The sequence below is a fragment of the Pseudochaenichthys georgianus genome, chromosome 14, assembly GCF_902827115.2.
Source record: "Pseudochaenichthys georgianus chromosome 14, fPseGeo1.2, whole genome shotgun sequence".
Taxonomy (NCBI): Eukaryota; Metazoa; Chordata; class Actinopteri; order Perciformes; family Channichthyidae; genus Pseudochaenichthys; species Pseudochaenichthys georgianus.
In genome coordinates this window covers 888,182-960,270 of record NC_047516.1, presented here as the reverse complement: position 1 = coordinate 960,270, position 72,089 = coordinate 888,182, and the positions used below count along the sequence as shown (strand labels likewise).

Genomic DNA, 72,089 nt, shown 5'->3' with positions numbered 1-72,089 from the left:
TTACAAAACAAAAATGACCATGTTCACGTCTTAAAGTCATCCTGAGGACTTAGCTTTGGTTTAAAATTACACAACATCATGTACGTGTTGCTTCTGTTGGGCTTGTTTTCAGACCTGGTTGCTTATCTCTCTGAAATCTGGCAGCAGAGTGGGCGCAGTGTCTAATAGTAGCAGTAAGCTAACGAGAGGCTACGTCCAGCTGGTGACTCGGGAGTCGGGACAGAGAAAATGTCAGGAGTTTGGAAGTATTATGAAATTGAAAGCGAAGGCAGTGTAACAGCCAGATGCAATGTTTGCAAGGCAGAGGTTCCGCGTGGTGGAAAGAACAGAGCTACGTTCAACACGACCAATCTGATACGCTACGTGAGAAACAAACAACAACACGACGAGTACACAGCGGCCACTCGGGTAACGGCACTGAAACAACCGACACTTTCAGAGGCTTTCAAAAGGAAAGAGAAACTGCCCCAGAACAGAGAACAGCCAAGATAGCTGAATTCATCGCGTTGGATGACCAGCCGTTATCTGTTACCTTTTCTTTCTCTTAATGCATTGCATAAAGATCGGATCGGGAAAAATCGGTATCGGCAGATTGTCAAAATCAAATGATCGGAATCGGATCGGGAGCAAAAAAAGGTGATCGGGACATCCCTATCTACTATCCTATAAAATGCTACAAATCAGATTTATTATTTAATGAAGAAAAAAAATTCGCATTTTTTTCTTTATTTTTCAATATCGCGATATTATCGTACCGTGAGTTTTTGGTATCGTTACATCCCTATAAAATACAAAATAAAAAGTATTGCAAAAAGTCTATATCAAGCATTATAATAACATAATATTATATAACATTATATAATATTATAATAACATTATAACTTTTATCATGTTTTGACATACTATGGAAGTATTTTCTTAATATTCTTTTTATTGTATTAGCCTTCATTCTTATTCAACTTTTTAACTTGAATACAATGTCCAAAAAATATGAGATAAAGTAGAGAAAAAATATGTCTTAAAGACAAAGAGCTCAGGATTCAATAAAACAAAAAAGTGACTGTTCAGGTTTTTATTTGACGTGTTAGTTCCTCTCGTATCGACCGGAGCCTTCTTTGAGCCTGATTTAGCCATTATAAATGGTTTGTGTCGGTAAGACATCTTTAATTGAGTGTTTTCATAAAAGCCTTATCTTTATGTATATTTCAGTTACAATAAAAACGTTGCTGTTGTTTAACATTTTAATGAAACAGTAAAGGTGGGGTGGGTAAGTCTGAGAAACCGGCTCGAGATACACGTGTTGTTATATTCCATGGAATGCTCTTAACGTCCCGATAGCAGTGAATATCTGAAGTGCTTTGAAGCCGTGGCGCTGTAGAAAGCTCGACCAATCATCTGAGCCAGCTAAAGTAACTGGATGGCCTCCCTGCCTGTCAGCCTTCCATCGGGGCACACACTGATCTCGAGCCCTCATTGGTCATGTTCGTGTGTGTTGGAGGAGGGGCTCTGTGAGGAAGGGGCAGATTTCTTCCGGTTGTGTATTTTCAAATTCTAGCACACTCAAACTGGTTTCTCCAAAATGACCAACCCCACCTTTAAGTCAACAACTAAACGGCAAACATAGCAAACAAATACAACTAAATAAAAGCCTTTATCAAAAAGTCCGTAATGCTGGCATTCAGAGACCCAGAGTCCTCGTCTCGGGTGGGCTGTTCCCGTTTCTCCTCTCCGGGATTAACTGGCCAGTTTTGGAGAAGACTCTCCGAGGGGAGCGACGATGCAGAGTCTTCCTACCATAGCCTTAGCCAGGCGTGGCTACTCTGCCCCGGCCCCCCCTTCCTTCCTTCGTATAATGGTATGATCCAAGTCTGTCCTCGCATGTGATTGGCCGCATGGTGTGCCCATGCCTGGCCTGCAGGAGCGGCAGAACATTCGGCTCTTCCCGACAGGGAAGTCACTTTGACAAATGACAATGAGACTTTTCGTCATTATCATTTTTTACATACTGTGGAATTATTTTCTTAATATTTAGTGATTGTATTTGCCTTCAATTTTATATTTCTAACATCCTATACCAGGGATGTCAAACTCAATTTCATCACGGGCCACATTTGCATTATGGTTGCACTCAAAGGGCCGGTTGTAACTTTAAGACTATATAAAAATACATAAATATTTAATATATATATATAAACTAATGTATTATATTACATTATTGCCTTTGCATTGGATTATTATCGGATAAGGTAATAACTTCATATTTAACTACGTCTGAAAGCAGAAGTCTAGGGCAAATAATTGCAAGTCTCTTCAGTGAGAATGTCACAAAATGATTTTAAAAGACATTTAGAAGAATAAAATTCAAATCTGAGAAAAAAAAGTCAAATTTGAGATGCATTGTGGGACATGTAGTTTATGGGCAACGTGCTTCTGTAAATCGGCATGTAACGGAGCGTCCACACTACAGCTCCAAAAATAGCTTGGAGCTGGGCGTGTCTGGAGCTTGGGGATTTTATTCAAGCAACACGGCCAACAACCAATCACATGAATCTCCCGCCCCCGACATACAAAGCAAAAAACCCCGGGGATTGTATGGGAGCAATATATATATAAACTCCCCAAACAGGCGAAAACCTACCAGTTTCCCCCACTCTTTCTGCCACCTCCCTCCATGCCTGGTTCCTCCGGTTTGTATCCCGTAGGTGAAGAGGGTCTGGTCATACAAAACCGGGTGATTGCTACGGCGATAGTTAGTTTCTCCTCCGACTTTTTTTGAAATATAGAAATGAACGGCGGGATATCTCTCCCAGCTTAGACACGGTTTGATTGGCTACGGCTTGAGCTGTCAGATTTTGGGAAACGGGATTTGATTGGCTGGCGCTGGCTACTCCGGCGTCCAGGCGACCAGAAGTTGAACATTGTTCAACTTCTGGTCGCCTGGGACGCCTGAGACGCCTCGCTCTGCTACCCACAATTCAGTTCGGCGAAAAAGCGCGGCTACGTGACGTCACCCCATTGAAAGTGAATGGGCAGCTTGGAGCTTTCGACGCTGTCGACGCTGTAGTGTAGACAGGCCGTAACCGTATTATAAACATATTATATTCTTTGCAAGCTCTTGTGGGGCCGCATGAAATGAAGTCGCGGGCCGGATTTGGCCCCCGGGCCTTGAGTTTGACACCCCTGTCCTATACTATGACGTTTTTTCCGACTTCTTTAATTTCACCGTTATCAGTTTTTAGACGCACAATACTATGAGTTTTTCAAATGATTTATTTTGATATAGAAATTCATTTTTTTGATATATTTGTTGCGTCTTCGATCAGTAACTACAAAATATTAGTTAGCCAACACGTGTTTTACATCCTAACGGACGAAAGAAACCAGCGAATACAAATGGCCCTATGTACCCAGGGTGAGTCAGACACGCTATGGTTCCTCCAGACATCTGAGAAGCAAACCGAGCGCCAGACGCAGCTGGGTTTTTACGGGGCTCCGACGTCACGTTGTCGCGGAGTTATCTTGTTCATAGGAGCGTCTTGTTCTCGAGATAATTGATACATCTTATAAACAAGATCAAAGACACAGTAATCTATATATAGAAACGCTGGTCCTTTTTCTCGGAGACGCTGAGCTCTTCATACCCATTGGTCTTCCAACGATCTCTTCCACTATATCTTATTGTTTTGTGTGAATATATATAATTATGTTGCGTTGTTGGAGTAGCCTGGGACTTGAGATACTCATTGCATATCTACTCTGTAGCATCTGACGATAAAGCCTTTGAACTTTGCACTGCAGTAAAACACGTGCATTTATACAACCGGCTGCGGGGAGATACACAAACAATACTGCCTTCCAGCCGGCTTTCAGAGGACCTTCATACCGTGTGAATAACTAGTCTTCATGTTACAATCACACAGTTAAGGAATACCTTCACATTTCCTATATTGTGACAAAGCTAAACACATGTTATTTATAATCTATGAATTAATGTCCCGTGGTGTTCAGTGTGTGGGACGAAGAGAAGAAAGTTAGATTTAATGTATGTTCATGTATTTTATAATGTTGTTGTTGTGTTTTCTGCTGATGTAGATCCCTCAGAACCTCCCATGTTCAGTCACTTTACAGCCCGGCCCAGAGGACACTGGGAAGGTAACACACACACACACACACGACTATATTCTTGAGGTCTATGACCCAATAGCATGTTGTGAGGACATTGGTGAGGTCCTTGCACGTGGTCCTCACAAGCACATCAAAACACACACACACACACACACACACACACACACACACACACACACACACAGCTAAACAGTTATTGTTGTGTCAGTGTTGGTGAGAAGTGACATACATGTAATACCAAATAGTAGGTCAACTGAATACAACTACAATACTCCAAACTATTTTGGGTCCCAAAAGAAAATTCATTATTTCGTGTTAGTGAATTGAAAACACTGTTGACTGCTTCTTAATTTCATATCCAGGCATGTGTTGATAGCGTTTGAGCAGAATGAGAGGAACATCAGCAGGTATTTTCAGAATAAAAGCAGCTTGTTTATTTCTCTTTCAGGCATGCGGCGTCGACTTTGAGATCAGAGCTTTCTGCGCCAAGTCAATAGAAGAAAAGATCCACAAGAGGTGAGGGGACACCTGATTTATAACGTCCAAATCTCAGTGTAAAGAACGGCTCTGAATCCAGGAGGTTTTCAAATCTGACCATATAAGGTTAACTAAATAATCATTGACATTTAACGATCACGGTCACATGACTTTACGAGCTAAAGGCGGCTAATGTTGGGCTATAAAGGAACTACAGCACGGTCACATGACTTTACGACACTACCGCTAAGCTAAAGGTGGCTAATGTTGGGCTGTAAAGGAACTACAGCACGGTCACATGACTTCACGTCACCACCGCTAAGCTAAAGGTGGCTAATGTTGGGCTATAAAGGAACTACAGCACGGTCACATGACTTCACGACACCACCGCTAAGCTAAAGGTGGCTAATGTTGGGCTATAAAGGAACTACAGCACGGTCACATGATTTCACGACACCACCGCTAAGCTAAAGGAGGCTAATGTTGGGCTATAAAGGAACTACAGCACGGTCACATGACTTCACGACACCACCGCTAAGCTAAAGGTGGCTAATGTTGGGCTATAAAGGAACTACAGCACGGTCACATGATTTCACGACACCACCGCTAAGCTAAAGGTGGCTAATGTTGGGCTATAAAGGAACTACAGCACGGTCACATGATTTCACGACACCACCGCTAAGCTAAAGGTGGCTAATGTTGGGCTGTAAAGGAACTACAGCACGGTCACATGACTTTACGACACTACCGCTAAGCTAAAGGTGGCTAATGTTGGGCTGTAAAGGAACTACAGCACGGTCACATGACTTTACGACACTACCGCTAAGCTAAAGGTGGCTAATGTTGGGCTGTAAAGGAACTACAGCACGGTCACATGACTTCACGTCACCACCGCTAAGCTAAAGGTGGCTAATGTTGGGCTATAAAGGAACTACAGCACGGTCACATGACTTCACGACACCACCGCTAAGCTAAAGGTGGCTAATGTTGGGCTATAAAGGAACTACAGCACGGTCACATGATTTCACGTCACCACCGCTAAGCTAAAGGTGGCTAATGTTGGGCTATAAAGGAACTGCAGCACGGTCACATGACTTCACGTTACCACCGCTAAGCTAAAGGTGGCTAATGTTGGGCTATAAAGGAACTGCAGCACGGTCACATGACTTCACGTCACCACCGCTAAGCTAAAGGTGGCTAATGTTGGGCTATAAAGGAACTACAGCACGGTCACATGACTTCACGTCACCACCGCTAAGCTAAAGGTGGCTAATGTTGGGCTATAAAGGAACTACAGCACGGTCACATGACTTCACGACACCACCGCTAAGCTAAAGGTGGCTAATGTTGGGCTATAAAGGAACTACAGCACGGTCACATGACTTCACGTCACCACCGCTAAGCTAAAGGTGGCTAATGTTGGGCTATAAAGGAACTACAGCACGGTCACATGAATTCACGTCACCACCGCTAAGCTAAAGGAGGCTAACGTTGGGCTATAAAGGAACTACAGCACGGTCACATGACTTCACGTCACCACCGCTAAGCTAAAGGAGGCTAATGTTGGGCTATAAAGGAACTACAGCACGGTCACATGACTTCACGTCACCACCGCTAAGCTAAAGGCGGCTAATGTTGAGCGTGATGACGTTTCGTCTCATTTAGGCACTTGTTGGCAACCGCCGTTTTTAAACTCAACAGTGGGGTATTTACTGACATGTCTTGTGTCGTAGAACAAAACGTTAAAATGCAGAGTCATGGCGGGGGTTCAGAGGTCATTCTTACCCCTCTCTTTTGTACTTTGTTCAGGAACTCGGTGCGTCTGGTGATCAGGAAGGTGCAGTACGCTCCAGAGAAGCCTGGCCCTCAGCCGATGGTGGAGACGACCCGCAGCTTCCTGATGTCGGACAGATCCCTGCACCTGGAGGCCTCTCTGGACAAGGAGGTACCCACACACACACACACACACACACACACACACACACACACACACACACACACACACACACACACACACACACACACACACACACAGAGTTTAAATGTACCCATTTCTGCCACGTTTTACTTAATCTACCACACAACGTTTAGCTGACAGCTTCAGTTACGTTTAAAGAGTGCACTTATAAAAGTCCTTGTTTCCCATGATGCATTGTGCAGCTTTACTACCACGGAGAGCCAATCAGCGTCAACGTCCACGTCACCAACAACTCCACCAAGACCGTGAAGAGAGTCAAAATATCAGGTACGCCTTCTTCTAAAGTTCTGTACAATGTGTGTGTTTAATTTGAATATAAAAAACCCGGATTGGTCGTGTTTAAAACTCTTTCTCTCGTTGTCTCTGCAGTGCGTCAGTACGCAGATATCTGTCTGTTCAGTACTGCTCAGTATAAATGTCCAGTGGCCCAGCTGGAGGCAGAGTAAGTCCTGGTTTAAAGCATTGATAAACATAAAGCCAGTTAACCCAGAGATAGACAACATGATGATATATTACCATCCTACTGTTAGCTAGTATCCTACTGTTAGCTAGTATCCTTTAAAGGTCTCCTACTATACTATTTTTAGGCATATATTATTGTTCTCAAGGACAGTACCTTTCTACTTCCTGCTTCCTCTCTCTCTCTCTCTCTCTCCAGCACAGGTTAGCTCTGAGTGCTAGCATGCTAATGTAAACACAGACCATATCACTTCCAGAACACGTCTCATTGTTTCTGACAGCAACGCTTCTGATTGGCCCGTGGGGGTAAAGCCCGCCCACATTTTAGTAATGTCGTCATGACGCAGCAAATCTGGATCAGCTCCGTTGTTCCCCCGTTTTTAGAGATGTTGGTTCGGAGGAAAAGAGAGAGGGTTTATTTCCTGACACTTTGAGAGTCTCCTGACACACGGGGACACACCGGGGACACATGGGGACACATGGGGACACACCGGGGACACACGGGGACACACCGGGGACACATGGGGACACATGGGGACACGTGGTGATGTAGAGAAGACTTCAGAAAGTGCATTCTGTATGATAGGAGACCTTTAAGTAATCTTCAAAACACACCCAGCACTATAATGTCTGATCTGAGGTTGGTCTGTGGAGTGGGCGGGGCTTAGTGGAGCAGTTTTGATTGACAGCAGTGTCTCCATAGTGACCAGGTGTCGTCCAGCTCCACCTTCTGTAAGGTCTACACTCTGACCCCAACGCTCGACAAGAACCGAGAGAAGAGAGGACTCGCTCTGGACGGGAAACTCAAACACGAAGACACCAACCTGGCCTCCTCCACCATGTAAGCACACACACACACACACACACACACACACACACACACACACACACACACACACACACACACACACACACACACACACACACACACACACACACACACACAGACACACCTCCTCCACCATGTAAACACACACACACACACACACACACACACACACACACACACACACACACACACACACACACACAGAGACACACCTCCTCCGCCATGTAAACACACACACACACACACACACACACAGACACAACACACACACACACACACACACACACACACACACAGACACACCTCCTCCACCATGTAAACACACACACACACACACACACACACACACACACCACACACACACACACACACACACAGAGACACACCTCCTCCACCATGTAAACACACACACACACACCACACACACACACACACACACACACACACACACAGAGACACACCTCCTCCACCATGTAAACACACACACACGGAGACACACCTCCTCCACCATGTAAACACACACACACGCGCACACACACACACACGGAGACACACCTCCTCCACCATGTATAGACAGACAGAAAGACACACACAGAGACACACCTCCATGTAAACACACACACACAAGTGTGTCTCACACACACCATGTAAACACGCACACAAAACATCAAAGAAGAAAGACTTACGACAAATACAATTGTAAATAATAACTATCTATTCCACTTTTTAAAGTATTTGAAGTATTGTATTCTAAAGTCTGAACACACCTCTGCTTCTGTGACGAGATAATTTACCAAATTGGGATCAATAGAGTATCTATCCAATACGAGACTTGCAACCACCAAGAAGCAAAACCCCAGAGTCTAAAGGAAGTACAGACCACAGAGTCCAGGTGTGTTGTTGGTCATGTGACCATTGCTTCCTGTTTGTGTTTCAGTGTGAAAGACGTCACCAACAAGGAGGTTTTGGGGATCCTGGTTTCCTACAGAGTCAAAGTGAAGCTGGTGATCTCACGTGGAGGGTAAGACAAACACACACACACACACAGTCCCCTCCCACTCTGCTGACATCACTTCCTGTCCTCTCACTGTTTCCTGTTAATGTCATCAGTGGAGTTTTGAGACTCCAGTTGATTTTAAGACATTAGCCGAGCTGCGCCCACATTAATTTAATGCGGTGGTCACATGACTTCACGTCACCACCGCTAAGCTAAAGGAGGCTAATGTTGAGCTATAGAGGAACTACAGCACGGTCACATGACTTCACGTCACCACCGCTAAGCTAAAGGCGGCTAATGTTGGGCTATAAAGGAACTACAGCACGGTCACATGACTTCACGTCACCACCGCTAAGCTAAAGGTGGCTAATGTTGGGCTATAAAGGAACTACAGCACGGTCACATGACTTCACGTCACCACCGCTAAGCTAAAGGCGGCTAATGTTGGGCTATAAAGGAACTACAGCATGGTCACATGACTTCACGTCACCACCGCTAAGCTAAAGGAGGCTAATGTTGGGCTATAAAGGAACTACAGCACGGTCACATGACTTCACGTCACCACCGCTAAGCTAAAGGTGGCTAATGTTGGGCTATAAAGGAACTACAGCACGGTCACATGACTTCACGTCACCACCGCTAAGCTAAAGGTGGCTAATGTTGGGCTATAAAGGAACTACAGCACGGTCACATGACTTCACGTCACCACCGCTAAGCTAAAGGTGGCTAATGTTGGGCTATAAGGAACTACAGCACGGTCACATGACTTCACGTCACCACCGCTAAGCTAAAGGCGGCTAATGTTGGGCTATAAAGGAACTACAGCACGGTCACATGACTTCACGTCACCACCGCTAAGCTAAAGGAGGCTAATGTTGGGCTATAAAGGAACTACAGCTCGGTCACATGACTTCACGTCACCACCGCTAAGCTAAAGGAGGCTAATGTTGGGCTATAAAGGAACTACAGCACGGTCACATGACTTCACGTCACCACCGCTAAGCTAAAGGCGGCTAATGTTGGGCTATAAAGGAACTACAGCACGGTCACATGACTTCACGTCACCACCGCTAAGCTAAAGGCGGCTAATGTTGGGCTATAAGGAACTACAGCACGGTCACATGACTTCACGTCACCACCGCTAAGCTAAAGGCGGCTAATGTTGGGCTATAAAGGAACTACAGCACGGTCACATGACTTCACGTCACCACCGCTAAGCTAAAGGAGGCTAATGTTGGGCTATGAAGGAACTACACACAACACAACTTTACTAAATGAGTGTTTAATTAAGATCCTGATGAAGGACTTCCTGTCTGTGCAGCTTGGCTCCGCCCTCTCACTTCCTGTTGTCAGTTACCTTGGAAACCTGCTTCTCGCTGTAGTCGCTCCTCACTTTGCTTGCTTAGATTGTGAACTTGTTGTGAACATGTCGCCTCCTGCTTTTCATTTCATCTCCCCTCTGTGCTTTTTGGATGTGTGTTTGGCTCCCCTCCTCCTCCTCCATCCTCCTCCCCCCTCTGTGTCCCCCTGCAGGCTGCTGAGAGGCATGTTGGACAGGTAAATGTGACGACACCTTTTCAAATGAAGCGGCGACTGCAGTGCTTTCAAACGTCTCCGATTATGCCCATCGAGTCTAAAATAAAAACCATCTGAAGCGTTTTTCTAAATGTTCAATTTCTAGCCTCCTACACTTTAAACAATATCCTGGATTTTCAAAATAAAACCATGTCCGCAACCTTTTTAAACATCTCAGTTTCCGCCTATCTAGATTTAAACATATTCCTGGAATTTTCAAAATAAAACTTTGTCTGTAGCGTTTTCAAATGCCTCCGGTTCTACATTTCTAAATGTTGACGTTTTAAGTCGTCCGGACTAAAATGCAATCCTAGAATTTCAAAATAAAACCATGTCTTCACCCTTTTCAAACATCTCAGTTCCTGCCTATTGAGATGAAAACAAAAGGCGCGTTCACACCGGAGTACTTTTCCCAGGAATCGTTCCGATAGTTCTTGGGATTTTGCGTTCACACCAAAAAGATCTGGAACTAGAACCTAGCGCTGGGCTAATGCTAATAATGCTAATGCGAGCAAATAAAATGTCGGCTTCACAAAACATTTCGGAGTTTTACGGGCCGTGGTTTGCAATCCGCCCAGCCAATCAGAAAATGGAACCGTTTTCTCCCACGAAAGTCCCACCTCTCTAGCAGGGACTGAAGAGGGGTGAAAAGGTTTGCATGAACTCAGGGTGCGTTCACACCTGCCTCGTAGAGTCCGGTTGAATCGAACCCTGGTGCGTTTAGCCGCTTGGTGCGGTTCATTTGGGTCGGTGTGAACGCAGACCTCTGAAGTGAACTAAACAACCGGACTCCGGTCCGCCTCAAGAGGTGGTCTCGGAGCGCGTGCTAGTGAACTCTGGAGCGGTTCATGGTGTGAACGCAGTCCGCACCAAAACACAGGAAGCGCAGTATTTACGAGTCACAAGAACGCGGATATCGTCAAAATCTTTAGCGAAAGAGTCTTTCAAGACATCCACGTTGTTTAGTGAAAGAGTGAAGCAGAATGAAGAGTTGAACAGTGTCGTGTAAAGTAAAAATTCTCCGTCAGCTATAAAAGTAAGAACATCTCATCGTCGGGGAAACGCCCTCCTGACTGCAGAACGTCTCTCAGACTAACAGCAGCATGAGAATAACCTGCCGAAAGTGCCGATGCTCCATGGCGGAGGCTCCGGTAGAAATTGCCGGGATTTGCGTTTTTACCCCTTAATGTCTGACCAATGGTTGAACAGCATTTCCGAGCACATGACTTGTGTTTAAAGTTTATAGTCCGTTTGAGTTTTGCCGTGTGAACGCAAACCGAACCTTCTGAAGAATGAAACAATGCAACAAACTGTCGTCTGATAGGCACCAGAGAAGCGGACTATTAGGTGTGAATGCACCCTAAGTTCTATTTCCAGATCTTTTTGGTGTGAACGCAAAATCCCAGGAACTATCGGAACTATTCCTGGGAAAAGTACTCCGGTGTGAAAGCGCCTATAGTCCAAAAAGTTTCAAAATAAAACCGCAGTCAGGGGTATTTTGAAAATTGTCTCTAGCTGTCTAGATTAAAAAGCAATATTGTTTTTTCAAAATAAGATACCAAGCCGCCTTTTTACACATCTCTTTTCCGCCTATGCAGAATAACACATAGTCCTGGAATTTTCAAAATAAGGCGGTGCCAGCTTTCTGTCCATCCAGACTAAAACACTATCCTTGAATTTTCAAAATAAAACACTGTCAGCAGAGCTTTTAAATGTCTTGAAAAGGTCTAAAAGCATGGAGTTTTTCAAAATAAAGCTGTCAGTAGCATTTTGTTTTGGCCAATTTAATTTAAATATAATAGAATTGATCCATAAACTGGATTAAGGCTGGCTCAAAGTTTTAAGGACATTCAAAACGATAAACTGATTCAAACCACAAATAAGGTAAAGTTTAGGCTTTTATTGTGAAACATTTGGAGAGATGAGTTTCACCGACTAGTTTATTCATTAAAAAAACAATAATTATAAGTTAATGAAGAGAAGGAAAATTCCGAGGCAGTCACATGATCCTCTAACCCTCCATGTAGCCCTCTGATTGGTTAACTTCCTTCTGGTTTTCACAATAAAACGTCAGATTTTCTTTATCACGGAATATTCCTGGTGATGTTTTTCAGAGACGTTTCGGTGGAGCTGCCGTTCATCTTAATGCATCCCAAACCCGTGGAGCCGCCGCTGTCCCGCCCGCAGTCCGGTGAGCGACTCGAATAACATCCACTTCCTCATGTCTCTTCCACATCAACATGTGTCCCCTCTTCTTCATGTCTCTTCCACATCAACATGTGTCCCCTCTTCTTCATGTCTCTTCCACATCAACATGTGTCCCCTCTTCTTCATGTCTCTCGACATCAACATGTGTCCCCTCTTCTCCATCAACACGTGTCCCCTCTTCTTCATGTCTCTTCTACATCAACATGTGTCCCCTCTTCTTTGTGTCTCTTCTACATCAACAAGTGTCCCCTCTTCTTCATGTCTCTTCTACATCAACATGTGTCCCCTCTTCTACATCAACACGTGTCCCCTCTTCTTCATGTCTCTTCTACATCAACACGTGTCCCCTCTTCTTCATGTCTCTTCTACATCAACATGTGTCCCCTCTTCTTCATGTCTCTTCTACATCAACACGTGTCCCCTCTTCTTCATGTCTCTTCTACATCAACATGTGTCCCCTCTTCTACATCAACATGTGTCCCCTCTTCTTCTTGGCTCTTCTACATCAACATGTGTCCCCTCTTCTTCATGTCTCTTCCACATCAACATGTGTCCCCTCTTCTTCATGTCTCTTCTACATCAACACGTGTCCCCTCTTCTTCATGTCTCTTCTACATCAACATGTGTCCCCCTCTTCTACATCAACATGTGTCCCCTCTTCTTCGTGTCTCTTCTACATCAACATGTGTCCCCTCTTCTTCGTGTCTCTTCTACATCAACATGTGTCCCCTCTTCTCCGTGTCTCTTCTACATCAACATGTGTCCCCTCTTCTTCACGTCTCTTCTACATCAACATGTGTCCCCTCTTCTCCATGTCTCTTCTACATCAACATGTGTCCCCTCTTCTTCGTGTCTCTTCTACATCAACATGTGTCCCCTCTTCTTCATGTCTCTTCTACATCAACATGTGTCCCCTCTTCTCCGTGTCTCTTCTACATCAACATGTGTCCCCTCTTCTTCATGTCTCCTCTACATCAACATGTGTCCCCTCTTCTTCATGTCTCTTCTACATCAACATGTGTCCCCTCTTCTTCGTGTCTCTTCTACATCAACATGTGTCCCCTCTTCTTCATGTCTCTTCTACATCAACATGTGTCCCCTCTTCTTCATGTCTCTTCTACATCAACATGTGTCCCCTCTTCTCCATGTCTCTTCTACATCAACATGTGTCCCCTCTTCTTCATGTCTCTTCTACATCAACATGTGTCCCCTCTTCTTCATGTCTCTTCTACATCAACATGTGTCCCCTCTTCTTCATGTCTCTTCTACATCAACATGTGTCCCCTCTTCTCCATGTCTCTTCTACATCAACATGTGTCCCCTCTTCTTCATGTCTCTTCTACATCAACATGTGTCCCCTCTTCTTCATGTCTCTTCTACATCAACATGTGTCCCCTCTTCTCCATGTCTCTTCTACATCAACATGTGTCCCCTCTTCTCCATGTCTCTTCTACATCAACATGTGTCCCCTCTTCTTCATGTCTCTTCTACATCAACATGTGTCCCCTCTTCTCCATGTCTCTTCCACATCAACATGTGTCCCCTCTTCTCCATGTCTCTTCTACATCAACATGTGTCCCCTCTTCTTCATGTCTCTTCTACATCAACATGTGTCCCCTCTTCTTCATGTCTCTTCTACATCAACATGTGTCCCCTCTTCTTCATGTCTCTTCTACATCAACATGTGTCCCCTCTTCTTCATGTCTCTTCTACATCAACACGTGTCCCCTCTTCTCCATGTCTCTTCTACATCAACACGTGTCCCCTCTTCTTCATGTCTCTTCTACATCAACACGTGTCCCCTCTTCTCCATGTCTCTTCTACATCAACATCTGTCCCCTCTTCTTCATGTCTCTTCTACATCAACATGTGTCCCCTCTTCTTCATGTCTCTTCTACATCAACATGTGTCCCCTCTTCTCCATGTCTCTTCTACATCAACATCTGTCCCCTCTTCTTCATGTCTCTTCTACATCAACATGTGTCCCCTCTTCTCCATGTCTGTTCTACATCAACATGTGTCCCCTCTTCTTCATGTCTCTTCTACATCAACATGTGTCCCCTCTTCTCCATGTCTCTTCTACATCAACATGTGTCCCCTCTTCTTCATGTCTCTTCTACATCAACATGTGTCCCCTCTTCTTCATGTCTCTTCTACATCAACATGTGTCCCCTCTTCTCCATGTCTCTTCTACATCAACATGTGTCCCCTCTTCTCCATGTCTCTTCTACATCAACATGTGTCCCCTCTTCTTCATGTCTCTTCTACATCAACATGTGTCCCCTCTTCTCCATGTCTCTTCTACATCAACACGTGTCCCCTCTTCTTCATGTCTCTTCTACATCAACACGTGTCCCCTCTTCTCCATGTCTCTTCTACATCAACATGTGTCCCCTCTTCTTCATGTCTCTTCTACATCAACATGTGTCCCCTCTTCTTCATGTCTCTTCTACATCAACATGTGTCCCCTCTTCTTCATGTCTCTTCTACATCAACATGTGTCCCCTCTTCTCCATGTCTCTTCTACATCAACATGTGTCCCCTCTTCTCCATGTCTCTTCTACATCAACATGTGTCCCCTCTTCTTCATGTCTCTTCTACATCAACATGTGTCCCCTCTTCTCCATGTCTCTTCTACATCAACATGTGTCCCCTCTTCTCCATGTCTCTTCTACATCAACATGTGTCCCCTCTTCTTCATGTCTCTTCTACATCAACATGTGTCCCCTCTTCTCCATGTCTCTTCCACATCAACATGTGTCCCCTCTTCTCCATGTCTCTTCTACATCAACATGTGTCCCCTCTTCTTCATGTCTCTTCTACATCAACATGTGTCCCCTCTTCTCCATGTCTCTTCTACATCAACATGTGTCCCCTCTTCTTCATGTCTCTTCTACATCAACATGTGTCCCCCTCTTCTTCATGTCTCTTCTACATCAACATGTGTCCCCTCTTCTTCATGTCTCTTCTACATCAACATGTGTCCCCTCTTCTTCATGTCTCTTCTACATCAACACGTGTCCCCTCTTCTCCATGTCTCTTCTACATCAACACGTGTCCCCTCTTCTTCATGTCTCTTCTACATCAACATGTGTCCCCTCTTCTCCATGTCTCTTCTACATCAACATCTGTCCCCTCTTCTTCATGTCTCTTCTACATCAACATGTGTCCCCTCTTCTTCATGTCTCTTCTACATCAACATGTGTCCCCTCTTCTCATGTCTCTTCTACATCAACATCTGTTCCCTCTTCTTCATGTCTCTTCTACATCAACATGTGTCCCCTCTTCTTCATGTCTCTTCTACATCAACATGTGTCCCCTCTTCTTCATGTCTCTTCTACATCAACATGTGTCCCCTCTTCTCCATGTCTGTTCTACATCAACATGTGTCCCCTCTTCTTCATGTCTCTTCTACATCAACATGTGTCCCCTCTTCTCCAGTGTCTCTTCTACATCAACATGTGTCCCCTCTTCTCCGTGTCTCTTCTACATCAACATGTGTCCCCTCTTCTTCGTGTCTCTTCTACATCAACATGTGTCCCCTCGTCTTCGTGTCTCTTCTACATCAACATGTGTCCCCTCGTCTTCGTGTCTCTTCTACATCAACATGTGTCCCCTCTTCTCCGTGTCTCTTCTACATCAACATGTGTCCCCTCTTCTCCATGTCTCTTCTACATCAACATCTGTCCCCTCTTCTTCATGTCTCTTCTTCATCAACATGTGTCCCCTCTTCTTCATGTCTCTTCTACATCAACATGTGTCCCCTCTTCTCCATGTCTCTTCTACATCAACATCTGTCCCCTCTTCTTCATGTCTCTTCTACATCAACATGTGTCCCCTCTTCTTCATGTCTCTTCTACATCAACATGTGTCCCCTCTTCTTCATGTCTCTTCTACATCAACATGTGTCCCCTCGTCTTCATGTCTCTTCTTCATCAACATGTGTCCCCTCTTCTTCATGTCTCTTCTACATCAACATGTGTCCCCTCGTCTTCATGTCTCTTCTACATCAACATGTGTCCCCTCTTCTCCGTGTCTCTTCTACATCAACATGTGTCCCCTCTTCTCCATGTCTCTTCTACATCAACATCTGTCCCCTCTTCTTCATGTCTCTTCTTCATCAACATGTGTCCCCTCTTCTTCATGTCTCTTCTACATCAACATGTGTCCCCTCTTCTCCATGTCTCTTCTACATCAACATCTGTCCCCTCTTCTTCATGTCTCTTCTTCATCAACATGTGTCCCCTCTTCTTCATGTCTCTTCTACATCAACATGTGTCCCCTCTTCTTCATGTCTCTTCTACATCAACATGTGTCCCCTCTTCTTCGTGTCTCTTCTACATCAACATGTGTCCCCTCTTTTTCATGTCTCCTCTACATCAACATGTGTCCCCTCGTCTTCATGTCTCTTCTACATCAACATGTGTCCCCTCTTCTCCGTGTCTCTTCTACATCAACATGTGTCCCCTCTTCTCCATGTCTCTTCTACATCAACATCTGTCCCCTCTTCTTCATGTCTCTTCTTCATCAACATGTGTCCCCTCTTCTTCATGTCTCTTCTACATCAACATGTGTCCCCTCTTCTTCATGTCTCTTCTACATCAACATGTGTCCCCTCTTCTTCGTGTCTCTTCTACATCAACATGTGTCCCCTCTTTTTCATGTCTCCTCTACATCAACATGTGTCCCCTCGTCTTCATGTCTCTTCTACATCAACATGTGTCCCCTCTTCTTCATGTCTCTTCTACATCAACATCTGTCCCCTCTTCTTCATGTCTCTTCTTCATCAACATGTGTCCCCTCTTCTTCATGTCTCTTCTACATCAACATGTGTCCCCTCTTCTCCATGTCTCTTCTACATCAACATCTGTCCCCTCTTCTTCATGTCTCTTCTTCATCAACATGTGTCCCCTCTTCTTCATGTCTCTTCTACATCAACATGTGTCCCCTCTTCTTCATGTCTCTTCTACATCAGCATGTGTCCCCTCTTCTCCATGTCTCTTCTACATCAACATCTGTCCCCTCTTCTTCATGTCTCTTCTTCATCAACATGTGTCCCCTCTTCTTCATGTCTCTTCTACATCAACATGTGTCCCCTCTTCTCCATGTCTCTTCTACATCAACATCTGTCCCCTCTTCTTCATGTCTCTTCTTCATCAACATGTGTCCCCTCTTCTTCATGTCTCTTCTACATCAACATGTGTCCCCTCTTCTTCATGTCTCTTCTACATCAGCATGTGTCCCCTCTGTGGAAAGAGACTCTGAAAGTTTCAGGAACAAAGATTTTCTCTCTTTTTGATCCATTTCTATAAAAACCTGTCTGAAAATGAGCTGATCAGATTTGGGCCACTTTGTGATGTCATAACGATGTGTTGTCATGTGTAACCATTAGCCAATCAGCAACAAGGTACCCCCCCCCCCCCTTATCACCTGAATCTCCTCTAGAGCTCCATTGAGTTCTTAGTAACCAAATGTCTCTCAGAGGGGTGTGGGGAGGGGCTCCTTATTTTCATCTAAAGTAACAGAGGGGATTATGGGTAATGCTGCTATGATCTGTTTGGTGTTTCAGCCAATCAGAGACAGGCTCTGGATATATCTGAGACCTGGGATATACTGATGAGAAACAGAATAATAGGGGAACTTTAAAATTGATATATTTTCAGCAACATTTACATTATTATTATTATTTATATATAAAATCAATGATCTGATAATTTGTATTATTAATATTATTATTTTATATTTTCTTGTGTCGATTTTGTCTTTGGATAATTTACCAAAATAAAATGTTATTTTTAATACACATTATAAAAAAAGAGAAATCATACTAAAAAAAGAGATGGGAGGGGGGGGTAACGTCCGTCGTAATATAATTTGCTTTCACACACACACACACACACACACACACACACACACACACACACACACACACACACACACACACACACACACACTCTGCTCTATCGGCCTTTATGTAACTCTATCTGTCATGCATTGAATTTCGAAGGAGACGAGAACCAGTTTCCATGGAAACACCAGTGTGACGTGCTAATATTGTGTGTGTGTGTGTGTTACAGCGGTGCCAGAGATGGACCCCCCCATCGACACCAACTTGATAGAGTTCGACACAAAGTGAGTATCTTTTGAGTTTTTTAATTTTGTTTATTTATCGGTTTTATTCCAAATGAATGTAAACATGACTCGACGCAGGTCCTGCTGTTCGGACAGAATCATAATCATACTCTCTCCGCGCTGCAGCAGCATCTCCCAGGACGACGACTTCGTCTTCGAGGATTTCGCCCGCCTGCGACTCAAAGGCGCCGTCGATGACAAAGACGAGGACTGCTAGGAACTGCTTCACACACACACACACACACACCCACACACACTGTTCATATTACATTCCCCGGTGGAGGATGAGTGGACGGAGGTCGCCGGTGTTCTTCCCCTCATCTCGTCACGCCGCTGCCATTTTTGTCGCCGTCACTCTCTCTCTCGTTCTGCTGAAGGTTTGACAAACCGCTGCCGGACAGACCGTGTTGTTGCCGGGCGGATCTGAGCTCTGACACGTGAAGAAGAAAAGGAAGAAGAAGAAGGAAAAAACACGTGTGTAGGGAGCTGCAGCGCTCGTATGCTTTTATTTTGAAAATCCTTTTTCGAATGTCGATCACCGTCTTGTACAAACAGAATATATATTTGAAACATAGAAAGAAAAAAAAAATCTTCTACGAGCATTTGATCTGTGTTCAGTGGTGATCGCCGCTTTGTCTTCAAGATAACACTGCGAGGGGAACACACACACACTTACACACACGGACAGGTCAGATTCCACCAGCATCTACTCTCGTCACCCTGTCGTCCATTTTGTACAAAATCTTTGTTCCGTCAGCCGTTTCTTTTTATTTTATTTTGAAAGAACCATTCCAGCGTCGACAGAGTTTCCTGATTTTATTTTGAAAATCCATTGTTATTTTGGATTTCAGTTTAAGTTCAGGAGTTCGTGACAAATTGGTCTTAAGGAAAATGCAATTGTATATTAACAAGAAATTTAACATTTTAACACATTTTAAGTTAGTTAATTTTTTGGACTTTATGCAACCGTTCTGAATTTCAAAATAAATGTTAATTAACTCAAAATCGCATGAAAAATAAATACAAAGATATTTCAGCAATGTTATTTCCAGCAAACGTTTACAAAACAGGAAATTGTACTTTTGTTGAATTAAAATAAAATATGCACATTATTACCTTCACCGTGATGGAAGGATAGAAAAAAGAAATCAAGGATTAACTCAGAAAAATGTGTTCTGGAAAAATGTTTAAATAATACACGATTGTTAAAAAATTACAAAATAAAGTTGTATTTTACAAGAAACTTTGATATTTTCAAAATAAAAGCAGAAAAAATATCAATCTTTATAAAATAAATGTTCATTGTGAAAGATTTTGTTCAAATAATTTCTGTTTATAAAAGTGAGGACCCTTTTCTCAACAATTTGCTTCATTTAAAAAAAAAATATAGACTTTTATTTTGAAGGGTTAAAGAGGACTCTGACGCTGGAATCGATGTTTCTTTTTCGGTAAAACACAATTACGAGTTGTTTTTTTTCCTTCAGCAGGTGCACACTGATCTGGTTTAATTAAATCAACTCAGTGTTATTACACCTGAAGAAGAAATGGAAAAGTGAGTCGCTCTAATCTCAGTTTTTTTAGTCATGAAGCGCCAAAAAACTGAGAATTACCGATCTGGCTGCGGAGGACCGAAGCTGCCAAAATACAAAGTAAATTAAAGATTTGATAAATAAATTAATATTCTTAAAAACATTTATAAAAATAACATTGAAAAATCCAGGCATTAATTAAGAGAGAACATTTTTATTTAAATGTCATAATTTATTACTCATTTGTTTACTTTTACATGCATTCATATTAATGTGTATTTATGTGTTGATGTCCATTTATTCTGTAAGGGGATACAAATCCATCTTCTTCCTCTCCCTCCTCCCCCTCTCCTTCCTCTCCCTCCTCCCCCTCTCCCTCCTCTTCCTCTCCCCTTCCTCTTCCTCCTCCCTTGGGGGAAATTGCAATGGGGATAATAATACAGACAAAATTAAATACTTAAAAAGGGAAATAAATTCAATGTAAAAGTGAGTAAAAATAATTAAATTAAAAACAGGAATAAACATTTTCGACTTGATAATTAATGCATTATTTTTGTTTCATTTATGGTATTTTAATATATTTATCAAATCATTAGATATTTATTTGGCAGCTTTTTTCCTCCGTACTTTTCTACCGTTGTATTGAGCTAATGCGACCGACCTGTCCCGGCGGCTGAAAGGGAAACGCTGCTGTCATAATGTAGGAAGCCTCTCTCTCTAATTGACCAGAATGCACTTTGATTAGAAAAATGTTTAGGGTTTACTTTACGCGCCGTGCCTTCCGCCTCTGTTGCCAACACGTTTCCTCTCAATGCCACTTGCCACTTGCCATTAGGACGCTCCTGCAAGTCCGACAAGATGCCAACTATCACATATATGTAATTATAAATAAATACTATTGTTCATCACCTTTCCATCGAGTAACACTGTTATATAAATCTAATTACTCCGATTAAAACGTTAAATAAAGAAGTGGAAACCGTTTAAAGAAATATATATTGACAGGATTTTCTTGGACACATACTGTAGATTTAAAATGCTACTTACTGACATGATTGTGTGATAATTTGGTTCCATTTTGCCCCTAGAAATCCGTCTCTTGTGACATCACAACAAAACGATTGGGTGAATTGCAACGTTAAGTGGTTAAATTAGGACTTTAGAACATGTTGAAAAAAAACATTTGATTTCAAGCTCCATTTGTAGCTGTTTTATTGGCAGAAATGGGACAACGACAAAATCCTATAAAAATTACAATTTTATTCTTAATATTTGGCCTTTTTTCCACACAGACACACACTCACACAGACACACACAGACAGACACACACAGACAGACACACACAGAGACACACAGACAGAGACATACACACACAGACACAGCGACACACACACAGACACACACACACAGAGACACACACATAGACACACACTCACACAGACAGACACACACAGACACAGCAACACAGACAGACAGACACACACAGACACAGCGACACAGACAGACATACACAGACACACACGGAGACACAGATGCATAGACACACACACACACACACACACACACACACACACACATACAGAGACAGACACACACAGAGACAGACACATAGACACACACAGCAACACAGACAGACACACACACACTCAGACAGACACACACAGAGACAAACACAGACACACACACAGACACACATACAGACACAGCGACACACACAGACACACTCAGAGACAGACACATGGACATACACACGGAGACAGAGACACAGACAGACACAGCGACAGAGACAGACACACACACAGAGACACACAATATTCTTAATAGTTGGCCTTTTTGAGTACGAATGAGGATTAAATATTAAGCCTATTTGTACAGTATAATAACGCCCTCTGCCATGCGACAACAAGTGTTGAATAAGTGCCATAGAAGCAGTAAGAGAGATGAAGATGAGTCACAGCAGTGTTTCCCTCCACGTTTTCCTCATATCTGATCAGACACGATGTGAAGGCCTTCGGTTTTAATCTCTTCTCCGTCTCTATTTTCCCGATTAAAAAAAAAACCAAACCCCAAACCAAACACAGATCGACATTTCAGACGAGCACCGCACTTTCACCGGACAGACGAAAACCCACCGAGCTGCAGATTTCGCTAAGAAAAAGAATGTTAATCTTATTATTTTTTTAAAAACGCTTTTCATTTTCCGAAAAACAAATCTTGACGCCATTTTGTTTTTTTGCCAAAATTGCCACGACCCCGAAGAAGAAGAAGAAACACGGAGCATGTTTTTATTTTATGCTCTGACTTCGACGCAGTGCTGTGAATCGTACGAGCTGTGTTTCTGTCCTTATTTTACGTCGTGCAAAATGTGGGGTTACTTTTTTGCTTAAGTGTGAATATTTGAAGTGCCACGCCCCCCCCCCCATGCTAACCATAAAGTCTCTAAACAGGATTCAGCTGGTGGAGAAATGCCAGGGAAATATGATTCTTATTAAGCTTCTGATTATTATTATTATTATTACTGTATCATCACTGCGACCATGGTTACCCTCATGATCATTTAAGAGTCTATTTGTTTTGCCATGTATTTTTTATTTTGAGATTTTTATTTTAGTTTCCTTTTTATTATTAAAGGTAAAATGAACTAACAGACTGTTGCTGTGTCGTGCTTCTGCAGAATATTATGGGCTGTATTTTTCAAAATGCTGAACAGACACTGCAGTTCATCTATTGGCCGATAGGGGCTGGCGGCAGAAAGCAGCCATTTCCAGAGACCCTCAAGTTAAAACTTTACAGCAGAAATAAACATGTTTCTGTCTTTCTGTCTTTATTAGGATCCCCATTAGCACTAGCATGAGCATTGGCTATTCTTCCTGGGGTCCTCACACACTCAAAACATACATAAACATACATACAACAAAATTAAAACTAAAACAAAACAGCTCATAATTTCATGCTATTCACAGTGAACTGAAGTGAAAATACCCCTGGATGCAATACAATCAGTTAGATGCAGTGTTGGGACTAACGCAACTACTTTTTGCGGTAACTAATAGCGTTACTAGTTACCTATTCCCATTCAGTAAAGCCGTTATAGTGACTGTGATTTAAATGGTGCGTTGCTGCGTTACATTATGTGATGAACTGAACCGAATCTCCCCGCGGGTGTAGGTTACAGGCGAACACAACGATGTCCTCTCACAGCACCATGGAAAAGAGAAAGTGACCAGAGAGGAGTGGTGATTGGTTAACGCGGGGTAACGTTTCAGGGTAAGCCAATCAGAGACAGAGTTGGGCGGGTCTTGCCTTATGGGGAAAATACACACACACGAACACTTGCTAATGCTAACCATAGACTGTATATATAAAGATGCTAACACACACACACGGCAACGCCCACCACCAGCACACACACACACACACACACTATGGCAGATGCAACTAAAAGCTGTTTGCGATCCGCCATTAAAAAAGAGAAGATTTTGCAACTTGGAAATATAACAACTATTTTCAATTTGTGGGGACGCAAAAAATATTACGGTCAAACGTAAACTGTGCAGGACAGAAAGGACAGAAAGCATTGTCCACATCGAATAACAGCAATGCCAATCTCCTGAAGCACCTAAGTAATGTACATGCTATAAAACTAGTCGCCAAAGACCCACCGGCACTGGACTAGTCAGCAACATACCAGTGAAAGCATTTCATTTTCAATTTTATTGTTATTATTTTTAAAGTAATGTAACTTGTTACTTTTATAATTTAGTAACTAATAAAGTAACTAGTTTCTTTTTAGAGAGCAGTAACTATAACTATTACTAGTTACTTTTTAAAAGTAACTTGCCCAACCCTGGTTAGATTCCACCTTCATGACTATGGATTGGGGGGTGCATTTGTTTACAACGCACCCCTTTTAGTTATATTAGGTCTTAAGGCGAGACACGGCCGGCAAAAACATCGTTTCTCAAGTACTGGTCAATTTTGAGATGTTGTGCTATTTTGATTCTATAACGTGTTTTCTTTCAGGCTTTTGGAAGGAAAACGTACAAAATACACATTTAAGTGTTTATTTTACTTTAGTTTGTCTGTTTGCGTCTGTAGATTTCTCCTAAATTCACCAAAAGTTAGCTTTCTAACGTAACATAAAGTACCGCGACCGCTGTGTGCACCATGTCATCAGAGGTATCGTTGGAAAGCTCCGTCTCTCCTGCACAATCTCATCGGATCCAAATATGGTCATTTCCTTTGTATCAGCAACCAATCGTGAAAGCACAAAGGGGTCTTAAACCAAGAAACGAAATCTCATTGGCTGGTGTCAATTTCTGACAACGTGATTCGTTCAGATGCGTCACGTGGTCTGCTAAAACACTTCCTGGTTAGCTTTCCGCTAGAAATTGAATCAGTTCAGATTTAGATTCCTGAAATGTGTTAAAATATGCGCATATTTAATGAGGTAATGGCTCATTTGCATATTTAAACATGCTATTTCATAAAACTTGTAATACAAATGACAATTGCCTTATTGTAGGTAATTAACTGGATAAATTTCTAGCTGATACCTTTAAGTTAAAAAAATTACCCTATTCACCTGGGGTGTCTCGCCTTATTAAAGTGTTTGCATAAATTAGGGCGTGGTCACTTTGATGGACAGGTCTCTGCGGTGACTGCTGCTTCGAGCTTTCTGTCCCTCTGCTAGCTCCGTTAGCTCCAGGATGCTACAGGGGCTCGGCTGATCCGGGGAACACAACTTGAACGTGTTTGTTGTGTTGGTGCCAGGTGGGGTATTCTTCATTCAGATATCAGACTTATCTTATGCCGCCTTTTTATTTATTATAGTTTCTGACATGCTGTACTATGACTATTATATTTTTGTAATTATACACTTCCTTTTCTATGATTTTTTTTCCACCTTTTTTTAAACAATTTTGTAACACTTGATTTTGGATGATTTGTATTATATACTTTCCTATGAAATTATTTTCCACTACATACTTTAAACTAAAATATTGTCTGACGTACGTAAAGGGCTAATGTGCAGCGACTTGGTCATTATGGGGAAAAGAACACCCTTCAGGCTGATCAATTAATTGAAATGCTGTTATTGATTTAAATGTACATGCATCCGCTAAGAAAATCAGTCCGTTGTTACCGTTTGAACTAACGTAGCAACGGCAGGAACGGCTTCGATAGCGTTTTTGCTGACCTTTTTGATTACAGATCTGAAAACATCGCTGCTTGCTTTAAAAGTAGCACACTGCATGATGTCAGACCTTGGAGAGTATCTAGATATCCTGCCCTGATGCCAAAGGACCTGCACACTGAATATGTGTCGCCGTTTGATGACCGCTGCGTAAAAGGGAGGGTTTCTGCCCCGTTACTTCTCCGCTGCTTTCTTGTCCCAGTTCCAAATTAGTTACATCGACCGGACTTCCTTAACAACGGTCAATAAATCCTTAGAGGCTTCTCAATACTCAAATGTCCCCTCCTCGACTCCTCAGTCCTCCGGTAGTGACCCGGAAATCCAATCCAAATATATCCAGTCTCTGATTGTGTTACGTTATTATGAGAGTGCTCTCATACTTTGAATTGTATATATTTATATAAATATATTTGTGTGTGTGTGTCCGCATCTGTAGCCTGGTATTGTCTCATTATACCGCACTCTCAATGAATTAAAAGTAATATGTGGGGGAACAATGTTCAGCTGATCTAACAGAGATTATAAAATATGACAAAACACTCCAGCTGATGCAGCTGTTGCCACGTCATAATGAACGCACGTCGCTTTAATATGACCGCTCAGAGGAGAGGAGTTCTCATTTCTTTAACCGTCTGCTGCTTCCCCTCCTCTCTCCTCGGCTCCTCTCCTCGGTCCTCCGCTCGCATCTCCTGTGGGCGGGACTAAGTCTGTCTGTACTGGATTAACAACCTGTCACGTGTTCTGAATTGACCAATCGGAATCGAGTATTCAACTAAACCATGTAGTAATATCTTTATATATAGTCTATGAGTAATATACTATAACTTCACTTTGTTGTTTTTGCAACAAAGTTCTTTTTTTACATGCGTTTTTCATATATTTTCCGACATACAGTACTTTGACTTTTTCTTCAACATACGATACTGGCTTCTTTTTTTCCCACAATTAATTTATCTATTTTTATGACATACTATACTTTGAATTGTTTTATATTCTATACTAGTATTATAAACTACATCTCAAAGAGGCCTTTTGTTTTGGGTCCTTGTTCAGATCGGATGTTTAGGTCTAACCCTATTTCAATCAGCAGAGACGGTTTTGATGAAAGAATACATATTTATTGCCAGGAATACACGAGTGACTGTAATGGAGTTTTGGTGATTAGGCCCCGCTGTGCAGGAGTATCATTCGGGAGGGGAGAACCGATCCGATGAAACCCCCCCGGGGGCTAGACCCTGGTGGTGGTGAATGGATAGTTGGGGTCGGTCTGAAGGGGAGGGGCTTAGCTTGACCCTGGTGGTGGTGAATGGATAGTTAGGGTCTGTCTGAAGGGGAGGGGCTTAGCTTGACCCTGGTGGTGGTGAATGGATAGTTGGGTTCAGTCTGAAGGGGAGGGGCTTAGCTTGACCCTGGTGGTGGTGAATGGATAGTTGGGTTCGGTCTGAAGGGGAGGGGCTTAGCTTGACCCTGGTGGTGGTGAATGGATAGTTGGGTTCGGTCTGAAGGGGAGGGGCTTAGCTTGACCCTGGTGGTGGTGAATGGATAGTTGGGTTCGGTCTGAAGGGGCGGGGCTTAGCTTGACCCTGGATTCAGAGGGACAGGAGGTGAAAAGGGGGGAGGGGGGCTGCGTCGAGTCACCTGAAATGACAGCTGTCCGAGGGGAGAGCAGATTTAAAAGGGTTAGCGGAGTGCTATGATAGGCTTGTGAGAATAGAGCGAAGTGATTGGTTAAGCTGGGGAGTGACGCCCCCGATCACTTATTGAGAGGAGAGAGAGCAGTAACATGGACAGAGTGAATTCATGAGTAAAGACGGTCTTCCTGGTTGAACTTGCGCTGAGCTTTATTTCTTCACAGATAGCCGATTAACTTTATTTTTAAAAACTTAACTATAATTTCTTTATAAGTTTATTTTTTAAATATTATTTATTCTATGCCTTCTATTCCCAGACTTAAAATATAGTTATTTAACACAAACAGATAGACGTGTGATGAAAGAAATGCACACGAGGCAGTCTTTATTCTAACAGTTTAATAAACGAGGCGGTTCCTTCAGTAGAAAATAAACAGACTTGTTCCTGAAGAGTTTCCTGGAGGTTATTTAAAAAGCAGGTTTAATACAAAAGGGGGTGTTTGTGTTCAGAGGTCATAGGGCGTCGTAGTCGTCGTCGTCTTCGTGTTTCCTCTTCAGCGAGTCCACCCCCCCGCCCGCCAGGCTGCTGCTGATCAGGAGGCTCTTGGAGCCGATGAGCGACGGATTGATGAGAACGTTGGAGACTCCCGGAGAGGAGGGCGTGGCTGCAGGAGGAGCGGAGGGAGAGGGGTTCATACATACATTCAAGATTAAGGCTTTTATTGTACATAGTGTAGATGTGTCAATGAAACAACACAATAAAACAGTGTAAAGTAAATACAAACAAAATACAAATAGTGTCTATATACAAGTAATTGGAATATGATATATAGATACATAACTTGTAGGTTGCAGGACCACCAGAGGAAAGGGTTTAATTATATATTCACTCACAACAGGTGTGTATGTTAGATATATGTGTACCGTACTTTTTCGGACTCTAAAGCGCACCGGCATATGAGCCGCAGCAGCTACACTGTCCGTCTGTCTTGCTCTCGTTCTGTCTCTCGGTTCCACTTCTACTTTGGCGTGCTACCTGTCTCCAGCTTTTCCTGCTGGAGCCCGCCGCTTAGAGGTGGCGGGCGCGGACAGGTCCTAGAGCCCGTAGTGTTAAAGGTGGTTAATTTTACCTGTAAAATCCATAGATCTAGGAGGTTCCCTAGTGGCCATTAGCTGTACAACAAAAATGAGGGAAAAAGTCGCGGCTTATAGTCCGAAAAGTACGGTACTTAAACATACTTTACATGCGTTCACTCTTTAATATATTCTTTTAGAAGTGACTATGCTCAGGTTAGGATTTGACGCTGTTACCCATAGAGTATTGATTTTGTAAAGAACACAAAATCAAAGCTTTCTCTGAACCTGGAGGCAGAAACATGTTGTGATGTCAGATGAGTGTTAAAGTGGTTCCTACTGGTCTTGATGGTGGTCTGGGAGGGGGGGATCTGCACGGTGAACCTCTGCCCCGACAGGGTGACGGGGGTCATCACCTTCTGCACCGAGGGGGCTCCTGAGGGGACGAAACACCACAAAGAAAACGCCTCAGCTTCAGTTTACACTCCCCCACCCCATCAGAGCCTCTTGCTCCCCCACTCAAACCCACCTGTTCCACCGCTGACCCTCCCCCTAGTTCTGTTTTTTCTTTACGTATTTTCGTGGTTTTTGTTTTGCTCTCTGTCGAAGCGTCTTTGAGTTCCTAGAAAAACGCTATATAAGTGTCATGCATTATTATATATATGTGTGTGAGGGGTCGTGTGCAGCGAGGCGGTCATTACTGATGTATTGATATATATATGTGTGTGATCACGGAGCCCGACGGGAAGCAGACGGTGTGTTATCAAGTATTAGCTCTAGAGATGTCCCGATCCGATCACGTGATCGGGGATCGGAGCCGATCACGTGATTTTCAAAAAATCGGGGATCGGGATTTCTTTTTAATTTTTTTATAATTTTTATTTTTTTATTTAATGTTACAAAACTAAAATGACCATGTTCACGTCTTAAAGTCATCCTGATGACTTTGTTTTGGTTTAAAATTACACAACATCATGTATGTGTTGCTTTCTTTGGGCTTGTTCAGACCTGGTTGCTTATTTCTCTCAAAGCAACAGAGTGGGCGCAGTGTCTAATAGTAGCAGCAAGCTAACGAGAGGCTACGTTCAGCTGGTGACTCGGGAGTCGGGACAGAGGAAATGTCAGGAGTTTGGAAGTATTATAAAATTGAAAGTGAAGGCAGTGTAACAGCCAGATGCAATGTTTGCAAGGCAGAGGTTTCGCGTGGTGGAAAGAACAGAGCTACGTTCAACACGACCAATCTAATACGCTACGTGAGAAACAAACAACAACAACACGACGAGTACACAGCGGCCACTCGGGTAACGGCACTGAAACAACCAACACTTTCAGAGACTTTTAAAAGGAAAGAGAAACTGCCCCAGAACAGAGAAAAGGCCAACACAATAACCAGATGGCTGAGTTCATCGCGTTGGATGACCAGCCGTTATCTGTTACCTTTTTTTTTTCTTAATGCATTGCATAAAGATCGGATCGGGAAAAATCGGTATCGGCAAATTGTCAAAATCAAATGATCGGAATCGGATCGGGAGCAAAAAAAGGTGATCGGGACATCCCTAATTAGCTCTGAAAGTTCCACATTGACCAATCAGAATCGAGTAATCAACTAAACCATGTGATACATGTCATTATAAAACGGACAAGTCAAATCAAGCAATCTGATTGGTTCAGAGCCGTGATATACTGGGCGTATACCACGGGTAGAATTGTAAGTTACTTTTCACAGCAAGTTAGTATCCCTCCGCGTCTGAGAAAACAGTATACCGTTGGAACAAGAAGCAGCGGAGAAGTAACGGGGCAGAACCCCTCCTTTGTACGCAGCGGTCCAGACATACACATCAAACGGCGACACATATTCAGTGTGCAGTTCCTTTGGCATCAGGGCAGGATATCTAGATACTCTCCAAGGTCTGACATCATGAAGTGTGCTACTTTTAAAGCAAGCAGCGATGTTTTCAGATCTGTAATCAAAGAGGTCCGCAAAAACACTATCGACCAATCAGATTGCTTGATTTGACTTGTCCGTTTTATAAATATATTTACATTTCGAAACAAACTTACAAAGCATAAGATGGAAACATTTAAGATGAACTTGGAGGTTGAGGAGTGCCTATCTCCAGAAAGCACCTAAACGAGGACATGCAGAGCTCCGTGAAGAGCAGGCAGACCAACTGGAGAAGGACCTCCATTCAAAAGCTTTCTGATGGGGTCTTGAAACAAAGCAGAGACATGATGACCGTTAGTGGCCACAGGTGCGAAAGCTCTCTTCAGAGCTGCTGGAAGCCGAGTCCCGGGGACCGGTGAAAGTGGAGCAATATTCTCACCACGCCGAGCGACAGCCAGAACAACCTCAACCTATACAAGTGACCTCGTGAGCATGCTGCTGATGCTGGACAGGTTTTCAGTGGCTGCACAATAAACGGCAACAAACAAATGAATGTGAATAAACAGCCAAATAATGGATCAACGCTCTCTGTCTAATATGTTTGCTAGCTGTTAGTGTTGTTGCCTAGCAACCGCCTCGCACTATGTTTCGCGCAGAAGGCAACGGAGGGACTATTTTATTTTGAACATCATTATTTACTAATAAAAACTATTTAAATCACAGTTTCTGAGGAACAGAGACATTGTTTTCCGATATCTTTAACATTTTACGTGGAAATCAGCATTTCGGTGTGAGGGCGCACGCCGAGAGGAAGAGGGCGACATTCAGTTATCTTTTGGACCATACTCTGACAGCTTTGTGGACTTCAGCTGTAGTGTGCCGACTCACCGAGGGTGGGGGTGCCCGGCCGGCTGGAGACGGCTCCGATGCTGAGGCGAGGAACTGTGATCCGCCCCGAGGAGGAGGTCAGCTGACAGGAAGCAGAGGTGTTAGGGACACAAAGACTCGGAGGCTTTATTTAATGTGTGCCATTATTATATTATCTTTGCTTTTTAATGTTTCTAATGTCGTTCATGTTTGTAAAGCACTTTGAATTGCCTTGTTTTGAAAAGTGCTGTATAAATAAACTTGCCTGCTGTCTATATGTGTGTATATATTAGGGATGGGAATTTGAAGGCAAATGTATATTCGAATATTCGACCCCCAAAAAAACGGTTAACCGAAATGTAAATATCCTATAATTTCTTTTTTTAAATGTGGGAAAAATGTTGAACAAATAAAAAATAAATAAATACGTTTAGAAACCAAGTGGAATTTGTCAAATGTATTGAACTGGTGATCACAGTTTGAACAGCTAAAGGCTACAGCTTTCATGCTTAAAACGTAACTGGGTTTTTAAATGAAAGAGGGATCAAACACGAACAATATAACATAACGTAACCCGTGACAACAGAGATCAACAACCTGTGACGGGGCCTATGCAGGGTCTATGTCTACATGCTCAGGGGAGAGGCGGGTGCGGAGGCGATTCACAACCAGGCCAGCTGTAGAGGAGACCCTCTCAGCTGGAATCTGGGCCTAAGATGAGGGTTGAGTCTGCGTGACCTGCGTGTAGGGAGGGGCAGCAGCCGTATCATTAGCTACAACTAGATCTGATGGATTTGGACATAAACGCGAGTGAAGTCTAACCGGACGAGAGAGAGAGAGATCAGCAGCTGCAGGCATCCCTCACACAAAAAAAATATTCATAACTCATATTCGAACACCTGAATATTTGATGAATCGTTCCCATCCCTAATGTATATACACGTGTGCATGTTTAAGTATGTGTAGATATTTGTCATTTCAAACCCCTATGTACTTTCTTCGTTTTTATTTGACTAATGTTGTTCCGTATTTAATTTGCCATTTTCAGGTCGCTAAAGAGATATGATTTGCAAAAATGTACTTTTAATATAATGTGACCTCAAATAAAGAATAACAATTAATTTAATTTAAAAAGCAATAAAAGACATATAGCCAAAACAAGTTTAAGTTAAAATGTCCAAAAAAATATGAAATAAAATATAACTGGTGTATAAAGACCTAAGGCTCAGGGTTGAAGCTCTTTCTAGATACATACCTTCTTCTGCACGGTCTTCAGTCTGTAGTTGGGCGCGGTGAGGCAGTATCTGTCGGGGGGGAGGCGGGGTCCGGTGTACGGCTTGATCAGCGGGAGGGGGGTCAGGTTCTTCTGCCGCGCCACCTCCAGCAGGAACTACAACACGAAACACACACAGACAATACATATATACTGCGGAGGACGCTCTGAAGAGGAACTGATACATGATTCAGGGACTAAGTGTGTCTTTTGGTATATTTAATAAAGTAATAAAGAAAGTCAATATATCCAAGTGAAATGGATCTGAAGGCAGGAACAGAGCAGCTTTGCACCCAGAACACAGTCGAGAGAATATCCAACTGGTCCCACCCTCAAAGTCTCTGAGGCATCGTCTAAACATCCCACCACGAAGCCATCTCCTCGTTTTTAAATCCACATTTGACTTCCTATAAATAAAGTATATTTTTGTCTTGTATGTGTTGAACAGAGTAAAAGGCAATCAGAGTGTAAGACTATATGTTTGACACGACATATACAACTTTAAAGCTGGGGAGGTCTGACAAATAATGTAATAAGTTTATCATACGGTTACATGCCGCCTTACAGAAGCACGTTGCCCATAAACTACATGTCCCACAATGCATCTCATTGTGTGACACTGAAGAGACTTTCAATTATTTGCCCCAGACTTCTGCTTTCAGACGTAGTTAATTATGAAGTTATTACCCTATCAGTTAATAATCCAAAGCAGAGGCATTAATGTAATATATAAAACATTATTTTATATATATTATATATGTATTTTTATATAGTCTTAAAGTTACAACCTGAACGCTGACGTGGCCCGCCATGAAATGTGGTTCGACCCCCCTGACTTAAAGGGCGCAACGATGACACAATACACGAGGAGATTTTAACAACTCAACGTAAATATATTTAGTATTTACGTCTCTCGGCGGCGGCGAGGTGAAGGACTGGTCCATGCGGCACTGGATCGCCAGCTTGATGTCGTCAGCGTCGACCGTCGACTTTTTGGCGTGAGTCGCGTAGATTTTAGCGTCTTCGATAATAGTCGTCACGTATCCTGAGAAAAACAGCAGCAGAAGAGGACTCTTTAAAGTAGAGACACTACATACTGATATACACCTGAACATCAGCAGGAGAGGACTCTTTAAAGTGGAGACACTACATACTGATATACACCTGAACATCAGCAGGAGAGGACTCTTTAAAGTGGAGACACTACATACTGATATACACCTGAACATCAGCAGGAGAGGACTCTTTAAAGTGGAGACACTACATACTGATATACACCTGAACATCAGCAGGAGAGGACTCTTTAAAGTGGAGACACTACATACTGATATACACCTGAACATCAGCAGGAGAGGACTCTTTAAAGTAGAGACACTACATACTGATATACACCTGAACATCAGCAGGAGAGGACTCTTTAAAGTAGAGACACTGCATACTGATATACACCTGAACATCAGCAGGAGAGGACTCTTTAAAGAAGAGACACTACATACTGATATACACCTGAACATCAGCAGGAGAGGACTCTTTAAAGTAGAGACCCTACATACTGATATACACCTGAACATCAGCCGGAGAGGACTCTTTAAAGTAGAGCCACTACACACTGATCTACACCTGAACATCAGCAGGAGAGGACTCTTTAAAGCAGAGACACTACATACTGATATACACCTGAACATCAGCAGGAGAGGACTCTTTAAAGTAGAGATACTACATACTGATCTACACCTGAACATCAGCAGGAGAGGACTCTTTAAAGTAGAGACACTACATGCTGATATACACCTGAGCATCAGCAGGAGAGGACTCTTTAAAGTAGAGACACTACATACTGATATACACCTGAACATCAGCAGGAGATGACTCTTTAAAGTAGAGACACTACATACTGATATACACCTGAACATCAGCAGGAGAGGACTCTTTAAAGTAGAGCCACTACATACTGATATACACCTGAACATCAGCAGGAGAGGACTCTTTAAAGTAGAGACACTGCATACTGATATACACCTGAACATCAGCAGGAGAGGACTCTTTAAAGTAGAGACACTACACACTGATATACACCTGAACATCAGCAGGAGAGGACTCTTTAAAGTAGAGACACTACATACTGATATACACCTGAACATCAGCAGGAGATGACTCTTTAAAGTAGAGACACTACATACTGATATACACCTGAGCATCAGCAGGAGAGGACTCTTTAAAGTAGAGACACTACATACTGATATACACCTGAGCATCAGCAGGAGAGGACTCTTTAAAGTAGAGACACTACATACTGATATACACCTGAACATCAGCAGGAGAGGACTCTTTAAAGTAGAGACACTACATACTGATATACACCTGAACATCAGCAGGAGAGGACTCTTTAAAGTAGAGACACTACATACTGATATACACCTGAACATCAGCAGGAGAGGACTCTTTAAAGTAGAGACTCTACATACTGATATACACCTGAACATCAACAGGAGAGGACTCTTTAAAGTAGAGACACTACTTACTGATATACACCTGAACATCAGCAGGAGAGGACTCTTTAAAGTAGAGACACCACATACTGATATACACCTGAACATCAGCAGGAGAGGACTCTTTAAAGTAGAGACACTACTTACTGAGATACACCTGAACATCAGCAGGAGAGGACTCTTTAAAGTAGAGACACTATATACTGATATACACCTGACCATCAGCAGGAGAGGACTCTTTAAAGTAGAGAGACTACATACTGATATACACCTGAACATCAGCAGGAGAGGACTCTTTAAAGTAGAGACACTATGGTAACTCACTGTAGGTGAACTCTAGCATCTGGTTTATGACTCGGGGCTCGTACTCGGTGATCCCCATGTCCTTCAGGATCTGGATCATCACCTGAAACACAACCACAGTCAGACCGTCAGCAAAAAGAAAGGACCGTATTAAATGTGTATATAAGAGTTCCCTCTGTGTCCTCTACAGAAACATGCACATAGAATCCCACCGTACCAGCATGGCATCAAACAGGTAAACACAGATATTATAATTCAATATTCTCTGACATTACTCAATTTTTAATGCATCGTTTGAAATTTAAAATGCAATATAAATATTATCAATACATTTGGATTTCCATGATGCATTTTATTCACTAATTAATTAATCAAATGTTCACTTAATTTAAAGGTCACCTATCATGCTACTTTTAGGCAATAGCACAGGTTTCAGATATATAAAAATATATAAAAAACATGTCTGAAGTGTTTTGCTCATATCCTTCTGTTTCACTTCCTGTTTCTAAAGTGCTGATTTGGGGATAAAGCTTTAAAGAGGAGGGTCTGAGCTCATGCGGGACCCGGCAGCTACCGTCTAAACTAGATGCTGCCGTGATGAAACTCCATATCATGGATTATCAAGGATCTGAAACAGTCTGGAGCTCAAAGGCTTTCTCTCTTGCCGGTTACACCACAAGGCTGAGTTCCTTTCTACTTCCTGCTTCTTCACACACATGCTCTCCAGCACAGGTTAGCTCTGAGTGTTAGCATGCTAATGTGAACACCGACCATATTACGTCCAGAACAGTCGGGCATTGTTTCTGATAGCAGCTTTCTGATTGGCCCGTGGGTCCACATTTCAGATGTTACGTCATATCGGACGCAAATCTGGATCAGCTCCGTTGTTCCTCGTTTTTAGAGATTTGGGTACGGAGGAAAAGAGAGAGGGTTTATTTCCTGATGCTGCGTGAGTTCCCCGACACACCGGGGACACATGGTGATGTATAACAGACATCACAAAGTGACTTTTGCATGATAGGTCCCCTTTAAGTTACAATCTCAGTGAGAAAAGGCAAAAGCTAATTCACGTGGGATCTACAAAGACTAACCCTGATGATTATTATATAAATGGAAAATGCTTTTGTGGGATTTATTTTAGTCTTCCATGTTTCTACATTAAATTAGAAATATAAAATATATAATATCTGCAGCTTCGAATGTGTTAGTATTATATATTATAGTTTTACTCAAGCACAAGATCTGAGAATCACCTCTGACCCCTGTGTATCTGGAACAGTGATAAACAGAGCGAAATATGAAATTAAACATAATAATTAAAACATTTGAATGTCCAATAAAAGAGCAAATACAATATAATAAAGATACTTATAAAAACAAATATTTAAAAATAAGTTAAACCAATTAAATGTCAGTATAAAGGTCACCCTTTAAAGCAGTATATTTGTACAATAAGTGAATAACAGGTGAATCCTTTCTGACCCGGTTTAATTTAAACTCAGTTTACCTGCTAATAAACATCCATAAAGCTGCCGTTTCGGGGTCAAAACACCGCGATAAAGATGGCTTGAATAACCGTTAATGTTAATAACAAGCACCTGCACAAATAAATAAATAAACTGTGAGAAACAAGTCGTGTTTACATCCGAACACCGGCTACATGCTAGGCTAAGTCTGCTAGCTGGTGGCTAATGTTTTGAATGGAATGTAACGGGGAATATAGAGCTAATGTTAGCCAACGAGCTAACTAGCTCCCGTTAGCATGTTCATCAGAGGTCTTTTCTTGGCGTTAACCGGCGGATTTAAACAAAACCACGACCCGCGTTAGGTCAACCTGCAGCTTAGTGACTGATAAAGTGTGAAAAGAGAGTTTTAATCTTTAAACCTGCGCGTCTTTCGGGATGTTTTTCGGAGCAGCCATTTTCAGCGCCTTCTTCCTTCTTCTTCTTCTGTGGTTTCAGAGAGCAGAGCTCAGTGTGTGGAGCGCCGCCAGCTGGTCAAAACACACAAGTATAACCACTATTGAGTTCTGACTTTCATCTCTGAAATCTGAGAAAAAGGTCATAATTCTTAGATTTTCCACAACAACAAAAATCAGAAAAAAAGAAGCTCATAGAAAAATAAATATTTATCTTTGAGAAAATAAAAAATCAGAAAAAAATAAATATATTTCTGTGAGATTCTTTAAAAAAAAGAAATAATTCAGTCTAACAATAATATTAATATTTGATGGATGCATTCGGAACTAATATAAAATATCATATACAAATAAATTAATTTAATACATTATTTGGTGATCTAATTTGCCATTATTTAAAATAAAAAGTTGTTTTAATTAATTATTTTTGTATTAATTATATGTTATATCATAAAATCACTATAGACTGGACAGACACTTTATTACTTTACAAAAGATACATACTACTATAATAAGTTGTGTTTATGTTTATATTGAATATTGTCGTTTCAAACGTCGTTATCAATAACGCAGGGGGCGCTACAGACACACACACTGAGCAAAAGCCCTGCATTTAAAATCGTAATAAAGTCAAATCATAATAAAAAGAATTAAGATCAAAATTCCACAAGAAGAAATTGAAAATGTTTTTAAATATTGTATTAAAACCAAAAATATATATAATTTAAAAAGCTTAAGGTTAATTGAGTTGTACCTTTTATTTCTCTGCTGTGTCTTTTTAATGTGAAGGTGTTTTCACAGATCCAGGATCAGCTGATCTGGTGACAACATGAACAATGAGGATTAAAGCAAGCAGAATAAACTGTCCGTGTGTCGAGTCCTCCGGAGGCTCTGACAGGAAATCTCCCCAGAAGTCAGAAAGTGGTTTCGTGTCGAGTCTTATCGACGCTGATGACTCAGAGATTCAGAATGTTGACTCACATCAAACAGCAGCCGCTCACCTGCACAGGTAAAGAGAGGAGGATGGAGAGGACCCTGACCTTCAGGTGCTCCACAGAGAGGACCCTGACCTTCAGGTGCACCACAGAGAGGACCCTGACCTTCAGGTGCTCCACAGAGAGGACCCTGACCTTCAGGTGCTCCACAGAGAGGACCCTGACCTTCAGGTGCACCACAGAGAGGACCCTGACCTTCAGGTGCTCCACAGAGAGGACCCTGACCTTCAGGTGCTCCACAGAGAGGACCCTGACCTTCAGGTGCACCACAGAGAGGACCCTGACCTTCAGGTGCTCCACAGAGAGGATCCTGACCTTCAGGTGCACCACAGAGAGGACCCTGACCTTCAGGTGCTCCATAGAGAGGACCCTGACCTTCAGGTGCACCACAGAGAGGACCCTGACCTTCAGGTGCTCCATAGAGAGGACCCTGACCTTCAGGTGCACCACAGAGAGGACCCTGACCTTCAGGTGCTCCACAGAGAGGATCCTGACCTTCAGGTGCTCCATAGAGAGGACCCTGACCTTCAGGTGCTCCATAGAGAGGACCCTGACCTTCAGGTGCTCCATAGAGAGGATCCTGACCTTCAGGTGCTCCATAGAGAGGGTCCTGACCTTCAGGTGCTCCATAGAGAGGGTCCTGACCTTCAGGTGCTCCATAGAGAGGGTCCTGACCTTCAGGTGCTCCATAGAGAGGATCCTGACCTTCTCCAGGTGCACCATAGAGAGGACCCTGACCTTCAGGTGCTCCATAGAGAGGATCCTGACCTTCTCCAGGTGCTCCATAGAGAGGACCCTGACCTTCAGGTGCTCCACAGAGAGGACCCTGACCTTCAGGTGCTCCACAGAGAGGACCCTGACCTTCAGGTGCTCCATAGAGAGGACCCTGACCTTCAGGTGCTCCATAGAGAGGACCCTGACCTTCAGGTGCTCCATAGAGAGGACCCTGACCTTCAGGTGCTCCATAGAGAGGATCCTGACCTTCAGGTGCTCCATAGAGAGGGTCCTGACCTTCAGGTGCTCCATAGAGAGGATCCTGACCTTCTCCAGGTGCTCCATAGAGAGGACCCTGACCTTCAGGTGCTCCATAGAGAGGACTCTGACCTTCAGGTGCTCCATAGAGAGGATCCTGACCTTCAGGCCTTCTCCAGGTGCTCCATAGAGAGGACCCTGACCTTCAGGTGCTCCACAGAGAGGACCCTGACCTTCAGGTGCTCCATAGAGAGGACCCTGACCTTCAGGTGCTCCATAGAGAGGACCCTGACCTTCAGGTGCTCCATAGAGAGGACCCTGACCTTCAGGTGCTCCATAGAGAGGATCCTGACCTTCAGGTGCTCCATAGAGAGGACCCTGACCTTCAGGTGCTCCATAGAGAGGACCCTGACCTTCAGGTGCTCCATAGAGAGGATCCTGACCTTCAGGTGCTCCATAGAGAGGGATCCTGACCTTCAGGTGCTCCATAGAGAGGGTCCTGACCTTCAGGTGCTCCATAGAGAGGGTCCTGACCTTCAGGTGCTCCATAGAGAGGACCCTGACCTTCAGGTGCTCCATAGAGAGGGTCCTGACCTTCTACAGGTGAGCATCCTGACCTTCAGGTGAGCATCCTGACCTTCAGGTGCTCCACAGCATCCGGACTAAAGCCACCCGCCTCAGAGACGCCTTCACCCCGCAGGTCGTCAGACTGTCAGACGCCTGAACTCTGAGCCGATCAGTTTAATTGTATTTAAAAGTTACTTTAAAAAACTGCAAGCTTAAACGTATAAAGTACATTATTGTTACATTTGATTAATTGTATTTATTATAGTGTAATCCAACCCGTGCTGTATATCATGTTATATTGTTGATATGTTTACTGTTGTTGTTGTTGAATTGATTAGTATGTTATTATATTGTTACTCGACTTGCTGCTGATCTGATATTAAAGTGAAGGTTCTGGAACATCAAAGACATCGTGTTGGAAGTTCTAACGCATCTTCTGATGTTTTATCAACAAAATTCATCTTTTCATCATCATCTTTATATTTCTGTCTTTCCGATTTAATCAAAAATGAAGACAAAGTTTAAAATGTTTATATTTGTAGTAATATTTAAAAAAAAAATGTCAACAAAAAGTAATGCAAATCAATTATTAAAAAAATATTCAGCAATTTTAAAAATATATTTTATTAGATAAAAAGTTTTTCCTCATTTTTTAAAACTCTTGCCAAATATATTAGTGTCGATAAAAAAGCCTGTAATTAAATGATATTAATTAGTATTTGTATTTTGCAGCCTCGCTCCGACACGCCTTCAGTGTGACGTCGGTGTGAAGAGTCTCCATTCTTCTCGGTCCTTTGTCCTCAGAGACGCTTTGTCCTCTGACTGTCAGGAAGGAGACGCAGCGATGACCTCCAGTCGACCTCCCTGCTTCCTCTGTGTGTGTGTGTGTGTGTGTGTGTGTGTGTGTGTGTGTGTGTGTGTGTGTGTGTGTGTGTGTGTGTGTGTGTGTGTGTGTGTGTGTGTGTGTGTGTGTGTGTGTGTGTGTGTGCTAATTACCGGCAGACTGACGGGAACCTGACTTTCAGTTGTCCGGTCAGGCTTCAGCGAATTGTCCTGTAATAAATGGATCGTAGGTTTTGATTTATTTTTTATTTTAGTTTGACATGGAGTTGAGAGGAATACACGATTTCATTTATTGTTATTTATTTTATAGAATTTTTATTTATTTGTTGAACTTTAATTTGTTGTAGCTGTTATTTATTTGAATATTTGAGTACATCAGGATCAGACTGGGTTATATGGACCAAGTGGTGACACAGTGGAGGAATGAGCGGGAAGAGACACAGACGGAAGAACATGGAGCGAAACAAACCAAACACACACAGGACTGTGAGGACAGCTTTGTGAGAACCATCTTCAGATATTATAACAACAACATCTGACAAACACTATGCTGTATTCAAAGAGGAGGGCTGCTCTAAAGACAGGCCCGGTTCCAGAACAAAATGACTCAGGGTGCATCAGAGATTAGAGAGGGTGCAGTGGTAAAGTGCTATTTTTATAAGTGGGGAGTGGACCTAACACCCTCTAGGGGAGTCCTCACCTCCTCTAGGAGGGTCCTTACCTCCTCTGGGGGGTCCGGGGGCATGCTCCCCTGAGAAGAATTTGTTTTAAATATTGAAGTTAAAAGCATCAATCTGGTGCACTTTGAGAGCAACATGAAGAGATCTATGGATCTATGTGCTCTTTGCTGGATTCATGCCTTCCCAGTCCCTTATCACGTAGCCTGACGGCCTCGACCCGTTCTTTTTAAAAACTGCAGCTCAGATTATAGCACAACCAGTAACTGATATGTTTAACCTCTCCCTGTCCACTCACACACTGCCAGCTGTGTGGAAGAAGCTCTGGTATCGCCCCTCTTGAAAGCTGGTGATCCCACGGAGCTAAATAACTATCGTCGTATCTCAAATCTTTCTGCGTTATCAAAGATTCTTGAGTCCCTAGTTTCTACTCAGCTAAAGCTCTTTTTAAATTCACACAACATCCTTAGTCCTATGCAACCTGCATTCAGATCAAAGCACAGTGCTGTGACTGCCAGTCTGAAAGTCTTAGACGATATTAAGGCTGCTTTGGAAAAACAATCCGTTTGTGTTGCATTGTTTATTGACCTGGCCAAAGCATGTGACTCTGCAGATCACCACATTCTGTCTAATGTTATGTTGGTGTCTCGTTTCTGTCATAACGCCATTTGCTGGTTTCAGAGTTTTCTAACCGGCCGTACTCAATGCGTCAGGCTGGGTAGTACTGTCTCTGACCCTGTCACCTTGAAGAAGGGAGTTCCACAGGGCTCTATGTTGGGGCCTTTGCTCTTTTTATTATATGTAAACAATATTTGTAATCAGATGCAATTTTCTACCTATCATATGTGCTGATGACACTCTTGTATACGCATGAGCTCCTTCTCTGGATATGGCCGTTTCCAATCTAGAATCTGACTTTATCACGCTGCAGCACTTCTTGATTCCAAACTGCTTTTGAACAGTAAGGAAACCAAAGCCATGCTTTTTGCTCCCAAGTCAGCGTCCTCTTGCCTCTCCATTGACACCCTTGATGGCGTCTCTGTTGAGTTTGTCGATACCTACAAATATCTGAGCTTTTGATTGGACAGTAATCTGAACTTCAAACACCACGTTGAAGTTCTAACTAAGAAATTGAAATTCACTCTTGGCTTCCTTTACAGACTTAAATGTTGTTTTTCAACTTCATCCCGTAAAAGGTTGGTCTCTGGCTCATTCCTGTCCCAGCTGGACTACGGTGAAACATCTATAGATGTGCCTGTCCCACTGTTTGGGACACACCTGACCCACTCTACCTGCTGCACTGCGCTGTATATCAGATGCACCCGATAGGACTCATCATGGCACACTGCACAGCCCAACTGGATGGTCCTCACTTAGTCTGCGCAGGATGCAGCCTTGGTTTTTATTAATGTATAAAGCCATTTTAGGAAAGCTTCCTCTGCACATATCTGCCAGATTAGCTCCAGTTTGTGACTCTGACAGCCTCAGACCCAGTGCCTGGATACGGGTCCAGGAGCCTGGATACGGGTCCAGGAGCCTGGATACGGGTCCAGGTGCCTGGATACGGGTCCAGGTGCCTGGATACGGGTCCAGGTTCCTGGATACGGGTCCTGGTGCCTGGATACGGGTCCAGGTGCCTGGATACGGGTCCAGGTTCCTGGATACGGGTCCTGGTGCCTGGATACGGTTCCAGGTTCCCGCTGTGCGGACTGAGGCTGGAGAAAGGAGTCTTTTTTATCATGGTCCTTGGAATGACCTTCAATCAAACCTAAAACTGAGGGCACTCGTCCCTATAGCGTGTTTTAGATTGAAGTTGTCTGAGGTCCTCACCTCCAGCTGCTCTTGCAGTAATAAGTAGCACCTTTCTTCTGTCCTGATGCGCTCAATGTAGGGACTGCTTTTGGTCTTTTGTTTTCTTAGTTGTGTTCTCTGTGTTTTATATGTCTGTGTTCTGTGTAACGCTGCTGCCTTCTTGGCCAGGTCAGCATTTCAAATGAGATTCTATCTCAATGCTTTTATCTGGTTAAATAAAGGTTAAATAAATAAAAAATAAGAGCATGGCGCCAGTTGTGGTGAAGGCATCTGACTTACTTGAACCGAAATGTCTACATGCAGCAGATGGCATCTCTTTCACATGAATATTCAGCCAATCTCTGTTTTGAGACCATGAGCTGCAAAATGAGCGCCTCACCCCACTGGACAGGCGAGTTGGTACTTTTTAAAAAATATACCTGGGCAGGCTCTGTTCTCTCAAAGGTCCTCTGGCACTTGCGGGCCGCCGAGGGGTGGCAGTGTTTGGGGTAACGAAGACGGCTGTGGCTGCTCCGCCTCTGTGGGCGAGGCGGGCAAAGCCGGCGAGTCGGGCGGGAGGACGTTAGTGTCCACGACAGTAACGTAATGTCCCCATGATCTGAACTGTTACCTGCAGCAGATGCAGTGCGTGCTGGGATAAGGGCTGGTTGTTTGAACCGTGTTCTGATCCATCACTGACTGCTGTGTCAGCACCTTGCAGAGGATGAACGTGCAGCGGCACAGGGCACACGCACCTGACATAATAACGTTACTTACCGTTTAGATTGATCAAATAAATGCAGCAGACAATGCTATTCAACCACAATTACCATTTATTTTATTTCAACTAAATTATTCTTCTCATTATTACTACTATTATTATATATATATGTAATATTTTTCACTTTTTTTTTTCACTTTTCATTTTTCAAATCAGGGTGCATAACGACTCAACTGAGGGTGCACCCTTATGCACCCCCGTAGAACCGGGCCTGTTAAAGAGGAAGTGAGGAGAGGGACGTGTGCAACAGGAGGGACGTGTGCAACAGGGTGTCACTGCATGGTGTGGTCATGGGTGGCGGTCAGCGGGGTCCCGGGCCTTGCTGTATATGATATCAGAGCTTGTTGGGGACACGTTGGTCCTGCTTCTTCAGTTTCAGCCGCACTTCGTCTCCTTCCTTTGAAGCTGCCTTTGAAGTGCAGAGAGCGACTGTCATGCAAATGAGAGGAGGGGGGAGTTAGAGTAGAAGTACACAGATGTTGTACTTGAGTAAAAGTAGAAGTACTCAGGTCTTGTACTTGAGTAAAAGTAGAAGTACTCAGATCTTGTACTTGAGTAAAAGTAGAAGTACTCAGATCTTGTCCTTGAGTCAAAGTAGAAGTACGCATATCTTGTACTTGAGTAAAAGTAGAAGTGCTTAGATATTGTACTTGAGTAAAAGTAGAAGTACTCAGGTCTTGTACTTGAGTAAAAGTAGAAGTACTCAGATCTTGTCCTTGAGTCAAAGTAGAAGTACGCATATCTTGTACTTGAGTGAAAGTAGAAGTACTCAGATATTGTACTTGAGTAAAAGTAGAAGTACTCAGATCTTGTGCTTGAGTAAAAGGAGAAGTACTCAGATCTTGTACTTGAGTAAAAGTAGAAGTGCTCAGATATTGTACTTGAGTCAAAGTAGAAGTTCTCAGATCTTGTACTTGAGTAAAAGTAGAAGTACTCAGATATTGTACTTGAGTCAAAGTAGAAGTGCTCAGATATTGTACTTGAGTCAAAGTAGAAGTTCTCAGATCTTGTACTTGAGTAAAAGTAGAAGTACTCAGATATTGTACTTGAGTCAAAGTAGAAGTGCTCAGATATTGTACTTGAGTAAAAGTAGAAGTACTCAGATATTGTACTTGAGTAAAAGTAGAAGTACTCAGATATTGTACTTGAGTAAAAGTAGAAGTACTCAGATGTTGTACTTGAGTCAAAGTAGAAGTACTCAGATCTTGTACTTGAGTAAAAGTAGAAGTACTCAGTCCTTGTACATGAGTAAAAGTAGAAGTGCTCAGATCTTGTTCTTGAGTAAAAGTACTCAGATATTGTACTTGAGTAAAAGTAGAAGTACTCAGATGTTGTACTTGAGTCAAAGTAGAAGTACTCAGATCTTGTACTTGAGTAAAAGTAGAAGTACTCAGTCCTTGTACTTGAGTAAAAGTAGAAGTGCTCAGATCTTGTTCTTGAGTCAAAGTAGAAGTACTCAGATCTTGTACTTGAGTAAAAGTAGAAGGGCTCAGACAGTGGCGTAACAAGGTTGTGATTGGCCCCGTTGCAAATATTTGTTTGGGCCCCCACCCCCCCAACTCAGCGTTGCTTGCTTTTTTTTCTTTCTCTCTCTCTCTCTCTCTCTCTCTCTCTCTCTCTCTCTCTCTCTCTCTCTCTCTCTCTCTCTCTCTCTCTCTCTCAAAATCTATTTAAAACTCATAACAAACAAACAAAATTCCCAAAGTTGTCTTGAAATGAACTGATTAAATAAACGAAACGTAAAATATAGCCTACTTTTGCAAACAACATAAAACGGAGCATTATTTATTTCTACTTGAATGTCGCACTGCACCCGCTTTGCGATTATGTAGATTATCTCATTTTGAACGGCTGGACTCAAGTATTTCACAGAACCTTGTGGTCGCTCAACAAGTTCTTTCAGAACCGGATCGTAACATGCTAAAAGTTCTATCATACTGAGAAAGTTTCCACTGTTGGGCTGTCCAAGACTCTCCCTATGTCCTCTAAAGCCAAGTGACAAGTGGCCAGAGCGATTGTAACGTTGACAATACGCTCAAGTACCCGTCTCAGTAATTAGCAGCATTCCTTGCGTTCCTCTCCATGTTTGCATCGATTCTCCCGTTTTTCTTCCACTGTTCATCTGACCCACGCTCCGACATGGACCTGAGATTGTGCGTGTGAGTCAATCCTCGCAGACGACGCATGTCCACGCATCACTGGAGAACGGTGCACCTCGGTCTGCGAACAGCCAGCACGGCTCACAAGAGGCACAGTCCAGGGTGGGGGGGGTAACACAGCCATGTCCGTGGCAGTTTGATACCTGCTCTGGTCGTGGTGGTGTCATACATCTCGGAGAAACACCTGTTTCCTTGATGTGTCTCTGGGGAATGGACCGAGAGGCCTACATGGACCGGTTGCTGTAATATAGCCTTTGATCTTGGCGTCGGGGTCTCAATAGCGCCATAGAGTCCCCTATCGGTTGGGGGCGGGGCCCTTGCGGGAACTGTAGGACGACCGCCGGGCACAGCCAAATCCATCCTCTCCTCCTCCTGGCTCATGGCTGGAGAAGAAGGTCGCACAGCCACGGATACAGCTTCACTTGTGGAGCTAGATGATGGTGAGGCAGGTGAGCTATCGTTAGCCTCCGGCTCCGGCTGCACGTCAACATTACCAACGTTAGTGTTCGATTTCGAGGTCGATGTATGACAAAAAAAACGGTCTAATTTTGTCTCTTTAGCCTTTACATCTCCTTGTTCTCTCTTGTCCTTTCTCTTTTGAGCGCCGCTCTTGTGCTTTGGTTTGCTGTACATTATAAATGCAAGCTATTCAATTTGTTATAATTCTGCCGATCTTGCTGCTGCTATAGCTGTGTAGTACATATAACTTTTGATGTTGATTAAACGGTTCGCTCGTCACGCAAGGTATCACATGACATGAAAGGGAGCAAGGTCATTGGACAGACAAATTAAAAATTAATGTAGGTTGCTAGGTTACTTTGAAGACTGTGTGAACCAGTCAATGCCATTGGGGCCCCAAAATAAAATATGTATTAAAAAATAAATAAATAATAATAATTATATATATATATATTTTTTTTTGTTGCATGGGCCCCGGTGCACCGGCTGCACCGTCGATAGTTACGCCACTGTGCTCATACCTTGTACTTGAGTAAAAGTAGAAGTACTCAGATCTTGTACTTGAGTCAAAGTAGAAGTACTCTGATATTGTACTTGAGTCAAAGTAGAAGTACTCAGATCTTGTACTTGAGTAAAATTAGAAGTGCTCAGATATTGTACTTGAGTCAAAGTAGAAGTACTCTGATATTGTACTTGAGTCAAAGTAGAAGTACTCAGATCTTGTACTTGAGTAAAAGTAGAAGTACTCAGATATTGTACTTGAGTAAAAATAGAAGTGCTCAGATATTGTACTTGAGTAAAAGTAGAAGTACTCAGATCTTGTACTTGAGTAAAAGTAGAAGTACTCAGACCTTGTACCTGAGTAAAAGTAGAAGTACTCAGAGCTTGTACTTGAGTAAAAGTAGAAGTACTCAGACCTTGTACTTAGTAAAAGTAGAAGTACTCAGGTCTTGTACTTGAGTAAAAGTAGAAGTACTCAGAGCTTGTACTTGAGTAAAAGTAGAAGTACTCAGATCTTGTTCTTGAGTAAAAGTAGAAGTACTCAGATCTTGTACTTGAGTAAAAGTAGAAGTACTCAGACCTTGTACTTGAGTAAAAGTAGAAGTACCAGAGTGCAGGAATACTCTGTTAAAAGTACTTTATTGAAAATGCTTCTCAAGTAAAAGTGCAAAAAGTATTATCATCAAAATATATTTGCAACATCTTTGTAAATTAGAGGTTTTATGTTTTTTATAAATATTATATTTTCTACAGTTTTTTATTCATATTCTATGTATTTATTATTAAAGTATTTTTATCATATTTAAATGTCATATTTGTTCCTATACTGTATTTTTTGTAGAAAATGTTTTTATTGGTTTCCATATTGTATTTGCGCCTATACTACGGGAGGATGTGAGGAGAGGAAGGAGAGGAAGGAGAGGAAGAGAGGGAGGGAGATAAGGGTAATAAAAGTGACCATGTGACAGTGGGAGGTTTTAACGTGCACACACACACACACACACACACACACACACACACACACACACACACACACACACACACACACACACACACACACACACACACACACACACACACACACACACACACACACACACACACACACACACACACACACACACACTCTCGCTCGCTCTCTCTCTCTCACACACACACACACACACACACACACACACACACACACACACACACACACACACACACACACACACACACACACACACACACACACACACACACACACACACACACACACACACACACACACACACACACACACACACACACACACACACACACACACACACACACACACACACACACACACACACACACACACACACACACACACACACACACACACACACACACACACACACACACACACACACACACACACACACACACACACACACACACTCTCACAGGTGGACGGCAGAGATCATACCTGAGCGCCAGGTGACAGAGTCTGGTTCCGCAGCAGGCAGAGGCAGAGCCCTCCGCCTCCCCTGGAAACATGTACGTGAGTTACCTGCAGCTGGACAAGGACCCCAACATGTACCAGAACCCGGGCCCGAGGCACCCTCTGAGCCTCAGTCCGCAGAGCTTCACCTCCGCCCCGCCGCAGTACTCAGACTTCCCCGGGTACCACCACCACCCGCACCACCACCCGCACCACCACCCTCACCACCCGGGCCTGACCACCGAGCAGCAGGCCGGGGGCTCCGGGGGAAACACCGGGGGATGGAGCTCCTCTTACCCGCCTCCCCCGCCTCCATCCCGGGATGAATGGTCGTCCCACTACGCGGCGGCGGTGGCAGGAGGGGGGGCTTCATCCTCCGGGGGATCCGCGGTGGTGGGTCCCTCTCTGGGGTTCAACCCGGCGGATTTCCCCGGGCAGCTGAACGCATCTGTCGGCCAGATGTCGCCCGGATCCCCGCAGAGGAGGAACCCGTACGACTGGATCCGCCGGAGCTCCGCGCCCACATCCAACCCCAGTAAGAAATATTTAAAACTCACGTCATTAATCGGTTTATCTTATACTGTAGATATAACATGTTATACTTGTTTTTAATGCAAAGCTTAATAACTCATATAATTCATCAGTTGGGGGCATTTACTCTCTGCTTCTTTATACTCTAAATAACTCATATAATAACCAAATATGCAGCTTAAAAAACCCACTAAGCCACTAAAATAACCTCAACCCATTTAATAAAAAACACGTATTTAAATGAATTTACGTAAGTATTTATGGTGCTTTTTACTGTAAAAATAGCATGTTATTTAATGCATGAAATGAAGTATGACATGCGGTAAGTGCACCTACAGTTTAATAACTCATTCATAAAGTGGGAATCAGGTATCTTTAGCGTTTCTGACTTTATACTGTACAGATTGCACTTATGAACTCCCTATAATTAACCAAGTCTGCAGGTTAAAAAACCCACTAAAATAACATTTAAGATACTTATCCAAATGAATTGACATTCCTGCCGCTTTATACTGTAAATGCTAAATATCTTAATAGTTACTGAAATAGGCTCACATTGATAAAACATGTTCAATCAGCTTTTTACGCCGTCTTATTTTACATTCTTCCGCCATTTTATCCCATTTATTAGAGTTTCCTTCAAAGCGCTATCATAAATTATTATAAAATAGTTTTTAATTGTTATTTATTTGGATTAATTTCAGTAAAAACTGTGATGTTTTACACCGAGCGTGCCGCTTCTCCTGGAAAAGAAAATCCTATAAAAAACCCTTTTCTCCATTTGACATTTAAATCATTCTTTTAATTGTATCGTGTCGTATCTTATAACTATAGTTTTATTTATACTTTTGTTTAATTTTTACTAATCAGTTAGAAATTATTTAATACTATTAATATTATTAATAAAAATGATGTTAAAAATTTAAAATAATAATAAATAATATACATAATTTTGGTGTATTAATAGTAATTAGAGTTTATATTATAATTCAATATATATATATATATATATTCACTTTTCTTATTTGTTTTATAGAAAAAAAAAATGCATATGAAATAATAAAATAAATGAAACAATACAGAATAAAATACAAACAGCCAACAAGTACTTTACGTTTAAACCCGGACTCCGCCTCCCTTCACCGACACGCAGCTGGGACTTTAGCACGAGGACCGTGTGTTTTTCAAATCGCTAATAAAACGCTTAGGTCCGACGGGGTGGAGCGTCCCCACGGCCCCCGGATCAAAGAGGCCGCTGTGATGCTAATGAAGCCCCGCGGAAAGGAGGGAGGGTCCGGGCGGGGGCGCTTTGTCCTCCGCCGTCTCTGGGCGGAGAGGACACGGAGGAACAAGACTGTCCGCACTTTGAAGTGTGAAGTGTGACTGTGTGTGAGAGTGTGTGCGTGTGTGTCTGGGTGTGTGTGTGAGAGTGTGTGTGTGTGTGTGTGTGTGAGTGTGTGTGTGTCTGGGTGTGTGTGTGAGTGTGTGTGTGTGTGTCTGGGTGTGTGTGTTCTCAGATCACACGTGAAAGTAAATCACAGACATTATCCCCCTAATTTTTTTGGTATTACTTTTCCTTTTTTATAACGTGTATTTATTTTGGTAAAGAAAATACAAATATAGAAATAAAAAAGAAAATATTGCAAGCGTCATGAAATTAGGAGTTCAATTAAATATAATAATGTGTGTGTGTGTGTGTGTGTCTCTGTGTGTGTCTGTGTGTGTGTGTGTGTGTGTGTGTGAGTGTGTGTCTGTCTGTGTCTGTGTCTGTGTGTGTGTGTGTGTGTGTGTGTGAGTGAGTGAGTGGGTGAGTGTGTGTGTGTGTGTCTGTGTGTGTGTGAGCGTGTATGTGTGTCTGTGTGTGTGTGTCTGTGTTTGTATGTGAGTGTGAGTGTGTGTGTGTCTGTGTGTGTTTTTGTATGTGTGTGTGTGTGTGTGTGTCTGTGTGTGTCTGTGTGTCTGTGTGTGTCTGTGTGTGTGTGTGTGTCTGTGTGTATGTGTCTCTGTGTGTCCGTGTGTGTGTCTGTGTGTATGTGTCTCTGTGTGTCCGTGTGTGTGTGTGTCTGTGTGTATGTGTCTCTGTGTGTCCGTGTGTGTGTGTGTCTGTGTGTATGTGTCTCTGTGTGTGTGTGTATGTGTCTCTGTGTGTGTGTGTGTCTGTGTGTCTGTGTGTGTCTGTGTGTGTGTGCGTGTTTTTTTAATAAATACGTTAAAAGATATTCTTCAAAAGGTTGTTGAGTGTTAGAACAGGAATAAGTATAGAATAGAATAGTGTGCGTGAATCACATCAGAGAGAGAGAGAGAGAGAGAGAGAGAGAGAGAGAGAGAGAGAGAGAGAGAGAGAAGCTCCGGTCTCATAATTGACTCCATTAGCAGTTCACTCTTTTACTTCCGTATCATCTCCCAGATCTTTAAACGCTTTTATGGCTTAAAAGTCGGTCAATTGAGTGTTAGACGTATTGTGACCTCAGCACGTGCTTTCTCTGGAGCCCGGAGCGACTCCTGGAGACGAGCGATGTGTCGGGATGAACGGGAATCATTTCCACAAATGCCTGTCTCTGATTGGCTGAAACACCAAACAGATCATTGCAGCATTACCCATAATCCCCTCTGTTTCAGCCCTGTTTCCAAAGTGCTGATTCTCTGTCTGTGACTTCAGATGAGAACAAGGAGCCCCTCCCCACGCCCCTCTGAGAGACATTTTGTTATAATGGGAGGGGGGGGGGGTTACCTTGTTGCTGATTGGCTAATGGTTACACAAGACAACACATCGTTATGACATCACAAAGTGGCCCAAATCTGATCAGCTCATTTTCAGACAAGTTTTTATAGAAATGGATCAAAAAGAGAGAAAATCTTTGTTCCTGAAACTTTCAGAGTCTCTTTCCACAGAGGGGACACATGTTGATGTAGAAGAGACACGGAGAAGAGGGGACACATGTTGATGTAGAAGAGACACGGAGAAGAGGGGACACATGTTGATGTAGAAGAGACATGAGGAAGAGGGGACACATGTTGATGTAGAAGAGACATGAAGAAGAGGGGACACATGTTGATGTAGAAGAGACATGGAGAAGAGGGGACACATGTTGATGTAGAAGAGACATGAAGAAGAGGGGACACATGTTGATGTAGAAGAGACATGAAGAAGAGGGGACACATGTTGATGTAGAAGAGACATGAGGAAGAGGGGACACATGTTGATGTAGAAGAGACATGAAGAAGAGGGGACACATGTTGATGTAGAAGAGACACGGAGAAGAGGGGGACACATGTTGATGTAGAAGAGACATGGAGAAGAGGGGACACATGTTGATGTAGAAGAGACATGAAGAAGAGGGGACACATGTTGATGTACAAGAGACACGAAGAAGAGGGGACACATGTTGATGTAGAAGAGACATGAAGAAGAGGGGACACATGTTGATGTAGAAGAGACATGAAGAAGAGGGGACACATGTTGATGTAGAAGAGACATGGAGAAGAGGGGACACATGTTGATGTAGAAGAGACATGAAGAAGAGGGGACACATGTTGATGTAGAAGAGACATGAAGAAGAGGGGACACATGTTGATGTACAAGAGACACGAAGAAGAGGGGACACATGTTGATGTAGAAGAGACATGAAGAAGAGGGGACACATGTTGATGTAGAGGAGACATGAAGAAGAGGGGACACATGTTGATGTAGAAGAGACATGAAGAAGAGGGGACACATGTTGATGTACAAGAGACACGAAGAAGAGGGGACACATGTTGATGTAGAAGAGACACGAAGAAGAGGGGACACATGTTGATGTAGAAGAGACATGAAGAAGAGGGGACACATGTTGATGTAGAAGAGACATGGAGAAGAGGGGACACATGTTGATGTAGAAGAGACATGAAGAAGAGGGGACACATGTTGATGTAGAAGAGACATTGAGAAGAGGGGACACATGTTGATGTACAAGAGACAGCGAAGAAGAGGGGACACATGTTGATGTAGAAGAGACATGAAGAAGAGGGGACACATGTTGATGTGGAAGAGACATGAAGAAGAGGGGACACATGTTGATGTGGAAGAGACATGAAGAAGAGGGGACACATGTTGATTGTACAAGAGACACGAAGAAGAGGGGACACATGTTGATGTAGAAGAGACACGAGAAGAGGGGACACATGTTGATTAAGAAGAGACATGAAGAAGAGGGGACACATGTTGATGTAGAAGAGACATGGAGAAGAGGGGACACATGTTGATGTAGAAGAGACATGAAGAAGAGGGGACACATGTTGATGTAGAAGAGACATGGAGAAGAGGGGACACATGTTGATGTAGCAAGAGACAAGAAGAAGAGGGGACACATGTTGATGTAGAAGAGACATGAAGAAGAGGGGACACATGTTGATGTTGAAGAGACATGAAGAAGAGGGGACACATGTTGATGTGGAAGAGACATGAAGAAGAGGGGACACATGTTGATGTAGAAGAGACATGGAGAAGAGGGACACATGTTGATGTAGAAGAGACATGGAGAAGAGGGGACACATGTTGATGTAGAAGAGACATGAAGAAGAGGGGGACACATGTTGATGTAGAAGAGACATGAAGAAGAGGGGACACATGTTGATGTAGAAGAGACATGAAGAAGAGGGGACACTGTTGATGTAGAAGAGACATGGAGAAGAGGGGACACATGTTGATGTAGAAGAGACATGAAGAAGAGGGGACACATGTTGATGTAGAAGAGAGACATGAAGAAGAGGGGACACATGTTGATGTAGAAGAGACATGGAGAAGAGGGGACACATGTTGATGTAGAAGAGACATGGAGAAGAGGGGACACATGTTGATGTAGAAGAGACATGGAGAAGAGGGGGACACATGTTGATGTAGAAGAGACATGAGGAAGAGGGGACACATGTTGATGTAGAAGAGACATGGAGAAGAGGGGACACATGTTGATGTAGAAGAGACATGAGGAAGTGGATGTTGCAGAATAGGTGATATTATTGAAGCGTCTAATTTGGTAATTTTGACGTTTGTTTGATACAAAATGAAGGATTTTCTTTCAAAATGTCCATGTGTGTGTGTGTGTGTATGTGTGTGTGTATGTGTGTGTGTGTGTGAGAGGGTTTGTTTAATTTATAAAACATGACAATAATTGTTCATAAAATGTTATTTCATATTCCTATTTCATTTGTATTTTTTTGCATTTATTTTTAAATGTTCAAACTTAACAAGTATAGCTGAGAGCAACACATGCGTCACTTCCGGGCGAAAAGGACGGCTCCGCCCACTTTTGGAGGAAAACAACGCTGTCAGTTGAACGACGGTCGATACCAATTCTGAAGCTTTTGCCAATCCGATCAGAAACGTAAGAAAACCGTGGATTGTCTGATGTGTCCATCGTAACCGGGCTCTTTGAAGATCCACTGATCTTCAGAGAGCCCGGTTACGACGGACAGTCAGGCAAACAACTACATTACATAATTGGAAACCGACGATCGGGCTCGATGTCTGGGTTAAATTCAAATCAGTAGGCGAGGCTGTAATTTCTCCGCCAGCTGTTTCTCTCACGAGCGAGGCGGAACATAATAGTTCTATCACGCCAACAGCTGCCGTTTCGTTTATTGCTCCTCAAACATTAAAACAAATCCAGAGTTACGTGTTTCTGAACTTCCTCTAAGAAGAAAGGACGGTAACAGAAGAGCTCTGTGGCTTCGGGCTCGATCGCCGTTCAAATGACAGCGTTGGTTTCCCCAAAAGTGGGCGGAGCCGTAAAGTCACGTAGATGTTTCTCTCATCCATGGACATCGATAGCCGACTGCTATATTTAACCATACATCGAGCCCGACCGTCGAGTTCCAATGATTTAATGTAGTTGTTTGCCTGTCTGTCCATCGTAACCGGGCTCTTTGAAGATCCACAAATCCACGGTTTTCTTACATTTCTGATCGGATTGGCAAAAACTTCAGAATTTGTATCGACCGCCGTTCAGATGACAGCTTTTTTTCCCCCCAAAAGTGGGCGGAGCCGTAAAGTGACGTAGATGTTTCTCTCATCCATGGACATCGATAGCCTACTGCTATATTTAAGCATATATCGAAAGTGGGCGGAGCCGTCATTAAATATATAATAAATAAATGTATACACGTATAAATACATAACTTTTTATAAATGGAAAATAACTGAAAATAATCAAGCAAAAATAAATCAGGTACATTTAATAGAATACATTTATTATATATGGTTTTATTTATTTGGCACTTCTCGTCCTCCGTAGAGAAAGGGTCTTAGTGAGGAATCAGGGCTATGCTAGCTTAGCTTAGCATAAAGACTGGCAGTGGGGGGAAGTGTTAGCCTGGCTCTTGCTGTGACTAATGAGTAACGATACTTGAGTGCAGAGTGAACGCTGAAGAGCTTCTGATTTACGCTCCTTCATTAGCGTCAGCTCTCTATCAGACTGTTGGTTTTCACTTTCACAAATGAAGCAGAACGTTCGGACAGATGTTCCCAAACCCCCCCGCTGACCAATTACTGGACAGACAGACAGTGTGTGTGTGTGTGAGTGTGTGTGTGTGTGTTTAAAGAAGAAACTGGTGTTTGTTTAGAGTTAATACTGAATCAGAGCGTGTTAAAGACAGCTGAAGGCCTTTTAATTTACCGTAACACAGTAACGCAAAAAGACACTTTGTACTTTCAATACATTTCATTGGACAATTTCTACATTTATTTTAAGAACTTTGAGAACATTTTACTGCACACTTAGTACTTTGACTTGAAGTTCTTTGAATACATTTTACTGTACTTTAATACTTTGACTTGAAGTTCTTTGAATACATTTGACTGTACTTTAATACTTTGACTTGAAGTTCTTTGAATATATTTTACTGTACTTTAATACTTTGACTTGAAGTTCTTTGAATACATTTTACTGTACTTTAATACTTTGACTTGAAGTTCTTTTAATACATTTTACTGTACTTTAATACTTTGACTTGAAGTTCTTTGAATATATTTTACTGTACTTTAATACTTTGACTTGAAGTTCATTGAATACATTTTACTGTACTTTAATACTTTGACTTTAAGTTCTTTGAATACATTTTAATGTACTTTAATACTTTGACTTGAAGTTCTTTGAATACATTTTACTGTACGTTAATACTTTGACTTGAACTTCTTTGAATACATTTTACTGTACTTTAATACTTTGACTTGAAGTTCTTTGAATACATTTGACTGTACTTTAATACTTTGACTTTAAGTACTTTGAATACATTTTACTGTACTTTAATACTTTGACTTGAAGTTCTTTGAATACATTTTACTGTACTTTAATACTTTGACTTGAAGTTCTTTGAATACATTTGACTGTACTTTAATACTTTGACTTGAAGTTCTTTTAATACATTTTACTGTACTTTAATACTTTGACTTGAAGTTCTTTGAATATATTTTACTGTACTTTAATACTTTGACTTGAAGTTCATTGAATACATTTTACTGTACTTAATACTTTGACTTTAAGTTCTTTGAATACATTTTAATGTACTTAATACTTTGACTTGAAGTTCTTTGAATACATTTTACTGTACTTTAATACTTTGACTTGAAGTTCTTTGAATACATTTTACTGTACTTTAATACTTTTGACTTGAAGTTCTTTTAATACATTTTACTGTACTTTAATACTTTGACTTGAAGTTCTTTGAATATATTTTACTGTACTTTAATACTTTGACTTGAAGTTCATTGAATACATTTTACTGTACTTTAATACTTTGACTTTAAGTTCTTTGAATACATTTTAATGTACTTTAATACTTTGACTTGAAGTTCTTTGAATACATTTTACTGTACTTTAATACTTTGACTTGAAGTTCTTTGAATACATTTTACTGTACTTTAATACTTTGACTTGAAGTTCTTTGAATACATTTTACTGTACTTTAATACTTTGACTTGAAGTACTTGAATACATTTTACTACTTTAAATACACTTTTCAACAGTCAACACTTTTATTTCAAGTACTATACCTACTTTTTACTGTTACTTTACATTCTTTCAATACATTTCTACTGGACAATTAATACTTTAAGTACCTTCATTTTACTGTAAGAATAAGACAAATTACATTTCGTCATTTATATTGAAACTGTAGTGAGTTTTAGTCTGCAGCTTGACCTCCTGATGGAGTCGAGTTTTAAAACACACGAACACTGAGCCATTTAAATTAAACAAAAAGCAGATAACGGTGAGTTTATGCAAATCAATCCAAGGCAGGTTTCCTATTTGAATAAAGGAGTCATGGTGAACACTCACATTATGCTGCAGCCTGACGTCAGTTTATACGTGTTTTATAACATATAATATAAAATACTACAGCTCCGTACGCTTCATTGAGCTTTAACATGCTAACGGAAGGTGTGATTTCAGGTGAATGAAGTGGAAACATTCAATTAACGGATTCAATGGTTTGAGTGTTTTTAAAACTAGGCTATATGAGGTAAACATGTTATCCTCGTACATGTGAAATGGTAGAGCTCAAACACGTGTTTTTAATAATCATTATGTCTGGATTATACGGATATGTACTACAAATTACACCCTATTGCTACACAATGTAAACATTAAACAATATTCTTACACATATTCCATAATGCAAGTTGTATGCTGTTCATTTCCAGAGTTGTTTCCTACTCTGATTTGCATTAAAACAACAAATCGAGCATAACATAAGCTGCTAACGTTAGCAGGCCTGGCTAACTAGCTTGTAATTTGGCTTTACCTTAAAATGTTTGTATATTATTAGCTAACAACATTTTACTGGTGGATAACACTACGGATTAGAACCAGAAACAACCTCTTTGGTTCTGGATGCTACTAATTGCTATGTCATGCTAATGCTAGTAAACGTTAAACTGGTTTTTCCTTAATCCTGCCAGCCGAAGAATACGCTAATGTGAGGCTAACGTTAGCAGCTGTATCTTGCTCTTTTAACATGTGACTGTGAAAATAGTTAAAAACCTACTAAGAAATAATTTGGTTCTAAAATAAGCTACTATTGTTAGCAGACATGGCTAACAAGCTTAACCAGTAGCAACGTAGCATGACCTTCAACGCAGAACATTTGCATATTATTAGCTAACTACATATTTATTTATTGGGTCACGATACCGATCAGAACTGAAACAACCACTGTTTGGTTCTGGATGCTATTAAATGCTATGTCATGCATTAGATAACGATATATAGTAGTTTTTCCTTAATCCTGCTGACACACAAATACGCTAATATGAGGCTAACGTTAGCAGCTTTGTCCCACTCTTTAAACTGTGCTCCACATTTTTAAGAATTTAGAGGATTGTGTAAACGTTTTAGCTTTTTCAAAATAGAGGACAAAGTAAATTGTTAAATACCTGTGATGCATTAATGTTCTTAAATACGTGGCTATTGTTGGCAAACCTGGCTAACTAGCTTCAACAGTAGCAACGTAGCATTACCTTAAACTCAAAACATTTGCATTTTATTAGCGTTATTATTTTGGGGTTACGCTACAGATTAAAACCTGGGAACAACCACTGTTTGGTTCTGGATGCTATAGTGCTATGTCATGCTAATGCTAGTTAACAATCATTTCTACTTAATCCTGCTGACACACAAACAAACCAAGACACTGAACATAACACATAGAAACCTTCATACACTTTTAGACTTAGAGAAGGAGGCTGATACCCCTTCAGTGTGAAATCAATGCAAGGGGCATTTCAACAACAGTTCCTTTGCTAACCAGGTTATGTTTCTGTGTTTTTCAGACGGGAAGACGCGGACTAAAGATAAGTACCGGGTGGTTTACACCGACCACCAGCGCCTGGAGCTGGAGAAAGAGTTTCACTACAGCAAATACATCACCATCAGGAGGAAGTCGGAGCTGGCCACGACGCTCGGCCTCTCAGAGAGACAGGTACAGAAAAACACTGACACAAATTGGGTGAAACATTACATTTATAGGATCTTGCATAAAGCATAACGTCCATGTTTGAGATTCAAAGTGGTGACGAAGAACTGGGCAGGATTTCTTTAACTTGTTCTCTGAAAATGTTTCTTATTGTAAACAAATCCCAGTAAAATACTTAAACCATTGGTTCATAGTGAAGACCTACATTGTAAATTCAGTTTAAAAGTAATTTTCTGAAACAGTTGGAATTAGTGCAATTGATCACTTGTTTGGGACTATTTTTATGGGCGGATTAATCCACTATTTGCGCTGTAATGAGTATGTGTAGCAGCAGGACAGCTCGACGACTGTTGGATGGATTGTCATGAAATTTGGTACACCCATTCTTATTCCCAACAGGATGACGTGTATTACATTTGGTGACCCTCTGACTTTTCATCACGTCAACACTCAAAGAACACAGACTTTTATCATGGTTTATTCTTTGGCCCTTGCTAAACGCTCCCACCAGGTTTCATGAGAAAGTCTAGTTTTTCACCAGTCCTGCCAACAACAACAACAACAACACAAAAGCAATCAAACTAAAAGTCCTATCTTGCTATGTTTAACGAGAAATGTAAAATAATGCGTGGATCCGATTTCTTCAACCATGCTGCACCCTATCCGCCAAGTTACATGAACGGCGCTGGACGTGTAGTTTTTCCGTTATACTGCTGACAAACAAACCAAACTGGAACTATTGCTTTCTTGGCAGTGGAAATAAATGTGGTGCTTTAAAATGATGTTTACATGTCATGCAGATAAATTATTACTGATGCATTTCAAGTAGTTTTTCACAAACAAAGAATTAGCTTTGGATAATTGGTGCACCTCAGTGAAAGAAATATCTATAGGAAACGTAGACATGCTTGATGCAAGTCTTCAAATGAATTTGTTTTGCTCCAGGTGAAGATCTGGTTCAAAAACCGCCGGGCTAAAGAGCGCAAAAAGCAATCGAACTAAAAGTCCTATCTTTGACAAACAATACAAACTGGAACCATCGCTTTGTTCGCATGGAAATGCATGTGGTGCTTTAAAATGATGTTGACATGTCATGCAGATATAATATAACGGTAAAGGAGTCGGATGCATGCCAAGTAGTTTTTCACATACAAGGAATTTGCTTTGGTTAATTGGTGCAGCACAGTCAAAACATATATGACTCATATTTCCACCACACGGCCTCGCTCGGTATAGTTAGGCCTCGTTAAGACTGGCTCACTTTATGCTGCGTTTCCATTACAGTTTAGTAGCTGGGGCAGTAACTATAGCAACGCAGTGTAGGCGGACCCGTGACGTCATCTTCAATGCGAAACACAAAACCAACACAGCCGTTAGCAGTTAGCCCTCAGAGCTCACAGCTCCTCATATCTGTTCAGAAACTAGACACAAGTGAAACCAGTCCAAACCACAGACTGCCTGTGTCATGGAGAATACAGTCGCTGGTTTATTTATGTCTGTAGGCCGTTGTTGTGAGTGTGGACGGTCGGAGCATATACAACGTTAGCTTAGCCAATCTCCATTTAGAAAACCATTTCATCTCACAGGCCATAAGACTGTTAAACACCTGAACTAAGAACATCCATAACATTCATCTGTTTGAAACTTACACATGATGTATCACTTGTATAGACTCTTATGTTCTATGTTATTTAATCTACTGTTTGATTGTGTTGCTCTGTTGGAGGAGCCTGTGACCTCGGATTTCCATCGACATAACTACACTGCAGCTCTGTACGCATGACAATAAAAGCCTAGAATCTTGAAACATGTATTTAAAAAAAGATGTCTTCAGATTGCATTGCAAAAATAAAAACACCTTTTTGTTGTTGTTGCTCCAGGTGAAGATCTGGTTCCAGAACCGCCGGGCTAAAGAGCGTAAAATCACCAAGAAGAAGCTCCAGCAGCCGGCCTCCTCTTCCTCCGCCACGCCTCCAGCCAATGGGAGCGGTGGTGTTCTCCACGGAAACGGCGGAAACAGCGTCTCCATGGTGACGAGCAGCAGTGGTAGCAACGGGCTGGTGTCGCCCTCCTCGCTGGCTCTGAACATCAAAGAGGAATACTGAGGAAACCTTTTAGTGGACGCTCATATCGGGGATCTGGACTGAGATACTCTCCCCAAAGAAGTGAGGAACGCTTTGCATCCCGTCCCGCCTCCTGCCATGTTTTTCTCTTTCTCCGCCCTTCTTCGTAAAGCCAAAGCTCCTTCTACCATCTGACTGTTGCAGATAGTTTGTAAAAGTGATCAGACGTTCGCTTGCTGGGATTTCAGGAGGTTTGGTTGCACATCGACAGCTAAATGCAAAAAGACTCTTCTGCAACAGGAAACAAGTTGAAATAGGAACACAGTTTGAGTTGAGAGTTGCTTGTCCAAGCTTTCTTCACATTTGTATTCCTCGTGGAGATGCCGAATTTCCCCAAGATGTCGAATATTTCCATTTTAAAAACCAGTCAAGGATTGAAAAGCCTTTTCGCACCAACTGAACCAAAGAAGAAACTAACTGCAAAGTCAGCCAGCTCCTCCTGTGCCTTTAATACCACCCAAATAATGTCTCGTTTAAATTCCTCGTATGAAGTCGTGAGGAATGCTTTTGCACCTCGTTGGTCTAAAAATGTCACTTTTCTTTATCTGTCTCTGCCATTGTTCTGCATGGAAAGAACCTTTATACTTTAGCGCGTTTATCATCGCAATCAGATGCAAAGAAGGGAAAACTCAACCAAAAAACGTGAATGGTTTTTGCCAGATATAGACTATCAGCGTCTGCAATCTGTTCTCTGAGAATTCGCCGCTCGATGTCAACATAATTAGCTTCAATGAAGAGCTGCATGCGGAATATATATGATACTGTTCGACAGTGTGGGACATGTGTTTGTTTTTAACTTTAAAGCTACTTAAAAAAAGAGGATTTTCAGGGTAAATCACGTTTTCAAGTGTTTGTTGTTTCTTGATGATGCATTTCAAAGAAAAGTTTCGTGTTGCTTTTAAATGATGTTTTCTCCACCTGAAAGGACGCATAGTTCAACTCCAGTGACAGTGTTTATGGTCCTGTGAAGAACAGGGACAGTTAACCTCCTGAATGTTACTGGACATAGAAACGCATAATACAGGGTTTTGTTCTGCCTTTAATTATTAACACTGGAAGCATTTACAAAAATAGCTGGAGTCAAAAAATATGAAATATAGTCATTTCCATTCGCTCAGTAGGAATACCTTATTTCCAGAAAAAGGGCATCTGTGCCTCTCAACATATCAAGTCATTACAAACGTGAGGTGCTTGTACTTAACCACTTCTGTTTTACTTCAATCAAGACTTTCATTCCATATTTCTTATACATATGGCGCTTTCACACCGGAGTACTTTTCCCGTTTAGTTCCGTTAGTGCCTGGAGTTTTGCGTTCACACCAAAAAGAGAACCTTTACCCCCATGTTTAGTCCCTGCTAGAGAGGTGGGACTATCCCGGGGAGAAAAAAGTACCAATTTCGATTGGCTGGGCGAATTGCAAACCACGCCCCGTAAAACTCTGAAACGTTTTTTTAAGCCGCCATTGTATTTGCTGGCATTAGCATTATTAGCATTAGCGTTCTGGCGATTTACTCGGAAGGCTTCAGTAGAAGCTGCTGGGAGTCCCAGCAGCTTCTACTGAAGCCTTCCCCAACTCCGGGGACTTCCGGCCGGGGACTTTGGGCGGCAGTATACGCCGTGAAGTGGTTTGCAGCCTGCCAGTAAACCCAAAGCAGAAGAAGAAGAAGTGACGTCAGCGGCTTCATCTGCCTAATCCTCCCTCAGGAACTTATTCCGGTGTGAACGCGATCTGAATTTAGTTCTATGGGGGTACTAAGTGCTGGGAACTAAGTGCTGGGTACTAAGTGCTGGGAACTAAGTGCTGGGAACTAAAGCCCCGAACACCCCAAGCCGATTTTGGCCGTCGATGGATGTCAGGCCGACGATGAGCGTCCTGTCGCCCTACTCAGATTGGTGTGTCCCGCACCGTCGTGTCTTTTCGGGCGTGCCGACACCTTTTTGGCCGAAAACCTACCGATTCGACATGGTGAATCGGTAGGCAATCGGCCAAAGGCTGTCAGTCAAATAAATCACTCTGATTGGCTGTTCAGCTAGCGAATCAGTGCATGAGAAGCGAAACGGAAGTGAGGGACCCAAACAAACTATTAAGAAGGCCAATCTGAGATTTCATTGAACTCCAGCTCTCGACTCAGGTTCGGGAAAGCCCCGTGAGCTTCTCGCTGTAGAGGGAACATGGAAGCACACGCTATTTGTTGTTTGTTTATATCACAGTCTGTTCTTCTTCTCTCGGTTATCACGCAGTCTGTCTTCTTGTTGCCTCTTTTGAATGACGAATACACACTACCACCGCCTGCTGGTAAGGAGAGTTATTGCCACTCACGCATGCGCAGTTCGTACGTGCTTCTTGGCCGTCGGCTGAAGTCTTTGCGGTGTGTTCCAGTGCGACTGTCGGCCAAGACGCAGAGACGCGAGAGAAAACAACAGTCGGGTCCGTCTGTGTGAGTTCTTCGGTGTCAGCTTGGTGTGTCCGGGCCTTAAGTACGGCAAGGTACTTGGTGTGAAAGCGGCCATACTGTTCGTTAGTAAGGTTTTAAATGCATGAGATTCAGGGGAGTATTCTAAAAGTATGCTATAAGTAATTTAACTGCAGGAAACTTATTATTATTTCTTCCACCGCTGGCAAATTCTCCTGAAGTTGGTTTGTTTTCTTTATGTGCCACAATGTCTTGTAAATGATTGTGATCAATACATCAGATTTGTATATTCTTAATGTAATTTTTCTACATTTTAAGCGGGTTTAACTTGATGAGTGTGAGGTAAAGTGAAAACATGTTGGATACAACTTATATATGAAGTCACGGACCCACATTTTATTTACAAACCAAAAGCTGTTTTAATAATAATAAGTGTACAGGATAACTGAATGTGACACTATAACAGAGCAACAACGGTGACTTAATTTAACGTATTAAAAGACAAACAGCATATTTCCATCGTGTCTGATTTCTTCTAAAAAAATGTGTGGGGGTGGGTTTATGTTTTACACATACGGAAAAGAATAATGGCCACGTGTCAAACATTTTATTGAGATCTGACCAAAAGTGCTTTTTATTTTTAGTCGAGTATTTTTAGAAAAATTCTGAATCTTTAGAAAAAAATGAGAATTTTTTGAAAATCTTTTTTTTTTTAAAAGTGAGGATTTTTTGAAAAATTCTAATTTAAAGAAAAATCTGAAATCAAGCAAAGAAGAGAGCATTTTGAGAAAAAAGTCAGAACTTTAAAAACAATTCAGAACTTCTTGAACATTTAGAAATGTCTGGAAAAGTTGTTGATGAATAACGTTTTTTTATTTTTTAAGTTCAACTAACTTGTAATGAATAAAACAAACACAATTTATTTGGATACAATTTACAATATGTTTTCCACATGAAAGTGTACAACAAGTAACCTAAAGAATACAGAAAGTCATAAAGAGGAGAACACACACCACACACACACACACACACAGCACACACACACACACACACCACACACACACACACACACACACACACACACCACACACACACACACACACACACACACACACACACACACACACACACACACACACACACACACACACACACACACACACACACACACACACACACACACACACACACACACACACACACACACACACACACACACACACACACACACACACACACACACACACACACACACACTAAATGATGAAGCAGTTGAGGTGTGGTGACCAAAGGGCGAAGAGGAACAGTGGGCAAACAGAGCACAGGATACTGCTATCTGCCGTGTGTGTGTGTGTGTGTGTGTGTGTGTGTGTGTGTGTAGGTGTAGGTGTATGTGTGTCCTCACTCAGACCTTTGTCCTTCTGGGCCCACTACGCCTCCAACAACAGTCCTATCTCAACACTGATAGAGACTATCAGCAGTGTGTGTGTGTGTGTGTGTGTGTGTGTGTGTGTGTGTGTGTGTGTGTTGATTGTGAATATACAGCCATTTTGAACTTGAGGCCTTAACTAAAGACCTAAACTGGTAACACAACATCATCCAATAACGAAACTCCATAAAAAGTGAAAAAGCAGTTTTAGTTTTATCCACTTTTCAAAATGAGATTCATTTGGAAGCATTTACAAAAAAAACAAACCATAGTTGGAAAGAATACGTTACAAAGACAACGAGACTAGATCCGGATATTTAAATGGTTTTATTTTCAGTTTTGAGTTGATTGAACATTCACGTTTGAGCCAGCTGTTGAATGACGAGGACGAGAGGAAACCAAAACTGGCGGGAAGAGAAGGTGTGTCCTCTTGGATCGAAGACAGTTTATCAGACCTGCTTTGAACCACAGAGAAAGACTTTCACAAAGTATGTTTTAGTTAAAGTCATATTTTAGTTGATTACAGATTACACTACACTTGACCTCAAAGCTGGAGCACAGAGGTCTTGGAAAAGATGCAGTGAAATTGAACGTAATATTTAGAGGGTTGTTTCTGCCCTCGTCCAATGGGGTCAGCCTTTAGATCTGTTTTACCCTAACCTTAGACTTCACCTGAGTCTCAGGAAGTTTATATAATACAAGAGGAGCGTCGCTTAATGAAGTTCAGCAGACACTCCCAAACCCACTTCATTCGCTCTGATAAGCTGCAATATGTGGCAGAGAGAGGATTGATGGCCGTGGGCCTGAAACCATAAAAGATAAGTCAGACACCTTAGAGCTACCAGGTTCACATGTTCACACTCTTATTTATATCATATTCATCTGAAGCTCTGACCTCGGATCAGTTACACTCAAACTGAAAGGAAGACTTTACTTAAAGGCGACCTATCATGCAGAATGCACTTTGAGATGTCTTTTAGACACATGTGTCCCCGGTGCGTCGGGGAACTCACGCAGCGTCAGAAAATAAAACCCTCTCTTTTCCTTCGTACCCAAATCTCTAAAAACGGGGAACAACGAGCGGATACAGATTTGCTGCCGATCTGACGTCAAATCGGCGGCGGACCCTCAGAGTGTTGCTATCAGAAACAATGCCTGACGTGTTTTGGACGTAATCTCGTCTTTGTTTACATTAGCCTCGCTAACACTCAGAGCTAACCTGTGCTGGAGAGCACGTGTTTAAAAAGCAGGAAATAAAGAAAGGAACTCACCTGGTGATAAACGTGAGAGAGGAAAAGCATTTGAGCTCCATGCTGTTTCAGAGATAATCCTTGATGTGGTTTAGAACAGGATGGCGTTTTATCACAGCAGAATGTAACTTTATCTCCGGTAGAATTCTGATCAGGCATTAGCTCCGCCTCCTCTTATTTATTTTTTTAAGCTAAGGACCCAAAATCTGCGTTTCTCTAACAGGGCTTCAAAAGAGGGGTTTGAGCATGGATGTATAATAAGAACTGGATACAGCGTGGGGGCGGTGCCTCATTCAGTCCTATGAGAGCTGCTCATTGGCGACTTTTGAGAGAGTGAAACGTCACAGATTACCCAGCATGCCTGAGAAGTACCCGTATGTGCGCTCATAGCGCATGCGCAACTTTAACCAAAATGCTCATTCACATCAAGCACGTCAATTTGCGTACACGTAACAGCACCGTGCGTTCATGACAGCATGGTAATGGATTGTTTATGATGGATTTGATATTAACGAGGCGGCAGTTAGCAGCTAGCAGCTAGCTAGTAATTATGCTAATGTCCACATCAATCGTTATGTACTTATATTACGCTGTAATAGGATCTAGTGATATCCAACAGAGCGTCATTTAGCATGAAATAATTATTGCACTGTATATATATATATATATATATACACACCAGTGGTTGCGTTAGACTTTTTCATTCAAAATGACGGACAGGATCGTAACATTTCCGTCATAATCCATTATTACCCGTCATTTTATTTTTCATGTTTTAATAATGAGATGAGACATATTTCATATTTATGTTTGGGTACTGAGCAGCAAATGTTCATTCATTCATGTTTTAATGATTCATACAGAACCTTTAAGGGCATGGAGAAACAAAAAGATGCACAGAGACACGACCGTGTGTCACTGTTCATGTGAACACGAACATGAATGATTTATCTGTTCCTGACAGACAGCAGAGGGGGCTAACAACACCATGACCATTGTGTCTAAACAGGCAAATATGAACAATGCCATCGTTTTAAACGAGACGATTACAATCAGAATATGAACAAAACATTTACAAGAACAACTCAATTGACCTGCTGTCGCCTGAACGCTGATCTCTGCATCGCCGTGCCCTCGGACAAATCCGTTACTCGTCTCATCTTCTCTTCAGGTGTCGCAGAACATTCTGCCACCTTCCCTCCTCAGCCACTAAACTCTTGCTCCCACTGAACCCGGTACTCCCGCTTCAACTCCTTGCCACTTGCTCGCCCCTCTGCCGCCGGCTGAACGCTGTCAGTTTGAGTCTTACTGGCTTTTCCTTCATCCTCCACCTCGTTTATCCACACCATCACGATCACTGGGCTTATTAAAAAAGCTTCGGACGATCAGCTGCCGTGACATTTTGCGATTGCTAAAGCCGGTTAAACAACGAGGTCAAAAAAAACCAAGACTAGACAATAGCTCCGAGTTGTGTTCTAATCTGTCAAAATGACAGACCAAGCGCTGAAGAAGCTCAAAACTGCACACAGCTGGAGACCAGGGGACACTAAAGAGTGACGCACACAGCTGGGAGACCAGGGGACAGTAAAGAGTGACGCACACAGCTGGGAGACCAGGGGACACTAAAGAGTGAGGCACACAGCTGGGAGACCAGGGGACACTAAAGAGTGACGCACACAGCTGGGAGACCAGGGGACACTAAAGAGTGAGGCACACAGCTGGGAGACCAGGGGACACTAAAGAGTGACGCACACAGCTGGGAGACCAGGGGACACTAAAGAGTGACGCACACAGCTGGAGACCAGGGGACACTAAAGAGTGACGCACACAGCTGGGAGACCAGGGGACACTAAAGAGTGACGCACACAGCTGGAGACCAGGGGACACTAAAGAGTGACGTACACAGCTGAAGACCAGGGGACACTAAAGAGTGACGTACACAGCTGAAGACCAGGGGACACTAAAGAGTGACACACACAGCTGGGAGACCAGGGGACACTAAAGAGTGACGCACACAGCTGGAGACCAGGGGACACTAAAGAGTGACGCACACAGCTGTAGACCAGGGGACACTAAAGAGTGACGCACACAGCATTTTTCCCATTTGTCTTCTCTCATTTTGTCCACCGTCTCTTCCTGCTCTGATGGGACGTCCCCTCGGCCTGAAATCTAATATTTTTAACCAGATAGTTCAACATCTTTAATTAGAAATGTCTCCACCTGAGGAGATGACCGCAGTCGGCCCTCGCCTCAGGGCTCCGGCCCGGCCCGGACTGAAGCACAGAAGACACAGCTTCTGAAAGTGGAAATACACATTTATATTTCAAAAGCAGGACAAAGACAGGGTCCACGTTGTGAGTAGCAACGGCCGTGTCCGTGTCTCATTTTTGGGTAAACAAGCGTAATGAGAGCCGCTCGGCCTCTTCGGAGCCATAAAGTTTATTGGGGGGGGGGGGGGGGGGCAGTAAAAGAGGTTTCTTCACCACAGAGACGCAGACATGTTTGTTGAGGAGGCGTGATGAGCTCTGATAGGACTCACCTCCAGAGACACACATCTAGTTTGATAAGGTTGAGGGGAAACTGCAGTCGGGACAGAAGACAGCAGCGATGGGTCTGAAGCGTGAGAACAGTTCTTCTCATCCAGATTCAAAAGGTCGTAGGTCGTGGTTCCTTTTCAACTCTGTATTAGTACATTTTGAATGATCAGTTTTTCACGATAAGGGACGCAGAGCGAAGAGGCGGCCGGTGTTTTACCTTTTCTTCAATGCTCTGCGCAAATAATAAATATTAATGAAATTATTCATATTTATATCATATTTGTACCTTTTTGGAATTCATTCTTTTTTGTAACCTTTTCTTTAATTTCTTTTAATTTCATCCCAAATAATAAAAAAAATCGAATGGATGCAAGAAAGTGAATAAGATGGTTGACCAAAAGCAAACCTGGCGAAAAACACTGACATGAATTGTGATGTTCTTGTTGTTCATGCATTAACATCGCCGGTTTTATGACGGCGTTTCTGCTCAGTGGAAATGAGGAACGACTTCCTCGCCTCTTATCTCCGGGTCAGATGTTCAGCCGGCAGAAAACTGCACAACGTCGAGCAGAAGAACGTGCATCTAAAACTAAATCTAACTATAAGTTCTTATAACTTTAACTTTTACACACACACACACACACACACACACACACACACACACACACACACACACACACACACACACACACACACACACACACACACACACACACACACACACACACACACACACACACACACACACACACACACACACACACACACACACACACACACACACACACACACACACACACACACAGACACACGCGTCACGATGGTGGCCATTTCAGGGCACATTTCCTCTCCAAAACAAAATGGTGGACGTCCTTAATCTGCAGTTACGACTTTACAAAAAAACCCTCCGTGCTGCGTTCGACTTAAAGACAGAATAATAATCAAAACAGCGCGCAGGCAGGAAATCAAACACGGTGACATTTAACGCGTCCTTCGCTTGGATTAAAATTCTCCTTAATTGTTGCCGATCAAACGCGTTCACGGCATCAGCTCTCTTCAAATATTTCGAGCAAACTGAAGGAGAGACAGCAGACTCGCCTCTCGCCGGCGTCCATGAACTGTGAGAATCGTCTCGCGCTGCAGACTTATACAGCCGAGCGTTTATGGGCCATTTTACCATAAACTTTCATTTACAATAGACTTACAGCCCCTAATACGCCCCTGTATTGGCCACATTGATTGTGGATAAACAGAGGAGTTGTAAAGGAGCAGTGCAGGAACGGTAGTCGCTGTAAAGAGGAGATAATACTGAAGACTACCGGCATCCCCCGAAAACATGAGCTGTCCACGGAGAGCTGCTGAGAGAAGGCATGACACACACGCCGTGAGGAAAATAAAATAATATAATAAGTGCATTTAATATTATATAATATAATTGAATATAATTGAATATAATTGAATATAACAAAATATAATTTAATATAATTGAATATAACAAAATATAATTGAATATAATTGAATATAACAAAATATAATTTAATATCATATAATGTAATTTAATATATTTGTATATAACATAATATAATGTACTTTAATATAACATAATATAATGTACTCTAATATAACATAATATAATACAATGTAATATAACATCATATAATTGTCCATAATATAATTTAATATAACATAATATAATATAGTGTAATTTAATACAATTAATTAAAACATCATGTAAGTTAATATCATGTCATATAATATAAAAAAATATGATATAAAATGCTGTGTTTCTTATTTCTTTTGTCTGTAAAGAAAATAAGTAATTTTTACAGCGGCGGTGATTTCTGTCTATCAGTCAGACAGATCATACACAGACACACACACACACACACACACACACACACACACACACACACACACACACACACACACACACACACACACACACACACACACACACACACACACACACACACACACACACACACACACACACACACACACACACACACACACACACACACACACACACACACACACACACACACACACACACACACACACACACACACACACACACACACACACACACACACACACATCCCTGTGTTCCCTCACAGGAAGTGATGTGGAGATTATCCTGCTGAACTAAGCGTGAAAGTATCATAAACGTTTGATTTCTACAATAATCCAAAATCACACGGCGAAATTGATTTGATTGGACTTCAATGTCACAATTGGGAAAACGGGCAAAGTAAAGATTATAAAGACAACAAACAGAAAGGAATAAGTTTCTTTGTGAAGTCTCATATTTTCACCACGTCATGTTCGGACTGAGACGTCTGAGAGAAACATACCGATTGGCTCCTTGGACAATAAATGGATGACAACAAATAAATTACATTTTATAAAAATATCTAATCATAATAGTGAAACATTATAATCATTTAGACAATAATTCAAAAATAAATACAATAATAATAATAATACTTTCTGCAGCTCTGACCTGCTTAGCTTCAGTTTACAAGTGCAGGTTGAATGATGGTGTGTGTGTGTGTGTGTGTAAGACTAGCATTACTATACTTGTGGGGACCTACATCTGTTTACATAGTCACATGTGGGGACTCGCCTCCCTTATGGGGACACATTGGAGGTCCCCATAAGGGGGATCATTACTTTTAGGGTGAAGACTTGGTAAGGGTTATGGAAGTGTTGGTTAGGGTTAAGGTTAGGATAAGTCTCCAGGAAATGCATGTAGGTCAATGTAATGTCCCCTGAAGTGATGTATACATGGTATGTGTGTGTGTGTGTGTGTGTGTGTGTGTGTGTGTGTGCGCGCCTTACCTTTCCCCCTCATTAACCTTCGTCCCGGTGATCATGTCGGAAGTTTCGACACGTCAGAATCCTGATCCCTCTCCAAGTTCACGTTGGTCTTCTCCTTGTTGTGCAGAAGAACAGAAGACAGAGAGGACATGGATGTCTCCATCTTAGTTCTGTAGGTCCCTGTAAAGCGTGTTTGAGGATTGATTTTCATATTTAGCGATTGACTTAAAGGCACTGGGCTCTGGCATTACATTTCCAGACCGTTAATCCCTCGTGAACCTTGGCATAGTTCTCCTGGAGGAGAAATCAGTTTGAAAATAAAGACCTCTGCCACCAAGTTTCTACCACATATGTACTTTATCTGGATTTCTGTGATGCCGGTTTATCCAATGTCCTCTCCTGCTGATGTTCAGGTGTATATCAGTATGTAGTGTCTCTACTTTAAAGAGTCCTCTCCTGCTGATGTTCAGGTGTATATCAGTATGTAGTGTCTCTACTTTAAAGAGTCCTCTCCTGCTGATGTTCAGGTGTATATCAGTATGTAGTGTCTCTACTTTAAAGAGTCCTCTCCTGCTGACGTTCAGGTGTATATCAGTATGTAGTGTCTCTACTTTAAAGAGTCCTCTCCTGCTGACGTTCAGGTGTATATCAGTATGTAGTGTCTCTACTTTAAAGAGTCCTCTCCTGCTGACGTTCAGGTGTATATCAGTATGTAGTGTCTCTACTTTAAAGAGTCCTCTCCTGCTGATGTTCAGGTGTATATCAGTATGTAGTGTCTCTACTTTAAAGAGTCCTTTCCTGCTGATGTTCAGGTGTATATCAATATGTAGTGTTTCTACTTTAAAGAGTCCTCTCCTGCTGACGTTCAGGTGTATATCAG

The 72,089-nt window shown here is 42.3% G+C and overlaps 3 protein-coding genes across 6 annotated transcripts in view; 2 read left to right on the top strand and 1 right to left on the bottom strand.

The window, feature by feature from the left end:
• Nucleotides 1-22,956, top strand: part of LOC117458360 (arrestin red cell) — a 39,580-nt gene extending 16,624 nt beyond the window's left edge. The window contains exons 7-17 of one of the 4 annotated variants that reach the window (XM_034098781.2): nt 4,093-4,152; nt 4,574-4,641; nt 6,412-6,547; nt 6,763-6,847; nt 6,950-7,022; nt 7,743-7,880; nt 8,806-8,889; nt 10,399-10,422; nt 12,555-12,631; nt 18,726-18,780; nt 18,910-22,956. In XM_034098781.2, coding sequence (XP_033954672.1) covers nt 4,093-4,152; nt 4,574-4,641; nt 6,412-6,547; nt 6,763-6,847; nt 6,950-7,022; nt 7,743-7,880; nt 8,806-8,889; nt 10,399-10,422; nt 12,555-12,631; nt 18,726-18,780; nt 18,910-18,997 — 888 coding nt within the window. In that variant the 3' untranslated portion in view covers nt 18,998-22,956. Of the gene's footprint in view, nt 1-4,092; nt 4,153-4,573; nt 4,642-6,411; nt 6,548-6,762; nt 6,848-6,949; nt 7,023-7,742; nt 7,881-8,805; nt 8,890-10,398; nt 10,423-12,554; nt 12,632-18,725; nt 18,781-18,906 lie in introns of all 4 variants that reach the window. The other 3 variants (XM_034098780.2, XM_034098784.2, XM_034098783.2) reach the window with 3 other exon arrangements.
• A 4,565-nt stretch (nt 22,957-27,521) lies between these two features.
• On the bottom strand, nt 27,522-37,003 carry taf9 (TAF9 RNA polymerase II, TATA box binding protein (TBP)-associated factor). Its single transcript, XM_034098788.1, has 7 exons — nt 36,914-37,003; nt 35,050-35,131; nt 33,145-33,281; nt 32,219-32,353; nt 30,985-31,066; nt 28,552-28,647; nt 27,522-27,802 (listed from the first exon to the last, which is right to left on the bottom strand). The coding sequence occupies exons 1-7, from the start codon at nt 36,947-36,949 to the stop codon at nt 27,651-27,653; spliced, it is 720 nt and encodes a 239-aa protein (XP_033954679.1). The 5' UTR covers nt 36,950-37,003; the 3' UTR covers nt 27,522-27,650.
• An 11,207-nt stretch (nt 37,004-48,210) lies between these two features.
• Nucleotides 48,211-60,740, top strand: cdx1b (caudal type homeobox 1 b). Its single transcript, XM_034098786.1, has 3 exons — nt 48,211-48,691; nt 58,493-58,641; nt 60,516-60,740. Exons 1-3 carry the CDS (start codon nt 48,211-48,213, stop codon nt 60,738-60,740), a joined length of 855 nt encoding a protein of 284 aa, XP_033954677.1.
• Nucleotides 60,741-72,089: the final 11,349 nt, after the last annotated feature.

Coding starts and splice junctions, on each gene's coding strand:
- cdx1b (XM_034098786.1), top strand. CDS start 48,211: ATGTACGTGAGTTACCTGCAGCTGGACAAGGACCCCAACATGTACCAG. Junction 48,692..58,492: donor CGCGCCCACATCCAACCCCA/GTAAGAAATATT, acceptor TGTGTTTTTCAG/ACGGGAAGACGCGGACTAAA. Junction 58,642..60,515: donor TCGGCCTCTCAGAGAGACAG/GTACAGAAAAAC, acceptor TTGTTGCTCCAG/GTGAAGATCTGGTTCCAGAA.
- taf9 (XM_034098788.1), bottom strand. CDS start 36,949: ATGGCTGCTCCGAAAAACATCCCGAAAGACGCGCAG. Junction 31,067..32,218: donor TGAAGACCGTGCAGAAGAAG/GTATGTATCTAG, acceptor GCTTCCTGTCAG/CTGACCTCCTCCTCGGGGCG. Junction 28,648..30,984: donor GCCGGGCACCCCCACCCTCG/GTGAGTCGGCAC, acceptor TCGTCCCCTCAG/GAGCCCCCTCGGTGCAGAAG.